The sequence below is a fragment of the Ptychodera flava genome, chromosome 21, assembly GCF_041260155.1.
Source record: "Ptychodera flava strain L36383 chromosome 21, AS_Pfla_20210202, whole genome shotgun sequence".
NCBI lineage: Eukaryota > Metazoa > Hemichordata > Enteropneusta > Ptychoderidae > Ptychodera > Ptychodera flava.
In genome coordinates this window covers 20,903,789-20,975,877 of record NC_091948.1, presented here as the reverse complement: position 1 = coordinate 20,975,877, position 72,089 = coordinate 20,903,789, and the positions used below count along the sequence as shown (strand labels likewise).

Sequence of the window (72,089 nt, the reverse complement as noted above, 5' to 3'; positions counted from 1 at the left end):
CACATTAAAATTGACCCGTCAGTGTCTCCGGTCGTGCATCCGCCTCGGAAAATTCCATTTGCCCTTCGAGACAAAGTGAAAAATGAGTTAAAGAGAATGGAAGAAATGGGAGTTATTACAAAGGTAACAGAACCGACAGACTGGGTGAATTCAATGGTTGTTGTTCAGAAAGGTGAAAAGGTCAGAATATGTATTGATCCAAGGGATTTAAATAGAGCTGTTAAAAGAGAACATTATCCAATGAAAACTGTCGAGGAAGTGGCGGCAAAACTAGCAGGTGCTAAATTATTCAGCGTTTTGGATGCAGGTAATGCCTTCTGGCAAGTAAAAGTCGACGACGAAAGTTCAAAATTGCTAACATTTAACACGCCATTTGGTCGGTATCGATTTTTGAGACTTCCCTTTGGAATTTCATCTGCTCCAGAAGTTTTTCAGCGAATTGTTTCACAAACGTACGAAGGCCTTGATGGTGTAGATTCTATAATGGATGACGTCATGATATGGAGTTCAGATGATAAAAAGCAACACGCATCGAAATACGTAGTGTGATGGAAAGAACGCGTGAAAGAAATTTAAAGCTAAATAGAAAAAAATGCAAAATCGCTTTACCACAGGTGAAGTATGTAGGCCACACATTTGGACCTGATGGACTTAGACCAGATGAAGAGAAAGTAAAAGCTATCAATGATATAGAGATTCCCAAAAATACTCAACAATTACAAAGATTTATGGGTATGGTGAACTATTTGTCCAAATTTATTCCAAACCTATCTACCATTAATCAGCCACTGAGAGAATTGATTCAAAATGATGTAGCTTGGCATTGGGAAGAAAAACATGACCGCTGTTTTAACGAATTAAAATCGGTCATTACCAAAGCACCAGTATTGAATTACTATGACCTTAATAAACCGGTAACCGTGTCTGTTGATGCATCATCGGTGGGTTTAGGAGCTTGTTTAATGCAAGAAAATCAGCCAGTTGCTTATGCTTCTCGTACTCTGAATAAATCTGAACGGAATTACGCACAGATAGAAAAAGAAATGTTGGCTATTGTCTTTGGATGTACAAAATTTCATCAGTACATATACGGTAGAAATAACGTTTGCATAGAAACGGACCATAAACCACTAGAAAGCTTGTACAAAAAGCCTATAGCGGCTGCACCACCACGTATTCAACGAATGATGCTAAAAATTCAAAGATATGACTTAAATGTTGAATATAAACCAGGTAAACAGCTGCATATTGCAGACACTCTGAGTCGATCACCAATTAAGATTGCATTTGAGGAGAGCACAGATGAATTCGAAGTTCACACTTTATCAAATATGCCAATCACTGACAAGAAAATATTGATCTTCAAAGAAGGAACAAAAAATGATCCAATATTACAGAAATTAATATCTATAGTAATGAACGGCTGGCCAAATAAAAGAGATGATGTTGATCCTGATATCAGAGAATATTGGCAATTCAGAGATGAAATAAGTGTTGAGGATGATTTGTTGTTAAAACGGGAACAAATTATTGTACCAGCATCATTGCGACGGGAAATGGTAGAAAAGATTCATAGTAGCCATTTAGGAGTGGAAAAGTGTAAGAAACGAGCTAGAGATGTGTTGTTTTGGCCCGGAATGGGTGCACAAATAACAGATGAAATCGCCAAGTGTGCAACATGTAATCGGTTCAGACGCCGACAGCAGAAGGAACCGCTTATCAACCACGATATACCAGATCGACCATGGCAAAAAGTGGGCTCTGACATTTTTGAATGTAACAAAGAAAAGTACTTACTGCTTGTAGACTATTTCTCAAAATACGTTGAAGTGTCAGAAATCACGGATACAACTAGTAAAGGTATCATAAAACAACATAAGGAACAATTCGCAAGGCATGGTATCCCCGAAGTAGTGATATCGGATAATGGCCCACAGTACGCCAGTGTAGAATTTAAAACATTTGCTCAGCAGTATAATTTTGAACACATTACATCATCCCCGATATATCCACAAAGCAATGGTATGGTGGAAAGAGCAATACAGACTGTAAAAAATTTGCTACTGAAAGCGAAATATGATAATAAAGATCCGTATCTTGCTCTACTTGCACTTAGAAACACTCCTTTAGAAGGATTAGGATCACCAGTTCAGTTGTTAATGAGTAGACGGACAAGGACATTGATTCCCACCAAGGCATCACTCCTGAACCAAAAGTAGAAAATAAGATTGTGAATGTGAAACGTAAAATAAGAGAAACCCAAGAAATTCAGAAATTTTACTATGACCGCGGATCGAAACCACTGATAGATTTAAAATCAGGTGATCAAGTGCGCGTGCGCACACCAGAAAAGATTTGGAAACCTGGAACCGTGATACATACTACTACAAAACCTCGGTCATATATTGTACAAGCCGAAAGCAGGCAATATAGGTAGGGATTTTACATGAAATTGATAGACAGCTACAATAATAATAAATTATATATCAAAAGAAAGCTCTCTTCAAGACCAATTGATTGCATTTTGTTTGATGAAATCGGTTCAGTACATGTAGAGATATGTCCTGTTGAATTTGAAAAAACTTTCTCCTATTTAGAAATTATGCCATGGTAGACACCTGTAGTTATCATAACCAACAGGTGACCCCATTTTGAACATTGTTTGAGGAAACTAGAATTGCAATTTCTTGTGCTTTTTGCAATAACTCAAGCATTTCTTATTGAAAATTGATGAAATTTTTTGTGGATATTGCTGACGAAATGCTCAATGGTTTTTAATTTTTATAAATGAAAAAGGTTATTTAGAATGCTGTTTACAAGGTAAACAAAAAAACAATACCTGTAAAAAATCAAATGATACCTGTGACATTGATCGCTGTATGCATTATGTATTGTGAACATCTACAGAAATATGATAATCATATTCCATCATATTTACTTTGCATATATGAAAAAAGTTATTTAGATTTATATTTACAAGGTAAACAAATAAACAACAATACATGTAAACAATCAAATGATACCTGTGACATTTTAGAACTTGATTTAAATTTAACAAAATATTTTTTTAGATTTTTTTAAATTTGAACTTCGAATTTTTTTTTAAATTTTTTTGTGTGATTACAACTTTTATTAAATGATTATGAAATATGTCTGATTAATGTCGATTTAAAGTTAAAACAAAGAACTTTTCCAAAAAGTCAAAAAACTTCGTTCTCAACCCTTTGTCAATGCCGTAAAACAGCAACACGCATTTATAGAATGAACAACTGCATTAAACTGGATGCAAAGTTAAGCTGCCCCGGAAATAACATAGACCCTCGAACATGTCGAAGTCAGCGGTCCGAAATACAAACCAGTATAAATACAACTTTTTCAAAGTCCGGGACACCATCAATGAGGAAAGAACAAATTAATAATCTATGGCCTTGTTCTTCAGAGAGAACCAAAATAGTCCCCTTCTCGTGAACTAAAGATAGAAACTAAAATTTCAGTATAGTATCGGCAAAGTGTGGTGCTCGTGCGTATGCCTACACTGCAGTGCAGTGCTGGCTTGACAACTTCCCAGTGTCTATCGAAAAATATCACCCGGAAGTCAAACTACTTCGAACAAGATAAAATTTGAAAGGGTAAAGTATGTTTCTCTAGATCCTTGCGTTAGATAAGAAATCAGACAAATCTAGCTGCAAAATCATGAACGTCGGAACTCAGCTTAGACCTCCTGACACAGAACATGCGGCGAAGCGCCGATTACTTGTATGTGATTCCTGGGAGTGCCCGGATGTAAAGTTGGGGTGAAACCATACTCGCTAAAAAGGGCCTTAAGCATCATTTTTCGCATCGTCAGACTCGTAATTATTGCAGAATTACAATTAATATTTATCATAAAATTAATTTTGGGGCCGAACGTTTAAGGAAATCAAGATTTTCTTTCAAAAAAACACAAACGAAACACAAAGTTTGATCACAGATTGAGTTTTTCTCGGCCGATTTTAACGTTTGCCCCTCAAAATGAAGCCCATGATCTCTACTTTCGTACCAACCCCCAAAATAGTGATGCGATCAGAATAAGTCATGCGGAGAGCCTATCAAAGAGGTATATGTTCGATCTCCTTCGCGGGACATTCGAGGTCACGGCACAACGCTCATAATGGACGCCAAAATCGCCGGTACGCGTGAGTTTGTAGTCGTGCTGCTTTGCCATTTATCGTAGTACAAAAGTGAAAATTTCCCAAAATGAAGTTAAAATAATAATCTTCAACACTACAGTTTCATTTTCTCTGATTATTTGGTCTATTTAAGAATTAACACGAAAGTTCGGACTAGACCTGCATCGAACGCGTACGTTCAACACAAATGTCACGTGACCTAAAATCCCTAATATAGGAGAAACCGTAGTGACCTGCTATTTACTCCAAAGGAAACTCTAGCTGTACCAAAATGTGAGTTAACCAGATGATACTACTCCAACTTTGTTGCCAGTTCAACCACATACAAGTCCCGTCAAGCTGCCGCAAAGAGAAATACTATCTGGTTCAGAAAACAGCACATCGACCATGGGGCCAATCACCAGTCGCGTCAGTGGACGGATCATCCGAAAGCCTGTTCGGTTTGGATTTGATGAATATTCTTCATAAGACAGGGAAAGGGATGAGTTAGAACGAGGCAGAATAATCCTCAACTCTCCCTGAAGCTGGGTAGTCCACCCCACGCTTCAATAGTCAGGCAGTTAAATAATTTGATATTTTGTTTGTTCTTGATGTTGTATCGTTGCTGTAACAATTGTTATTTATGACGTCACCAATATATTGCAATATTAACATATTTCTATCAACACAACAAACAGTTCAGTCGAGCATTTCAGACTCGTTTACAAAAGAAGGAAGATGTCATGATTAGTATCTATGAACAACTGTCAGTCTATTGATTTGAATCACGTCATTGTCAATGTATGCTAATGTGTTGGTCTTGAATGTTGGTCTTGAATAAATCAGTTCAGTTGAATAGCATCTCTGAGTCAGTGTGGTCGATTCTTACAGATAGATAGATAGATAGATAGATAGAATGATAGATAGATAGATAGATATTAGGGTTAGCTATCGCTAGACAGAAGTATACTGATAGTGATGATAACAGTGTTTAAGAAGATAGGTTTTCAGGTTTGAAACTACCCGATGACGTGGCAGGACTTGTAAATATGATTGCCTTACTTTTAGATGTATTCTTTTGGTCAAAAAATAGGTTAATGAATTTTCCCCAAAATGCTAAAGAAGAGAGCTTCACATTAAGGTGTTTTATAATAAACAGTTTAAATTGAAGTCATATAATAGTACCTGATAGATTCTTAAGCTTCAACAATCCCTGATGTGCAACTTTGCTTAATATTGTAAAAGCAGTTCCTGTCCCTTTGTTCAATTTTTTGATGGTATAATACATTAAAATGTTACAACATCTATTTTTTTGAAGATATGGTATATATAATATAATAATAATATTTATTTCGTACTATGGTACAGTAATAAACAAAGAATACGTATACATCGTCACAATAACACAGAGGATGTATAAATCTACAGTAGAAATATTGATAAACGAACAAGACAACACAGTTAATTTATTCAATAATTACAAATCTTTCTCTTCGTTCGTTTGCGAAATAAAAATATTGTGCAAAATGAATAACCCGTCTATTTTCCAGTTGAATAAGTTGAAGGAATTTCTTATAGGTATGGTTTGTATAAAAATAAAGAGGAAGGTATATCTGGCGCAGATCGTTATAAAAAGGGCAGACTGAAAAAAATGATATTCGTCTTCAATGATATTAAACTTACAATGTACATATTCGCTCGTTTCTTGCAACACCATACTTGCGATCAGTCTCAATTCTCAACTGACGCGAAGAAGTTCTATGTCTACAAAGTGCAATTCTTAACTTATTATCCTCTAAAGTTGACAAATACGATTCACAATTAAAACTAATCGTAAATTCACAATACTTATCTAGTTTGGAATAACTGACCATGTCTGACCTCCATAACTGAACGTAAACATCGGTAAGTCTTTGTTTTAAAATGTTAGGCCAAATAAAAGCTGATTAATCTTCGACACCTTGATTAAGCCAAACAGACCAACACCATGAGAAAATAACAGATATTTCACATGTAAAGCCGAACAGTTGCGTCCCTGTTCTGCTTGTGCATATTAGACAAGTTCGGTCTCTTCCTCAGTCGCCTATGTATATCTCTTTCTTATTTTTATATATTGTGTCTATGATGTTGATCTCTTGTTTTTCTAGCAGGGAAACTAGAATATTATGTTTGGATCGTTTTGTGTATAAGCGTATTTGTTTCTTGCCTTGTTCCAAATGCCGTGGACTTTGGCCTGTACCAGTATATCGCTAATCATTTCTTTTGTATGCGATGATCGGTTGTTGTGGAAATATTTCATTCAGGCTATAGTGTTTCGTCCTTGTCTATGTGTTCCCAGTTTTCGCACATTGCTGTTTTTATAGCTTGTGTTCTTATATATAGGCCTATTGTTGCTATAGTGAACACTAGTGTTTTCTTTGTTTCTTCGTTTGTTCGCTTGTGTTCTAGTTGCGTAATTCGTGAGGCGAACTGTGCTTGCGATGTGACTGGACATTTCCTGTTGTTTTAGCCACGTTCGATTAATCTTGCATTAAGGTTGGGTGGGGTGCATGGTCACCGAATCGAAGTACAACAACCACAGAATACTTATTTAGGCCTAAACTAGGTCATTTCGATCTGTGAAATAGCCACCACTTTAGGAAACAACATATATAACAACATGCTTGTTGAAGTAAGCCTATCAAAACAAATTTTATTCATGAAAATCGGTGATCAGTTGAGCATTGTCCCTTTTAAACCGGACTTTGAAAGCAACCGAAAAACACGTAGGCCAACACAGCTGTGTCATCGAAGCTCATCTCTTTCCTAAATGACACCATTTATCATTGATATTACTTGTGACTGATTTTCATACTCTCAATAACACCAAATACCTAAAATCATGGATCAGGTCGTGATCTCGCAGGTCAAACTCGCAGGTGGCAGCTAGGCCAGAGCACCGGGAAGTCGCAGGTTGCAGTTTGACAACACGCAATACGCAGGTCGCAGTTTTGAAGTCGCAGGTCGCATGTCGTGACCGGATTTCCATAGGTATGTCTGTTGATTCTGTATGCTAATATTTACCTGATAGCGAGTCTGTGGGCGACACAGTGAACGTTGATCGAAAATGGATACACATCTTTAAATTTTGCTCTTATACCATGTTTTGCCTACCATGACCGAAGTACCGTCGCTGCCTAACCAAACAGTTTTTGTTGTTTCTAGACCATTTTCGGCAACAGACTCCAGTAGTTTTCCAGTTTGAACGACGCATCTATTTTTCACAAGGTTTATATTTCTCAAGAAATGCGATTCTACATCGAAGTCACGTTTCTGATGTAGAGAATAAAACGGATTATGTCGGTACTATCATCAACGTCATGTTTGTCAGCTTGTGATGTGTTCGGCTACTCTTCATCTTCTGTCAGTTTGCTACCCACGTGCCCAGGTTCCATATCTACTCGGAATTCGACGAATTTGTTCCCTTGCACACAATTTGGTACGACTTTGGGGGTTTACCAGTAAATCCATGAACGTATGCGGTGATTAAACGGTTGCGTTTCATTGTGATCGAGATCGTCACTGTAGCGTGCCTACACAGTGCCAAATCTGGAATTTCACAGAATTCTGTCACTGATACAGTATTTTAAGTTCTGCTCTCAAACTTTAGCGCTAACAAAACATGAACATAAACCTGCACTAGTATCCATGGAGACTGAACCACAACTATGTCATTGGCTCTTCTTTCGATGCGTACACTCCACGCTATGCATGTCACAAAAGTTGAATGACAGGGGATATTTTGTCTTTTCCGAGGGAGTATTCTGACTTGAAACAACAGCAAATTCTCAGGTCACTACACTATGCGCTTAGGTCACCATCATATGGGCGTATTTGCTTGTTCTGCTTTGTGCGCGATTTTCGCCCAGTCATTAGCTTTTAAAGGGCAGGAAATGGCTCGAAATGCGCAATTTGCGCAGCGGAGTGAAAACCCTGTATGATATGTACGATAGCCGGGGCGCTTCAATATTGTAAGACGGACGAGAGCTTTAATTTCGCTGATACAAAGTTTGTGTGTCCGAACTATCTCACCAATATCGGACTTTGACTCGTCGACATACCGTATTACTTGCCACTGAGTAAACACTTATCGTTCAGTGCAATTACATGGCGTTAGGATGTGTCAGATAAAGTACAACTAATGGCAGTAGTAATGGTAACTAATAAGAGCACCAGCTGCTTATGACAATTGTTTTCACTGCACCGAGCTCTTTGTTTACCTTTGATAAGAAACTCTCTGACGCACTAAACAAAGGTTTAGGCAGCGTTCACAAAAAACAGTTAGGGGGATTGAGGAATTCAGAGGGGATTCGAAAATTTTGCTCTGCCTATGGGGGACTCGAAAATATTTAGGTTCTATTCCTTTACGATTCCAAGGTTTGACGGGCAAAAAAATCTAAAAAATTATGAATTTTTGTAAAAAACAAAAAAGTAGGCCTAGTATCGGGACAGAAGCTGCAACTGTTGTTAATTTTTCCAATATATCTATGTAGTATATCAAATACAGTTTCTTGCTGTCTCCCTGCAGCATGCTGTAACACACAATATTCAGTTTGTCCACAAAAACCCGCATATGTTAAATTTCGGTTGATAATTGTATTAGAGTCCACACTCAAAGTCATTTGTCAATGATACAAATGCGAGGTATATATTTACAGGCTGTGTTTTCAAGCTAAATACTGGACAGTTCAACACGCTCTGGGATGTAGAATAAGAATGCAGCTGTATAAACTGAACAAAATTATTGTCCAAATTATCAAAGTTAATACAGCTTCTGCCTACAGGTGGTGTCACTGTCACTGCATACCAGCAGTGTCAGATGTAGCTCTGATTATGAAGTAGCCGAAGAAAAGTTCGGGTCATGTGACGCTTATGACAGTGAAGCATACTTGCACGCAAGATTAGGCCTAAAAGCAACACATGGAAGACCAGGAGTCTTGAAAGTTATCAGGGCTTTTTTGAATTCTGGCATATGAGAATAATCAAACATTATAGAAAAAAGATGGGGTCATCAGGTTTGATTTTCAAAATTTTCACATTCTCATCGTAAGACAACACAAAAGTAAAACTACAGGGCCTCATAAGTGCCTATTTAAGTCAATATTACAGCGTTTTTCTTTCTTTTTCAATGTTACAAATAAGCCAGCTGTAGAGCACAACACTAGTGTAGCTGTCTTTTGTGTAGCGGGTATTGGCATGTATAGTGCGTCCTCGTAAATGTGACCTTTAGTTCCGTGACCTCTAGGCCCGTCTCTAGCCATGCCTACTTCCTGCCCTGCCCTCGCTATGCTTACTGTACTAATTTATAGTACAGTAAACACAGCGACGTCTGTACACGTGGCCAGAAGGCATGGCCAGAGGAATTGGCTAGAGGTCACGGAACTAAAGGTCGTATTTACATATGATCACATTCCCCATTGAGGGCGCACTATACATGCCAATACAAGCTACACAAAAGACAGCTACACAAATGTTGTGCTCTTCAGCTTTATTTGTAACATTGAAAAAGAAAGAAAAAAGCTGTAATATTGACTTAAATAGGCACTTATGAGCCCTGTGGTAAAACTTTGTTACAGTAAAGACTCTAATTTAGAAGAAAAAAAATATATGACTATACGGAATTATTTTAATTTTACCAATTTGCCATCATTACACCACAAATTTCAGAGACTAAAGCCTTTATTTGGTAGAATATTTTAACCTTCAAGTATTGTCAACTTTGTAAAACTTATAAGTAGCATCTAATGTAGCCAGGAATTCACAATTTGCATACTATCCCATGATCGTCATATTGCGTGCCCGTCAACAGGTGCCGCTGACCTACCCAGAGTTGGATCAACTCAAGTTGGCTTTGACTGATAAATCAAAAACGTCCCCGATGTTTTTTAAAAATGAATGAATTTAGGAACTTGCCTTAAGTAGGAATATGGCCCTACAAAATGCTAATAACAGGTGGTGTTGAACATCTGCAAGCAAAACTGCCCAATACATGTTTATTATTTTTCTTTGCGAGAATCCCTAATAAATATTCGGCTGTATGATAACAAGGGGACTTGAAAATTTTTGATGGTATCGAGGGGGGTCTGAAAAAAAGAGATTTCAAGCGCGATTCCTCCACCCCAACCCCCCACCTTATTTGTGAACGCAGCCTTCACAGGATTTTCAGAGCTTTAAGCTGCATTTTATCCATACAATTTCATGGACCTGCACTAGATTTTAGCTTAAATAGTACGAGATAAGATAGACTTGCCGTCGTGTCATCTTAATGTTTTCCTCAGAAAATGTTGATAAGCAGAAAATATATGAATTGTTAACGTGTGAAAGATTAACAACCCTTAAATCAAACACCTAACGTTGGCTTTTGCAACGGTTCGAAATTTATAGCCGAATCGATCATAGTCTGACAACCTGACGGCAGGCCCTTTCACAGGTCGTAGGTTGTGATAAGAATCTTGACTCTGTCCTAGCTCTTCGGATATCGCCAAACACTGTCTGCCACATCGTTTAAGGAATAGGTTTATAATATCAGAACAGCACAGGGAACCATCCATTGGTGCAGGTATCTAGTGTGCAGTGCCTGTAGAAAGGGATAAACACTTTTATATAGTGTCCTGATAAGGGTAAGTCAATATTGTTTCCATTGTTTCCTTAATAACAAAGGCTGTCTTCCGCCCATTTTAAGCAATGTAGGCCTATTCATTGCTTCGATAACGTGACTGTGTTTAGTGATAGTGAGTATACGAGTGTGTGTGTTTCATGACCTCTACAGCGTGAGGAGGGATCACAGTTAGAAAAATTGCAACAATTTCGCTCGGTTATTGAATGATTGCAGGATGCATGAAATTTAAGTAACAGTTTTCATTACTTTTTACTGGAAATAATACACGTCACCACCATCTCGCGTGCGCTATGTCGCAAGAATTCATGCATTTGCTATATAGACATTTTTCAGTAAAACTGTCTGCCAGTGTGTATTATACGATATCAAAACATAGGGTAGCTCAACAAAGAGTTTTGTAAGTGCCCTCCATACTTTCGGCTCAACAAATAGTTATAAACGCCCTCCATACTATGCAATTACTGTGCTCTACCGTGTGAGTTGCCTTTAGTTACAGCAAGGGCAATTGTTGATATTGTCATTCAAAAGGCAGTAAGAACAGCGGCGATAATTATACCATTTCATTTAATATTACAATACTGTACTGGAGTATTACAATACTGTATTCCCGATGAGTGCTTAATAATCCTGATAAATATTTAATAATCAAACCATATCCAGTAATCCTAGCTTATTTAAAAATAATGACATTAAAATTCAACATACCACACTGTCAAAATGCGTTATGAAGGTCAACATCATCTGTTCAGTGTCAAAGGTCAAGGTCATGCCTCTGGTAGATTAGTAACCTTTATTGGTGAATCATATGCTGTAACATTAGAGTCCAACTATTGTGACTTGTTCTTCATGTTACTAGCAGTTATTTGTTTTGGCATATAAAAGATCAAAAGGTCAAAATTATGTTTAGCATACAGCAGATCTGGATTGAGCATACTTGAATCGTAGACCTAAAAAGAAGCTTTTGAAAGAAAAGAAAAATCTAATGCAATCGTACCCTAAACGCTTTTAAGGCCATCTTCTGGGCTAATGTCGTTCAAAATGCTCAAAAAATCTAATTTTATTTTTTCCCTTCATTGTCACCCTCGACATGTATACTTTCAAATAAGCTATATCATTCTTCAAAAAATATTAACTAAAATCGAGAAAAATCGCGTTTTTTTCCTACTGACCCCTGGTCAAATTTTATTTAGTCTAATTATATATTCAAAACAGGTAAATCGCTATTTTTGGTTGCCTAAAAACTTTGTTGAGTTATGGCATCATGTATGAAGTAGTGACCATTTGCTTGCTTATTGAAGCAGCTTTTTCAGAGGTAAAAATATGGCGTTGTGGAAATTGCGAGTTTTAGACTAATTGCAGTCTTAAAAAGCCAGATCAATGAGTAATCGGGAAGAAATTTGCAACAAATGCTTCTGTTTTATATTTTGTGTGGATATTACAGTAAGGCATATGAAGATTTTCATTCAGGTATAGCAATTAAACCAGAAAACAAACCATATTAGACGTTATGATGTCCATATACATAACAAGTAAAGAATCTCACATGAATTTCATTATCATGCTGATTATAAAATCAATATTTTTTTGATAATTAACAGTTCATTTTTCACTTAGAAAGCAATTACAACCAGGCTTTTATAAATAGAATTCTAACTGACAATTTAAACTTGTCCAATACCCTATTTTGAGGTCGTAAACTTTGCATGAAGTATGAGTATCACCTTTATGTTGTAAACATTTCAATCCAATACTCCTAACAATTGTGTTTTGTACTGCATTCGTTTCTTGTGGCAGTAATAACTCTTGAAAGAATGGTTGGAATGCAATGAAAATCAGCCAACATATGTGAAATTAAATACTTTACAAAACAAACTTCAAAAAACAAGGTCATCCAACCATGTCATAGTAGAAACTTGACGGAAAGTTGTGAAATTTATTAATTTTTCAATCTTACCGAGATGACTATTATTTAATTTATATTGACATCTTATACAGTCATAGATTTAGGTTCATATTGTAATACATATACATCTGAATGCTACAGAAAAAAATCGGTTGTTGTATGACTTTTCGTTCAATAGATATCTTTGCCACAAATTTCCTCATATTTTTAACCCTGAAATTGTCGCCACGGCAACCGAATATCCGGTTTTCCCCCTGCACTGCATTTTACCATCTTATGCAACAAAAAGATGACAAACTCTGAAAACAAGGTACTACACGGTTAGTGTTTTAAAATAGCCCCTACAATAGCCTTAACACTTGAGTCCGTCAATTCTAGGTCAGCATGTCCTGCAGTGATTCTCAGAAAAAGTAAAAATAATTTTTTAATTATATACCCTAATATCCAATCACCTTGTAATGTGACAGATCGTAGTCACTTTGAAATGATATGAAATCAAACACGTACATGGATTGGACATTGAATTCAATAATTTTAGATCAAGATGTCTGGTTCAACGGAAGTGATCCCCTTCGGCGTCGCCGACTATGTCGTCTTTTCCGCCATGCTTGCAGTCTCAGCTTCCACTGGAATATACCACTGTTTTGCAGGTGGAGGACAGAAAACAACGTCCAAGTAAGCGCCATTACAATATCTGATCCTGTTTTCTTGTTTTATGTAGGAATTTCCAAACTTTTCTACATAGGTATATTTCACTATGAAAATCATAATATTATACACAAATCATAAAATGGTATTCACATACATGTAACGCCACGTTTCTTCATTCTCGAATCTAGGTTTTTAGCAGCCGATCGAAAAATGGCGTGTGCTCCCATTGCCATGTCGTTGTTTGTCACAGTCACTTCAACCGTCCCTATTTTGGGATATCCAGCCGAGTTGTACATTTACGGAGTACAATACACTATGCGTACCTTAAACATATTGTTTTCGTTCCCGTTCATTGCATACTTCATAATCCCAGTAATTCGGGGTCTTCGCATAACAAGCTCATTCGAGGTAAGGCATTCTTTTGCATATAAAGCACCATTGTAGCCTTTTAGCGATAATGGCATTGTTCTCACGGTCGGTGGATAAACTTGTCTAAGGTTTACTTGGTTGAACAGTTTGATTTTATACACAATTATTTGTGTGTGCTATTCTCTCCGTGTTGTTTTACATCTTACCAGAAACAATACTACATGTTTCAGTTTTCTGCTCGTAAATAATGTTCGTTTCTAATACTAAACTTTAAATAGGATACTTTACGAGCGGACATTCATATGACTATCAATGAACGATATGAAAGATTGCATATATCAAACACATGTTAGAAAATGAACTCTAAATATTAGGAATACATATGATGAGTTATTGGTCACAGTGATAAATAGTTTGGGGTCGACCATTAGATTGGGGGTGAGCAAAATGAAGCAATCAGCATAGCAAGACTCGTTGAACGAATTTCTGCAGGCTTCGTAGTTATAGTGTATTGTAAGACGTGCAAAATTTATAATATATTTTGCCCACTTTGAGCTTTGAAACGCCGTCAAAATTGCGTTTTCCCCTTCCTGACAACCCCTGCCTAAGATCTAATTGTGTATCCTGTCAGTAAATGCAGTATTTCCCTTGATGAACTACATTATTGTAACTGTCGATGGTTGAATCTTAGGAGCACTTTGTGTTAATCATTAAATCGCCAGTAATGTTTTTGCATGCAATATGATGGGCCAAAAAATAGATTCCATAGCATTTCGAAACCAACGGCTAATACACGAACTGATTCACGATGTCGCATCTCTGAAGTAATTAGAGCCGATGTATTAAGCTGCCATGCCCTAATATCCTCCAAAACGTGAAAAGGTTTACATGTAAACCAAAAAAAAAGTTTGAAGCTATTTCGGACTTAAAATTCTATATAAATGTTGTGAGAGGTTATTACAGACTGTTTGAAAATTATTAGTTCTCTTGCATTTGGTTGAAAAGAAAAACAATTAGTCAAACAATAAGAAGCTTATTCCAAACCATAACTATATCAGATTTAAAGTACAGTAAGTCACAAATACATAAAGTTGTATTACCACTGTTCCAAATTCGCTGTCTCAAACCATAAATCTGCTTACGCATTAGAACGTCAAATTTATTGATACCATTGGTTACAAACACAGAACTCTGCACCCAATAAGAGTCGTGCAGCATTGTTGTATGCAACTTTCGATTTACGCATAACAGCCACAGAGTAGTTACTCCAGTGATGCGAATTACATCACTAGTTTAGAATATCATTGTGCATGACAAGAAGTGGACTGGCCAGATTTATTTCTGTTAATAAACGTACTTACTCAACGTAGCTTCACAGTCGTCTTTATGAAGTCACACAATTTATTTATGTTGCAGTACATTGGTCTGCGGTACAATCTGAGCTTGCGCATCACGTGTGCAATCATCGCTATGTTGCATCTGTTGTTGATGACGGCGATCACGATATATGCACCAGCTCTGGCTATATCAGCAGGTAAAGTATAGCATAGAGAAATATCGAGGATACCGAGTGCACATGGCTAACACTAGCAGCAAACAACAGTGGATGTCATAGTGTTTACCCGACTGAAAGTATACAAACTATCACGATGAGTTTCAGTTTTAACTTTCAGTACATGTTTCAGTGTTACCTAATTTCTCAAAAAATTCATAAGAACCGATTGCATCTTCATCCCCGTGCAATTTCCGTCGACCTTTTTACGACTAGAAAGCGGTGCCGACGTAATTATTTTCCTTCTGACATCAGAAAAAGGGAATTCTGCGAACTAATTGTGAGATGCTACAGTTCGTGAATAACGTGGTTTATATATGTGATAATATATAACGTATATCTATCTACCTATCTCATAGATCTACCTATCTATCTTGTTATTATATTTTAATTCACAATTTAACAGGGATAGTCATGGGGATATTACCAATATGCCACAAAAGATATGCACGAGGACAGTAGCGCAGCACATTACCCGATGCAAAGCCGAGGGTTATTCGGAGAGTTAATGGTTATCTTAAGTTGTCATAACTATGATAATGTTTCAAAAAACGAAATAGCGTGGATTTGACCTGCTCGTGACTATTTCGTTTTTTGAAACATTATCATAGTTATGACAACTTAAGATAACCATAAGTAAATTCAGGAGATTATCAACTAAATACTGCCCCCACAATAATCGGGATTCAATCATCGTAATTTTAAATGCGAATATTGAAAATAAAGAAATTGTCAATCATTGAATCGCCTGTTCAGTTGACATACTCTTGGTTTTCGCTTGCCTTCATTTAAAGCATTCTTGTATTGTAACGTGACCTCCTCTAAGAGCAACATTTACAATATCTCTTCCTTGATATGAATTGTTAAGCAAATATCCTATGACCCATACAAAATATCTGCTCAACTTTACTTTTTCAGTGCAAGATTTTGAGGTATGGAAAGTGATTGCAATTATTGGCAGTGTAACGACGTTTTACACAACCTTGGTAAGAAGTTGTTGCCTGTGCTGTTTATTTTAAAGTTCGTTTCGTTTTCGTTGATACGTAAAGGGAAGTGAGTGTGGAGATCGAATGAAAACATTTTCAGTACAACAAATTTAAGTTTTGATGTCGAAAACTATATAGTTCAATCTAAATATCTTCACACATTGTGACGAAATGAATGGTTGTTTATTAACCGTAAGGATTCTTGCATATCCTGTAGATGCATGAAGTAGCAATTGAAATTATTCGACATGGTTGTGTACTTTTTAGTGAAAAGTGTAAAATTAAAAATTGTACTAGATTCTATTTTATGACGTTTGACACGAGTCATATTACCATAACAACCATGCACCCTAACAACAATATTTTACCATAACAACTGCCAGAAATGAACAACCGAGACTTAGTAGTAAAACTATCTTCTATTTGTTATCTACAGGGTGGAATGAAAGCTGCCATATGGGCAGACGTTTTCCAATTTTTCATCATTTTCGGCTCGGTGGTGGCCTTGGCGGTCCTCGGTACTAGTGACGTTGGCGGCATTGAACGTGTCTGGAACTCGAATAATGTTGGTGACAGGATGAATTTTTTTAAGTGAGGTTCAAAACATTGTAATTTGTTATGTAACAAATTACATGCAAAACTTCCGACTATTGTGTACCAAATAACGTTAACCTTATACTTGCCATGCCGCTGTTATTGAGTTTTTACACCTTTGTCCATAGGTCCACCTTGGTGTCGTTCTTTGCAGAGACATTCTGTTAGAAGGGGTTAAGAATAGAATAGAGTTCACATATTAATAGCAATCATATTTGCAGAAATGGCAACACGATTTTGAGTGTAAATTCACAAGAATTATCATGTTTTTGTGAATGTTACTCTTGATCACAAAATTTGACACCTACTTCGTTTTTTCAGTTTCTCGTTCGACCCTACCGTCCGTCTTACCTTCTTGGGAATCTTCGTTAATGGCATTATCGGAAACTTGTATTTCGGCGTTGGCCCGGCTGTTGTGCAGCGTCATCTCTCCTCCAAGTCCACGGCTCATGCGCAAGGGTAAGGATAGTGACCGTATGTTTTACTGATAAAAAGTGTTTTGTCTTGTTTTACATGTTTGATATCGGCGTAGTTTAAAAATTGCATCACAATTCTTTTACAGTTTCTTTGATTCGATTAGCGACCAAGCTTGGGGCTCGTACAAGGATTAGAAAATTGTGGACACGCATTAACATACCATATTATCTGCTTCGGTTATGAAATGATACAGATGCAATGTCTAACACTTTCATTATGGCCTGCGTTGCAAGAGTGTGCTGTTGAACTTCCGGTACCTGCAAAAACGCCTTTTTGGAGAGACACAGATATATAAGGTGTCTGAATATCTTGTAGGTGAAATTTATTCATTCAAAGGAGTGTTAAAAAGTTTTCGTCACTTTGCTGCAGATTTGCAGCAGTAGGGACAAATGCCACATTCGTTTAATGAGTGCATTATTTGACCTGACTTTATATGTCGAGTCTCTAGCTAGTATCCGAGACGATCTAGTTCGAGAATCCGCCTCCGCACAAGATTACAGAACATATATTAGGTAAAGACCGGGTTCAGATTCAGTGCAGTCGCCCATGTTTATCCTGTCAATATAAGGCAGTTCTGGTACCTCGACGTTTTCATAGAACACATTAATTATCACTCTATGGAAGACCGGAATACGTGTATGCTACTCGATGTTACACGAACGAATAGAAAGGCAGTCCAATTACTAGGTCACTTCGTTAGAGGTGGACAATGAGGTGTTCGAGGAATGGCCTTGAAAATGAAATGAGGAGCATTGTTTTTTCTCCTTGGTTCATTTTAACTTGCGTGATGTTAACATGACCAATTCTGACAACTTGTTTTTTACTTTTCTCCGCACAGTAGTAAACTTTTATGCCTTCCTGCGCTGCCTAACTGTAAAAATTCCCTACTTTTTGTCGAAATATTTTTGTGGATTTATTTATTTATTTGTTTGTTTCTGACAAAAATCAGAGGCCATAGGCAGATTTTCATCCAAAGAAACAACGTCCATAGTTCAACTTTACAATAACATATATACAAAAAGCAGGCCAAATAAATAAACATGGCATACATAGTAAGCACACAATAAAACAAAACAAGGCAGTAAGTCTGCCAGTTCATAAAACTATAAAAGATGTATATTGCACAGTCTGCGTGCGAGACCGTCGACAAACTATTGTAATGGTTGAGCAAATCATATTTAAGAGATAGCAGCGATGGTGCGCTGACCAGGAATCTAAGGAGCGAGTTCTACTCAGAAACTATGCAGTTGAAGAATGAATTCTTAAGTAAATCTGTTCTCGCTCTTTGTATTTGTAGACAGAAATCATGATTGTGTGCAGTTGCTGTAACAAGTGAAAATGTAAAGTGCTGATGAAAGGGAACATCGATATGATAACATTCCTATAATACGTACGGTTACATCTGCTGTGGAGTGGAATCAATTGTAATAAATTGGTTTAATAGAGTGGTATATTTCATGATCCAGTATTACGCATTTAAACGTGTTGTACAGTATTGTACTTTTTCAAATTGTGTATTACGGACCTTTTCTATATGGGTCCCAGACCGTGTAAACAAATTAATTGACAAGTTCGCGGGGTACGAGAGACTGGTAAGCTTTATCAATGGATGCTGGTGTACAGTCTCGAAGCATACGTTTAATGCCGCCGAGAACTTTACTGGCCTTGCTTGATATCTCGTTAAATTATTAAAACCCACTGACACATTCCGATATTTATTAAGGAACTCTTCTCACCCGGTCATTAAGCTTTTTACTTCAGCTAATTACTAAATTGTATATTTAATGAACTCTTCTAATTAGGGATATATATCTGAATTGACTTGACCAAAGTTGATGAAACTTGCTATGTACATAAACGATACCACAAAACAACATTATTGAAAGTCATTAAACATACATCTTTCAGCCAATTCCTAATTTGCATATTTAATGAACTTTGCTTAATTAAGGATATATATTTTGATTGACTTGACCAAAGTGGGATTTACTTGATCAAAGTTTGCGAAACATGCAATATAAATTGATGATACCAGGTTAAAATAATATTGAAAGTCATTTCGCGTTTTCATGTCAGTTAATTTATAATTTGCATATCTAATGAGCTTTCACAGTTTGGCATACATAGCTTGATGAACGCGACCAAAGGCAATTTCACTTGCTATATAAAGTGATGATACAATGACAGCAGTCAAATAAATTTAGTATTTTTACTTCAGCTAATTACATATTTGCATACTTAATGACCTTTAGCATTAATCTGTTGTGAATATTGTTCATGATGTTGATCATAACACTTTCACTGAAGTTATGAACATGGGGCAAGTGAATAAATTTAAACCAATGTATATATATATATATATATATATATATATATATATATATATATATATATATATATATATATATATATATATATAATGCCATATGGGCATTTTCAGTTCATTTCAGGTTTTCCAGAAAAACCTATTATAGCATATAAAAGAAATAAAAAGATTAAGTACATCCTCGTTCAAGCAAAAATGAATCACGACAAGCGAACACGAACACTCTGAGCAACAAACCACGCAAAATTCAGACCAAAGTACAACGATGCTAGCATCTCTCTTGGATGAACAATGGCTACCATCAAACTTAACATGGGAAAACATGAAACCACGTCGATTTATTCACTATACTGCATCACTAACAAAAAGAGGACCGATGTGTGAAGCTGTCTTCATTTTCCTTTATAACATAGAATTCGTCCGATGAAATCTTATTATGATTTGTGCCATGAATGTTATAGTTTGATAGAACTTGGTTCTTAGAAGTATCGAAATTTACGTGAAATAACATAGGAAAATTTGGAAAGAAATGGATTGCAGTGAAAGATTGACACCCAACTATAGGTATCTGCTTCAGAATGTTGGAAACAGAATAGAAGCAACCATTACTGCAACAAGATTACTGATGGAGGACAATGTGATTGCAATAGAAGTCATTGTTGACTCAGTCTGTAAAAAACGTAAGACTATCTGGCGGTTGATGTTGTCTTAGGTAATAGGATAAAAGAATTCCGAATAAATGCACTAAGGCTTAAAAGACTTAAGTCTGCATAGAGGGAGATAATCCACTTGCAAGGGGTTGGTTGCGAGGGAGTGTGAACTTCCCTCCTGACACAACTGTATACAAATGATAATGGAGTCATTTCGTAGCCATTCGCAGCTACAAACTTGCAGTTATGATGAAGCCTAAAATTATATAAGGCACAAAATGATTATCTGGCATTATCTTTTCAACAGAGACAAGTGAATATTGCAATTTGAGAACTTCTATAGAAGTTGTAGATTAGATTAGGAATTAACATGCTTTCAGAGCTCATTTTTATTGTCCAGATTTAATTTACAGTGCTCCCGCTAAGGCCTTTTTGCACGTTCAAGTTGTGCAGAGTCGTTCACTGCTCTCGCAGTGACCGGATACACGCAAAGCCTAAGTCGCTCGCCCACTTAAAACCTTTCAGGGAATACAAGTCCGGAAATCCAAATGCATGAAGCAATATAAGCCATATAGCTTATTTGGTAATTAACGGCTGTATCCTGTGAAAAGCTTTGAATGACAATAACAGTAATGAAATAAGCATATTGAGACATTTAAGTTGGCTTTTTTTTGAGAGGCATATGCTGAGGAACTTGTCTAACCCTTGACTAGTTGCTTTGTAAAGTTTGTAAAGAAGAGTTCTATAAACATTTAATGTGGGGTGGGAGTAGAAACTCCTTCATGTACCACTAAAACTTTTGTTGAGATGTCATGATGAAAAGCCAGCCCCATGATTGTGAAAAGGAACAATTGACATTAGCCATCTAGTATACAGGCTATGTAGACAAAAAAGCTGGCCTGAGCATTCCTGTATGTTGCATTTTATGGACTAAGAAAAAGAGAATGTAGCAGAGAAGCATAACAAATAAATAGACTTCTAAAGATGTCAAATTGAAAAAGTGGGTACATGTAAAACAGTCGACAAATAACGGGTTAAAAAACTAATCGTAATAGCGTGCTTAGATCGGGTCCAAAATGCTGTACTAAAATAGACAGAGAAAGGGGCGTCCAACGGCCTTACAGAAAAGGGAGAGTAATGACGGTAACTGTCGGTGCATTATTTTTTTCAACCAACGTTTGCTTGTAATCTTTTTTTAATTTTCCTGCCATGTTTTGATGATTTTTTTCATCTTGAAATGGTCTCCCAAGAACCTTCCAGACCCTCTCAACTGCCCACCCTTTCCGTGAGTGTGAAATAAAAAATTGTTTCTGCACTGAATGCGCAAGAAGTACTCGGCTGCATCTTTTATCGCTGCACAAATCCAAGATTAATGCTGCGGTTTTGTGTAAGGGACGACAAATATTCCACTCCAAAGTGCAATAAATGCTGAAAATAAATGTTCTCCTCCCTTGCGGTCATACAGTAATTGTTGTTCTATCCATATTATAGGTCAGTGTTACTCAACATACCTATTCAGATAATTGTTAATGTATTCATATATTTTAACGGACTGGTGCTCTATGCCTACTACAATAGTGAGTATCTAATAATACTTTATTAATACTGAATGACGACGACGACTTTGATGTATGAAAATATATTGTCTTTGGGAGTTAAAGTAGAATACGCACTGGTGACAGTTCAAATTTTCACAACACCTTTCTGGTTTGCAACTCAAAAGGACTCATTTTAAAGCCTGCCAGTCTCCTTTTTTTTAAAACTCGAAATTGTATTGTTTTGCCATAAAAGGGTCGGGAAGCATGCTCTCTCCCGGTATTTGTCTGTCTGTGATTCTCGCAGTGACTCGTCTATTTATTCTAGTACTGACTGTCTCTCCCCTCCCTCTCTCCCTACCCATCTCTTCCCCTTCTCCCTCCCCTCCCCCCCCTCTCTCTCTCTCTCTCTCTCCTCTCTCTCTCTCTCTCTCTCTCTCTCTCTCTCTCTCTCTCTCTCTCTCGCTCTCTCTCTCTCCAGATGAACAAACACTGTTAATTCCGGCCGTAAATGCCACGGTCTCGCCCGTAGCATCTGGTAAGCATTATTTAGTATTAATAAAATGCAGAGAAAATGTAAGTTGTAAATTTTCCGATCATAAGTGCACGACAGACGTTTTAAATTTGTACATTCTGTCTACATCTATAAAGCATTGACAAGTATAGAGTTTCATCCAACATGGCAAAATGATCCTTCTCTGCGGTCCCTCCGTCTCTCTGTGTTATTGTAAAGTACATTTTTTCTCGATTATAGTCTGTGTCCACCGTGATCCTGAAAGTCAACTCTGTCTTCCTTATGTTTGTTAGTTTTAGATGTAAGTTCGCACGAAATAGCGAGAAAAAGTGATGTTGTATGATAGGTTTGTCCTGTTATCATATATAGGTTGTGCAATTATGTATCGATGGCTGGATTGATGATGAATTCCTGCCATCTGACATCGTCTTGTTCTAACGCCACTGTAAAAGGCAAGTTGTACACATTAGCCTATAATTGTAACAACTGACACCGAATTTGACTGATATAACTATTACAATGGCTTCTTTTCTGTTTCCGTTTTCAGAAATATTTCTCAGTGAAAGCGATAACCCTGCGAGGTATGAGCCGAATTATTCTAGATCAGACCAGGTATGATTATTGTTTGCCTGACTTTTGGGACTTATGTACGTTAAATAAGTGACTGCCTTAAAATGGAGCTGCATGTTGGAACACAATTTTTTTCAAAGCAATATTGCTCATCTAAGATGACAAGGAAACCCCCTCAAACTATATATTTTCAAAACGCAGAGACTCTAAAGTTTAGTGCAGTAGCAGTACTTTACTCGAAAGATGAAGTGGGTGTATATTTGGGGTAAAAACCTCAAATTAATGATAAAATCTTTTTAAGAAAAAAACTTGACACTATTTTCTGAAATGTAATATTTAACTTGAAAGAAGAGAATATGTAGAAAAAACGACTATTTTATTTTGCATTATCTATCCTCATTCAAAAATAGCAAGGGTTGAAAAACTGACATTCAAAACAGTGATTAAAATCATGATTCAAATGCCTCTAATTTAAAATGTAAGAACTTTATTCCCAAACAAAATAGTCTTTTTTAAAGAGCATTTAAAAAACATAATGTGAAAATTTCAGAAAATTTGACCCAGCCAGAGTGGAGTTAAATTCTTTGGAAATTTTGAAATTTGGAGGAAAAAGAAGCCAGGAAATCGGGTGATTTGCATTCATTGCACTTCTTTATCACGAAACTTACGACTGCTTGACAAGCTAAAAGGTGAACCCCATCGACATTTTAACATATTAATTATTAAAATTAAATGAATATTTGCAAAAACGTGAGTTTTGAGCAAAATATGCTGTGTTGGGTGGAGCGCCCCCTTAAATGTCATCGATTTGGAAAATGCTTTATATTCTCGTTATATTATTGATGGCCATGTGGCAGAAACATGTCAACAAATGATTTTGTGCTATTATGCGAGCTCAGGGAACTTAGACTTCCAAAAGTAATAATTGCAACTACATCTCGCCACGTAGCATAAAACAATAGACACTTCTTTATCTCGAAACTTACGACTGCTTGACAGGCTAAAAGGTGAACCCCGCCAAAATCTTATTTTTGGGTTAACGTATTTATTAAAATTAAATGTATATTTGCAAAAACGTGATTTTTGAGCAAAATATGCTGTGTTGGGTGGAGCGCCCCCTTAAATGTCATCGATTTGGAAAATGCTTTATATTCTCGTTATATTATTGATGGCCATGTGGCAGAAACATGTCAATAAATGATTTTGTGCTTTTATGCGAGCTCAGGGAACTTAGACTTCCAAAAGTAATAATTGTAACTACATCTCGCCACGTAGTATAAAACAATAGACGTCTTGTATTAATCTGTCTTCACTGCCATACGAAACATTGTAAGACAATGGGTAAACAAAAGAATACTTTATTTTTCTCATTTTACAGATTTTGATGTATTTCGTGAGTTCTCAGTTTGGTCGCATACCGGGCATTCAAGGCCTGTTTGTTGCCTGTCTAATGGCTGGGTCACTGAGGTAAGATAGTTTACCAAGGGAGCGTTCAATGATTGTGGCAAGAGATGAGCCTAAAAATTTTTATTATTAGACCTGACAAAGTCAAGCAATTCGGGCCCCTTATCGATAATAAAACTTTTTGTAACCGTCCACCTACTTAAGAAATGAGAGATGAATAAACGTATGAATGCATCGTGACGCTTCGTACGATGTAAGCTTCTCTAAATTTGCGAAGATATATCAGATCCTATTTTTGACAAAAAGATACAACGCAATCCTGTATGGTTTCTTCGATTGTCAGAAATCTTCGCAATGATATTGTCAGTAGGCTGTTACAGTTTTTGAAGTGTACATACATTTAAGTGAAATTAACTGTTACCCGTTCTTTTACGAGTGAAATTTAGCAAATATAGTGTAGTAACGATAGAGAAACTATGAATGACGACTTGGTTGGGACTTTGTCTCTTCTACGAGCGCAGATGCCTTCATTACCACTGTGCTATTATACTTGTCATCACGTATTCTCGTTATATGCGATATAATTTAATAATTAGGGAACACGGTCAAAATGTCGCCTTAGAACGATCTTTAGTGTAATCTATTTTGACTTACAGATGTCATAAAGACATCTTTTGTCTTCGGCTAATGCTTCTTTTAGTATCAAATGATGTCGTAGGATGGTTAGTCCAACTACAACTTTTGAAGAGTTGAACGCGCCAGAGCATAACAATAAATAAAGTGGAGCAAAACACAAGGCGGTTGGCCCAACACTTCAACCTAACCAGGGCGGTTTTTTTCTGTTCCTCCCTAGAGCGCACTCTGAAGAAGCCGGCTTGTACTTTGCCGAAACGTTTGTTAGATAAACATCATTTGAAGATTGGAAACTTCTTTAACCCCCTCGGTTTTTTTACTCCACACTTTTCAAGTGGTTGAACATTCAAACATAGCTGCAGATTATGCCAGGTCAATATCCCTTGGTTAAATTGAGATTAGAATTCCTGGAATTTTACAGCACAAATCTCTACCTTGAGTGGTGACGTTTCTTTCTTTCCGTTTGTTTGATTCTTTAAGTACTATTTCATCTACCATGAATGCTGTAGCTGCGTCGACCTTGCAAGATATTGTCAAACCCTATAGAAAATGGAAATCCTTGAAGTGGAAAAATAGAACCATGATCGAGAAAGATGCTTGGGATACAACTCTTTCAAGAATAATAAGTGAGTTTAAAAGAGAAGATATTGTGTTAAAACGGATGATATTCCATGTTTTAATATGAAAAGATATAGTGTCATTATCGATCACTTGCTGCAGGTAGCACAGGGAACTTAGTAATCTTGTTGTTGTTGTTGTTGTTGTTGTTGTTGTTGTTGTTGATGGTGGTGATGATGATGATGACGATAATAAAAAATATTAAAAAACAATGTCTCATTCCTTGCTGTTGTTTGTCGATGTTGTAGATAATTGTAAAAGAAAACTGTAATCGTGATCAAAAACGACGTAGGTCGCCAACGTCACTCCCGTCCATTATACAACCAAGGGTGGAATCGAGATGCCCCTGATCAAGGCTCATCAGCCACCTTCAAGGCCCAGAAAACACCCCGTTCACGAGCGATCGATTGAAATGTGCTATCATAGGCACTGAAATTTATCTCACTGACCTAATTTGGGCTTCACTTGAACTACCGGCCTGCAAACGAGTGGAAAAACGGCGATTTCCAAGTCGTACCCAGTCAAAATCGATCACATTTGAACTTCCTGGTCGATGGTGATGGGCTGTCATCACTGGGCATTTAAATTGACCAATTGGGGGCACTGTAAAGGCTGCTTCGGCCAGCCGATTGTTTATGTTTCAATGCTCCCTGCTCGTACGCGTACGTGTAACGTTCAAAAGTACGCGAAAAAGTAGAAAAACCTTCATAGTCATGCAGATAAACGGAGACTTTCCAACTCTTTGTCAGGAAATCCGCCATTTTACTTCAGGATATACTGTCGATAGTTAGAGCGTACACTTCCGGGTATTTGACTTTCCCCCGTTACAAGGATACAAACGTAATCAACATCCGGCTCGTACTTGAGCGAGTGTACATTGTCGTTGTGAATGAGTATTCCAGGTGATAGTTTACAGTAAATGACGGGTTGATTTGTCATTGGTATCCATATAAGTATTATTCTACAAGAATGGAAATTGAATGAAGTTGAGACGGCGAAGTTTAAACTGTAGTGAAATTTTGCGTTGAGACAAGCCCCCTCATGTATCAGTAATGAGAGCTGGCCGAAGCAGCCTTTACAGGGCCCCCAATTGGTCAATTTAAATGCCCAGTGATGACAGCCCATCACCATCGACCGGGAAGTTCAAATGTGATCGATTTTGACCGGGTACGACTTGGAAATCGCCGTTTTTCCACTCGTTTGCAGGTCGGTAGTTCAAGTGAAGCCCAAATTAGGTCAGTGAGATAAATTTCAGTGCCTATGATAGCACATTTCAATCGATCGCTCGTGAATGGGGTGTTTTTTCTGGGCCTTGAAGGTGGCTGATGAGCCTTGATCAGGGCATCTCGATTCCACCCTTGGTTGTATAATAGGACGGGAGTGACGTTGGGCGACCTACGTCGTTTTTGATCACGATTACAGTTTTCTTTTACAATTATCTACAACATCGACAAACAACAGCAAGGAATGAGACATTGTTTTTTAATATTTTTTATTATCGTCATCATCATCATCATCATCACCACCATCAACAACAACAACAACAACAACAAGATTACTAAGTTCCCTGTGCAGGTAGTAAACCAGATTGACAGAAATGTAGACCCGTAATAAGGTGCATTTCGCTACCTCTAATACCTTAGCGTCGGGTTAAAATATTGTTGTCCGTACATTAAGAACTTGAAAAAACACTAATGTATCCACACGTTATCTCTCACGTTTTTGGTTTGCCTTATTTTGATCTTTTGGTGTACATGACATACAAACTCGTCTTAGTCAGCATATTTATAAAAGCCTGGTGCCGAAGTAATTATTTGCGTTTACATTATGTATCATGTCACCTTTCTTAAACACAACACTGGTTCAGATTCTTTCTTCTGTCGTGTTATTCTATGTATGGTTACCGTAACACCCTTTGCACCTGTTGCACATATTGCACTGATCTAATTTTGGTATTGCAGAAGTACAGCGCAATAAATGCCGCATAGGTGCAATATCTATCTACGTATCGTGTTGTTAAAGAAGAAAAATAGAAACAAAATTTTGATAAATTAAAATTCAAAATTTGTGTGCATTGCAATTTCAGTGGCAATTTTGTCACAAATAGATTCTGATGATATTTTGTAAATTTGAACAGGACCTAAGGACTCGTGCTCTTATCCCCCTCGCAAAGCAAATGCCAAATAACACGATTGACCTTTGCTCACCAATGTATTACGGTGTGACCGGAATAATCCTGCCCTGCTCTCTCTTTAATAAAAGGCGACAATGTAAAAACTATAATTCATCTTTCTTCATCTAACGTCAATTTGTTTATCTCGTTTTTCAAAAACCTGAATGTGTCTAAATGTACCATGATCCGAATGCTTTACTGAGGGTATTTGTAATAATCCTCTTTAAAAATCTTTAAAATGTTTTCTATCTTCCTGTTACTCTTACTGTTCAAACAGGAGGGCCAACGAACGTCTAGCTAGAATAGACATCTTGTCCTTAGCACGAATTGGTGGAATAGGCCCTGGCATATCCGAAGAAGTGGCAACTTCGTACTTTTTCAGCACTGTTCTATACTACATTAATCTATACCTTCTTTCAAGAAATTGCAAAAAAGTTTTGAAAGAGACAGCTTTTATAAAGCACCATGTTCGTCGCTTTCGCTTAGTTCTTGAAAGTATTTTGTGTGACCAAACGGTCGTCACCGCTTAGACTCAGGATGACGTTTACTCTTTCCAATGTCGTTTAACTGACGGATTTTCAATGTCGTTTATCTGACGGAAACGCGGCAGCAATTACGTGAAAACTAGTATACGTGTATATATGTTGTTTCATATGTTCAACTCGAGCCAATAAAAAGGCGTTATTTACAGCGTTAATGTCTCATTCAGAATTGCGATCACCTAGCAATGACTAAAATCAAATTGGTCAATTCTGACCCCCAAGTGCTGTTGATGTGTTGCAAGCGATATGAGATGTACTCGTGTCGTGCAATCGTTAAGATATTGCACGCAATTCAATCCTAAATTATCCTATACATATTGCCCTCATATATTGGCACTGACCATCCAAACATGACGGAGTCCTAATACCAAAAAAAGCAAGAAATTCAAAATGTTATGACAAATCTATATTTATTTATTTATTTATTATTAAGACTTTATTTCGGACTTTGCCGTCCATATCATCATTACCAAAAAACGCTTACAGAGAAGTTACTATGTGAGAAAATGATGGTTGAAATGAATACATCTCTCATAATTAAACAAAAATAAGGTTGTTCCATAATTTCATGACCTCAGACGTGAAACACAGAGACTCATACACTTGTCGCACAATTGTGTTGCTACATTTCATCGGTCGCTGTCTTAAACCATAAATTTGCTTTCTTAGCAAAGCATCGAAGTTATAAACTCTGTTTGATACCAACATTGAACAGGCACTACATCGTTTCTCGTACCCCAATAAGAGGCGAGCAGCATTATTGTAAGCGACCTTCAATTTTCTCATAACATTTACAGATTATTTGACCCAAAGTGGACCTCCATACAGTTGATAGCAATACGTTTTGAACAGAACGCACTTGACATTAAAAGTACATCGAGAACATTTTCTCAAGAGCATATTAGCTGCAACATAAAATGTTCTCATTTGGTGCTCAATATCCTCATCATCTCTGAAAACATTATTTAAAACGTAACCCAGATGCTTTTTCTTTGTAACAAAATTCAATTTTAACTCCTCCGAGAAAGACAGGAGGAATGCGACGAACTTTAGAGGAGTCGGAAATAACACTCATGCAATTTATTTTCTAGTCATTGAAAATGTTATCATGACTGTCACCATACCAACTACAAATATTGACCAACGTCTGAGTCCGTTTCACAGAATGACTAATTAGACAAATATCATCGGCATACATTAGGTGGTTTATGTAAATTTCTCCGATGTTACAACCAGTTTTCGTCTTTGACAAAATACAACTCAAATCATCAACATATACATTAAATAGCTTACGTGACAAGATCCCACCTTGCTTTACACAATTTGTAACAGAAAATGTATTAGACGTACACGAACCCCAGCGTATGAATGTCTGCTGAGTTCTGTACCAATGAAAGAGAAATCTGACGATATAAACTGGAACCTTTCGATTAATTAGTTTTTTGAATAAAACCTAATGGTTTACCCTGGCAAATGCTTTCAAGGCGTCTATAAGAGTGATAATAATATTACTGCCATGATTTCTATAGAAGTTGATGACTTCTTTCAAAATAAAAACACAAATATCAGTAGAACGTATGTTACCTGAGTTTGTGTGTACCAATTCTCGTTACCTTAAATATGATTTTGCTACGCAGAAAGTGAATCATAAACGTCTTATGCGATTTACCATATTTACAATATGACGGATTTTTACAGGTATAACACTTACGATTACGGAAGCAAAGTCAAGATTTAGGCCAAACAGGAATTGAATGCGAGAAATGACTAAAAGATGAAAAGATGAATGCATTCAGCTTGTTTCACGAACAAATAGAATTTTCTGCCATGGCAGCGATCACATTAGTGTTACAAGTATTTATGAAATCATCATGTCAAACTCTTGCTTTGGTGAGAAGTCGACTTTTTACCCATAATGCATTTGAATTTCATGTGGTTTTCCCCAGCATAAGACAAAATCTATATAAGGTAGCGAGCATTATGATTAACAACGACAATCGCATTTAATATTCATAGTTTGGGAGGTTTTTCTCTTCTGCGTCATTGCTGTACAGTGAATGACTGTTACATCACGTTGTAACACTGTAAAATGTTTTAATGATACATTCCTGTACCACGATGAACACACAATGGTAGTACCTTTTCATGTTGCATCTGTGAAAGAGAAGATGAAATCACGTTTTTATGCAAAAGCTCAAAGATGAATTTGTTAAGTTTTATTTTTTTCAATAGATCACAGTGTCGGTATGCGAAACATAATTGTAACAGAAGGCGCGTCCTTCACAAAATATCTCTCTTCACAAAGAGGATTGAATTTCATCTTGTAAAACGTTCACGTTAATGGTCGCTGAGATCAATATAGTATACAGTAAAGTCATATATATTGTGTATATCTTTACTTTGCAAATACTACTCCTTCAATGACTTCATCATGAGCAAAACAGCCACAATACTGATAGTCATTTTACCGTTGTATATACAGGTTGTGTCTTTGGTGTGTTGGCGACATTAAGTGCCTTTATAGTGCCTTACTTCGGGTCATTCGTAGTGATTACAAGCATTGTCAGTTCCGTATTTTCTGGACCTCTGACTGCTGTCTATATATTGGGTATGATGCTACGAAGAACTAACGCATGGTAAGTCCTAAAGTACAGACAAAGTAAAGGTTTGTGTTTTGAGGAAAATTTCTCAGCTGTCTGTCACCCCTAATCCTTGTGAGGATTAGGGTTGACAGACAGATGAGTAGGATGGGATCTCTCTCTCTCTCTCTCTCTCTCTCTCTCTCTCTCTCTCTCTCTCTCTCTCTCTCTCTCTCTCTCTCTCTCTCTCTCTCTCTCTCTCTCTCTCTCTCTCTCTCTCTCTCTCTCTCTCAACTCATCTTGCATTCTCCACGGAAAAGCAGACCTGAAATCAGATCAACATCTTATTTCTCAATCCATATATCAGCAGTGTCCCATAACCTTCGGCCAAAATATTGCCTTCATTCACGGGACATTTTATAGAATTGACAAATAAAGCACAATTTGCTTTGTAAATATGATGTTGATGATAATATCAGTGTGTCAAAGGGACTCACGGACAAAATAACCTTATACGATCACAAGAAATATCCTCACGAGAGGTGAAGCAAGACCATAGCAGAACAAAAAAAGAAGCAAAGATGATAAATTTGAAATGGTAATTGTAGTCTACGGCAGATAAAGAAGGGCTGATATCCTCAAGATTCTCATGATCTTGAATAACACTGATCACAGGGGTGCGTTTTGCGGTTTGGTGGCTGGATGCGGGATTGGTGTCTTCATCGTCGCTGGTCCAATTATTGCAGAACAGCTGGACTTGGAACCTCTCCCAGTACACAAGGTATGGACACTATTCGACCTTGCTTTGAGTTAAGGTAGTATGTGCCACGAAACTGAAATATGAAAACTTTTGCTCACCTTTCAGGCATTCTCATTCGAAATCAAAAAATTATGAAATTCGAAGGTCATTTCGGCACTATAGGAAAAAGTAACCAAGGTTGAACATTTACTGACCTTTGAAGTTCACAATGGCCTTAATGTTTTTGCAGAAAAATGAGTTTTTCAATTTTAAAACAACCAAGATGGTGACACATTGTTACTCAAAGAGCTTCAAAATCAGTCCCCATGTGGTAGATCAGATATGTTTTGGATAAATTTGAGTCCGAATATCTGTCCCCGGGCACATTCTTCGTTAAACTGACAGCGTTGCTCGCGTTAATGGCCTCAATTTACAAATTCAATGAATAGTTCCCTAAAAGATACAAGAAAGAAAAATTGAACAAGTAATATCACGATGAAAGTTTTTGCTAGATACTTTAAATTTGCATTTATCTTGCCAGAAAATAGATATTTGAAACAAATTCTGTCAAATGTTTCTTAACCGCTGGAAATATTCCCATTTCAACAGATATCATTCATATGGTACCCGTCTGTGAATTTTTTCACAACATTGATTGTTGGGGTCGTCGCTAGTGAATTGTTCAGGTTTCTAAAACCTTCTCTGATAAAGAAGGTTGATCCGTCGCTGTTGGTAGTAGCTCTCAGGTGAGTAACAACACGTAGTTGTGTTGAGAGGTATTAAGGTAAGCATGGTCTTGGCACACTGGTACAAGATGGCTTTGTGAATGGTAACATATTGTTTTAGTGAACAAGGTAGGATGTTAAAAGTGAAAAGGTAGGTGCTAAAAGCCACTAGCCAATTTGTTCAATGCGTGGACATTAAAGAGGCGTGTGGACGATGTCTTTTAAGAAGGTGCTACTTAATTTGGCTTTGTTGGTGGCGCACATTTTTGAGTGCGCATCCAATTGACAATCAGGGAGTGAAAATTATACAAATGACCTGTCATGAATTATGGCATTGGTCCATCTGTTTAAGTAAATCCAGTATTTCTTTACTCATCCTAAAAGCGTTAAAATCACAGCTTTTGGTGAAAGAATCAACAGCCGGATAAACGTATCAGAGTCCAAAGCAGTTAACAATTGCTATTCTTCCGATTGCATAGTTACTTTCGACACAACGAAATAAGCCTCTTCTGTATAATAAGAAATTCACATTCTTTATCAGAGCATATTAGTGTGGCAAAGTAGACACTGCTCTTTCTCCGGAAAAATGTACAGACTCTCTGCATCCATTGATTTTATTAGCTTATCCAGATATAAGTCTAGGATTGGATTTTAGATAAAGCTATGGTAGCGTTACGATAACCTGAAACTGTGAAGTGATTGTTTCTCCTTTCCTCTTTTTCACAGGCCAAAACATCGAATGATTAAACCGGCGGTTTGATTGCAAACTTTGGAAAGTCAATGAAGGCTTCGGAACACTGCATAAAAACCCTATAATACTCACTGTATTAACAAGGATTATTGCCTGTATTTTAGCTGAAGAGTGCATATACAGATGAATACAGCCAAGAATCCATTTTTTGTATTCAGCAAGCCTGTATTCATGTGGATTCGTGTGAATTCACGTGTATTATACTTTAATACAGGCAACTCATTCATGTGAATTTATCTGAATTTTTTGGCTTTCATGCAGTGGAAGTGTCGGTGAATGATGACCTTAATGGCGACGCAGATTAATCAGATTGTTATATTTTCCACTTTGAAAAAACTACAACTTGTTAGATTAAATTAAATTAAATTAAATTATGATCGGCAGTTCAAATATATACTAAAAATCAATGCCTATAATATAGGGTTATTCACAAAATACGGCCCTGTATGGACGAGGGCTCAGTGAGTGACGTATTGGACGAGCCGAAGGCGAGTTCAATACGTCACTCACTGAGCCCGAGTCCATACAGGGCTGTATTTTGTATATAACCCTATTATTATACACCTCGGTCCATTAATCGTTCGTATAAACTAATTTTATGGTAAAATTTGAGGGATGCGGCACGCGCGATATGAGTGAAACGCGCGCGATTGTTGCGTTGGCACGAAGCCAATTAATTTTCAGTGCAGTACAAGCAAACTTCGCTGAATGTTTTCAATTTAATTAGTTTTTTAAACTAAAAATCGATTGCATTTAGACTCAGTTTTGTGTTTAGCGTGTTTTAAACCTTATACTACGAATACATTTTGGTGGAAGTTGTTATTATATCTATAACTCACCGTAAATAGTTTGTTTACATCCGACAATCGCTAGGTCAAAGGTCAAACAGGCGCGTCGCGCGTCTCCCGTATTCGGGACTCCGCGTACTATACAAATACGGAAAGTTATTGGACGGTCAAACTCCCATAGGTTACGGCAGTAGGTGTATAATAATTAATTGTAGAGCAAGAGTCTGTGAATGTATGTCAGAGTGTGAGTAATGCCAACATTAACTTATCGACGTGTGGCCTTCAAAATTTGTCCAAAAGGCATAGAAGATCAGCCTAGAGCTTGTGGTATTTTACTATCTTTGCTTGCTGTAACAAAGAAAACATAAATAAATGCTGTATTTGCGCTCTATTTTTAAAATGCGAAGCAATTATTTTATTTTTGTCACTGGAAATACGTACATTTGTCTTAGCCTCATTGCTAACTAAAAGCACCTATAAGGTATTCTACCTCGGTTCACATAATGGCATGTCCGTTGACTCTGTATGCTAATATTTACTTCTAGTGTGCACACTTGTACTTGGAAGAGTTTTCCTTATTAAAAGCAACAAGTGATACGAATAATTCATTTTTGTCATGTTTGTTCGAAATTGTTGGCGTGCTTGATTCAGTTAATTTATGCATATTTGATACGTCTTGACATAAATGAAATATAATAACCACGCTTACAGGTGATTTTATTATATAGCTATGTAGCTCTGAATATAATTTTGAATTTTAGCTAAGACTTACATAATACATCAACTAAGCGTATTGTTTAAAATAATGAAAGCGATTTGACAATTTCAGGTAATTTTAGATATTATTTTACAGTCCGTTCTAAACTCTTATGTTAAGACGAATAATATTGACTCGATGGAGAAAAATAGAGTTAAACAATAACATATAGACGGACAGATCAGATCTGTGAAGATTTCTTGCGATAGCTTTATGGCTTTTCGGGCAGAAAAAGGTGTTGTAATAGAGTCTAGCTGTTGCGGATAATCTGTTTGCGGCAACGTACGTGTTTTTCACTATTTTCGTTTTTAATGTTATTGTTATGGTAGGATCTCTGCGGTGGCGCTGTTACTGTTATTACCCAGGGATTTCCCCGAAGGACGAACAATAGGGTATAAATAGCAACCAATCAGGCGGCGCCGTTTGCAGAATTCCCAGTGTAGACGTTTTAGCTTATTTTGCGCTGACTTTACGGAAAGTACATCGCTTAAGAAAACAATATAGTGTATTGCGTATACAAAAGGTAAAGTGAAAGTACGTATGAGTTGAAGAGACAGCAGCTGCAACTTTTGATGATTTTTTCACTATTTTCGTTTTATGTCAATAGTGCGTTTTTATTCAACTTGTAAACGCAGCGTCTACTGTGCATGTGTTAAATGTACAGTTATTGTTTACGTTTGTCATTTGAATTCTAGTCAGAACCAAGATTTTCTTGTCAACAAAAATAAATTGTCTACATATGTACATGCTAAGTTGACATGTTGAATACTGTGTATCAGGAAACAAGTTTTACAGGTTTACTGCACACATGCATATTTTTCTCTGAATATAAGAGTTAAAGAAATATCCCCCAAGTACGTTACCAGAAGCAGATTATCTAACAATTGGCTCTATTACAACACTTTTTCTATCCAAAAGCTATTCAGCCATCGCCAGAAATCCTAACAGATCTGTTCTGTAAAGTGTGTATGTACGGCGGGCTCACTGCTAGTGAACTCAATATCTGACATCTGTTCTATGTTATTGGTGAATTTATGGCGGTTAAACAACATTAAAGTAATGTTAAACAATAAAATGAGGGTGGGCTCCAGGCCTTGAATTGCTAGTTGAAGCCGTATTAAGCTCATCACAATGATGTTGGAAAGATTTCCTTTTAATGGACGCTGACCGCACTGAACATGCTTCCATTGACACAAAACATTATTTTTCAGTGGAATTTTTACAGTGTTTAGCCAATAACGACGAATATGTTGCTAGCACTCTATTTTCACTTTATCAAGAGTATTTAAAATACACTACATTACTTTCTTAAGCAATGTATTTTCCGAAAATTCAGCGCAAAATAAGCTGAAACGTCTATACTGGGAATTCAGTAAACGGCGCCGCCTGATTGGTTGCTATTTTTACCCTATTGTTAATGCTTCGGGGAAATCCCTGGGTAATAACAGTTACAGCGCCATTGCCGTGTTCGTTCCCATAACAATGATTTACCAGCTGCTGCCACCCACAATAAGCGCTCACAGTGACGCAGAGTGCCTTTTCAAAGATAAGCGCTACTGATTATTCGGGAGAACAGTTCAGCGAATATTGACTATTCGAATATTTGAGACGTTCCGAATACCATTTTTCTTCAGGTGAGAATTCCACATATCTTTACTTTTTAAAGGCACGGGCTGTTAATTCTCATCCAGTTTTATAACATCTTTCGTTTCCAGTTGAGTTGATTATCTAGAGTATGAGGTATTCATTTTTTGACATTAATCAATTGAATATGCCTTGCAGACAGCACTGCTGGCTGTCAAAATTTAAAAATTCTTTGCAAGTTTACTGCTAGAGTACTTGACAACCTGTGGAGAAATCAACTGTTAACGATATTTCCATTGAGAAAATCGCCGTGTCGAAGAATCTGTCAAGTAAAAAGGTTTGCCAGATTTGGCGAGTAAGAAAGGCTAAATATTCCTAAGTGTTAGCAATTGTACTTCAAATTTTCATTTCGAGGTGCGTATTGCCCTTTAATGAAGAGTGCAGTCTTAACTTATTGATGACATTCAGTGGTTGTACGGATGGTGTTTCGCGCTCTCCTTACGGATACTGTTCGCAGCTGAGGGCTATTTACACGGCAGTCGACAACCGTACAAATGTCTGTCTGTGTGGCTGGCTAGCTGGCTGGCTGACTGGCTGTATGTATGTATGTATGTATGTATGTATGTATGTATGTATGTATGTATGTATGTATGTATGTATGTATGTATGTGTGTATGTGTATGTATGTATGTATGTATGTATGTATGTATGTATGTATGTGTGTATGTGTGTGTGTGTGTGTGTGTGTGTGTGTGTATGTATGTATGTATGTATGTATGTATGTATGTATGTATGTATGTATGTATGTATGTATGTATGTCCAAATGTGATGTTATGAGAAATATGTAATAAGCTGCTAACCTGTTTCTTTTCCGAATTCCGAGCCTACCCTGTTCACTCTTCCGCCGGAGCTTGGACTCTATTATCATTAAAGTGGCAGAACTTTGCACCGTGTGTCTATTTTGCAGCTATGATGCAATTCAAGTATTTGATAATGCACCCACTGTATTGCATAAAAACGTAAACATATTATTGTATCCACCCACTTTGATAGACAGTATGTTATATGCAAGTCCGGCAAAACGGAATTGAAACACGCCCAGAAACATTATTTTGGTTGTCAGGGAAGATTAGATGGGTTGCCAATAATTCCACGAATCCATGGCCTTACTACTAATTTAATCTGTCAGTGAGTCATCCATATGAGAAGACTATTTTTACGTATAAAATCAGAGTCTGAATTAGCATAAATATAAGCAGCAAGAAGTAATTTTCTACACCCTTGGTTTTCATTTGAATATTTAGGCTAAGAAGAACAAATCACTTCTAAGAAAAATTAAAGATCAATTATGCTACTTGTATTTGCTTAAATAATTGAGCGGCAAATCAAAAGATCACTCTCAGATTTTCGTCAAGAGGTCATTTACTTCATGTAATGTATGTTACGCGCCGCAAAGGGTGAAACAATGATAGTTTACCAAGTTTTAATTTTTTAGACAAAGGGTACAACGGACAAGAACATACAAAATACAAAACGAGGGTATATTTTATACTTTACTCTGACTAGATGTGGGATCGTAAACACAGAATTTCAACAGACTAATTTACAGCTTCACTCAAAAAAGTATAGACAAGCAAATATCATTCGATCTATTTGCAAAACAACAATGTCAAGCACAGTTCGCTCAAAAGTGAAATAATGCTGAAAGTCATTTGCATTTTTACTGTCATGGTATGATCACTGTAGGCATGTTTCCAGTGGGAAGCATTTTTGGAGCGGTAACTGTCAAACATGGACAAATCTTTAAAATTCAGGAACTTTTTACGAGCTCTTACTTTGTAAACATTGTAAACATTACCGGTGAATACAAGTCGTGACAGTAAATTGTGACCTTTCTTGATTTAAACCCCTATTGTATTTTGACACTAGCCGTTTCACGTGATTGAACTTAGTGAAAGATTCTGTCCTATCACAAAGGCTACATTTACTTGATAAAGCTCTGACCTCGAAATAGAACGACTTCCCGGTATTAAGCTATTGTGTTCTAATGTGACCTCCAATGAACTTTGCTTGAACGATACGCTTGTCCATTGAAACTCCCTCTTGTGCTAACTGTATGATTTCTTTTGTTTACCATGGCAACCATAGCTGCAAAGTCCTATTAACGTTTATAATGTCACGAACTTCAGTTGCCTTGATGACGTTTATGAAGGAACGGTGATGTAAAATTGTATGTAAACCTAGCCTTTAATTACCAATATTCTTTCAAGGTATACGTATTTATTCATTGGCCTCCTATGCACACTTTCCTTCCCAATCTTAGGTCTATAGTTTTGAGATAAATACGGTTTGAATAATCACCATCGTTCTCAAGACTTGCAGAAGTCTATAGCAAAGGAAAGATCATGGCATTTCCACACATATCCTTGAAGCAATTTAGATTGTTGAAACCGGCATATGTACAACTTATTCACCGATCGGTGACATACGATGTAAGTAACAATATATGAAATCTTTCAGCCTATTTCAAATTCGGTGCCCCTAAGCAGTTGTTCCATTTGCACATATCGTCGTGACGTCAATTTGAAAAGGCATAAAAGATCGCGAATCGATTTTCAGATTTAAACAAATTTGCTCAAACAACAGAAGAGGGACATTACTCAATATTGCTCAAATGGTCCCAAATGAAATCTGATCAGACGCATTTTAATAGTTTTGTAGTGCCAACGCCACTATTGAGCCATCGCAGCTTCCCATCCCACAAAGCATATTAGGGAAGTGTAGAAATCAATTTCTAACTAGTTTGTATGCAGAGAAGCTCGGGTTTGTCTTAAAATAAGAAAACACGAACTGCTCGGAATTGCACGTTTACTGTTGTTTTCAAAAAACCCGAATAATTCATCTCTTCATGTTATATTGAAATCCAGGAAGGACTTGACCAGGCTCTCATCTACTGTAACGCTGGTACGTATTGTAAAAAATTAGATAAAAACAAGAGTATTGTTGCAGCTTTTTATTTAAACTGGGTAGAAATAGACCACACACACACATGCACATTATTCGTCACGTTACATAAGTGTTATTTTACACAAACTGATATTTACAGTGTCTTCTCAGCGCCTGCCAGTGTGATCTAAACAAATATGCACACATACTTAATGTATAATAAGCAATACATGACCCATTAATTTATCCATCCATCCATCCATCTATCCATACAATGTCATACATACATACATACATACATACATACATACATACATACATACATACATACATACATACATACATACATACATACATACAAACATACATACAAACATACATACATACATACATACATACATACATACATACATACATACATACATACATACATACATACATACATACATACATACATACATACATACATACATACATACATACATACATACATACATACATATGCAGATAAAATATACAGGACAAATGATGCGATTTACTCCGCTTTTCTTTACCGATTTTGGACTAGCGTAAATATTAAATTGCTTAAATTAACCAAATTAACCCTACTCTATTGTATATTAACCCTAGTCTATTGTGTTCTCTTATCAGTTTTAAGTACTGACTCCCGCGACACAGAAGTATTGCTCTTGAAGGCTCGCATATTAGCGCGTTTCTGTGAATTTGACGAAGCTGCAGTCTGCCTTAGACGATGTGAAAGAATCCTCGGCAAGGTGATTAAAAATATACTTTTCATGGCTTAAATTACTCGTTGCAAAACCGAAATTTACATTGCCACTGAAACTTTGTGAATAGTACCTTAAGTTTAAAGGAAATGCAGTAAGTAGTCCAATAGACGGTATTTTCTTTCCAAGGAAATGCATATTTGGGCAATTGTCATGATTACAGTATTGTTGCGTTTAACAGTTGGCAACACTGAAACTGGACATACTGTGTAAATTGAGTAATTGCCAACACTTTAAGGTGTAACTTCGTCTATTGATAATATCTCTCGATAACAGAGAAATCAACTCTGCGAAAGTTAAAACACAGTATGGTCAGACGTAGTCAAGACACCACCACCAAATTAGCTCAAAAGACGCTTGCAAGTGATGCGTTCTGGATATTTAGCTAGATGTGTGTTGATATGGATGTGTAGTGTTGTTTTGACAACGCGTAACCTCCTTCTTGATATTGTTTCAATTTTCGCAGAGTTAATTTCTTTCTTGTTGACTTATATTACCGCGTAGACGATAATTGCACCTGACAGTGTTGGCAACTCCTCAATTTTGACAGTATATCCAATTCCCGTGTTGCAAACGCTTCAATGCAAACCAATGTCTCATATTGAATATAGGTCAAAATAGGGTAGAGTAAATACGGTTTAATTTATTGTGACAAAAATGTTTTATCTTTTTCTCAACAGGACAAGGAGATCGAAAAGATAAAACTGTTAATTGAAGAGTCGTTTTGCAGGAATATGGGTCGTCCTATCGACTGGGAAACGCTTGGCAAAGCCGAGAAAAAGGAAGTAGTTCATGATGATGGGAATGTTGCCGAACCCCAACGGAGTCTCAACGAAGCACAGAGCAACGATTCAAGTTTACAGTTGCATAGAGTTGCGGTTAGAAAGCTTTGAATCTCTTTGTTCTCTGTGTGATGGTAAAATATGCACTTCAGGACACTTGTGTAGACAGTGGTGGGACTTCACTGACTGCAAAATCTCTGACGACATTAATAGCAGTTATGGAATTACGTAGACCTGGCAGTGTGCGTTGTTCGTAGCAAAAGTACAAGTAGAAATTAAAGCTGCAAGCAGCGTTGGCGGGGCCCAAGCGGTTAGCATGGTTGAAATATCTTGCACTAATGATGTTATGTGCAAAATTTGAGCTTCAAAAAGTAGGATTTTGAACATCATCTAATAGTTACTGTACATTTCACTTGAAATCTAATATTTTACGGAAAATCCAATATGGCAGCAAAACCATGTGACCGATCAAAACGCATTTCGCAAACTTGACACACATCACACTTAAGATGGTATATGCAAAATTTTTGTCAAATCGGTGTTTGTTCGGGAGAAGAAGATTTTTAAAGATTAAATCACGATTTTCAAAAACTCCAATATGGCGGCCAAACCACGTGACCGATCCAAACGCCTTTCACAAACATGAAAGAGATTACACTTAAGATGTTACACATAAAATTTCAGCTCAATTGGTGTGTTGGTTGTGGAGAAGAAGATTTTTAAATATTAAATCATGATTTTCCTAAAATCCAATATGGCAGCCAAACCACGTGACCGATCAAAACGCCTTTTGCAAACTTGAAAGAGATCACACTTAAGGTGTTACTAGTCAAATTTCAGTCGAATCGGTGTGTTGGTTCAGGAGGAGAAGATTTTTAAAGATTGAATCACGATTTTCGCAAAATCCAATATGGCGGCCAGACCATATGACCGATCAAAACGCCTTTCGCAAACTTGAAAGAGATCACACTTAAGATGTTAAACGTCAAAATTCAGTTGAATCGGTGTGTTGGTTCTGCAGAAGAAGATTTTTAAAGATTAAATAACGATTTTTGCAAAAATCCAAATGGCGGCCAGACCACGTGACCGATCGAAACGCTTTTCGCAAACTTGAAAGAGATCACACTTAAGATGTTACATGTCAAAATTCAGTTGAATCGGGGTGTTGTTCTGGAGAAGAAGATTTTTGAAGATTAAATCACGATTTTCTCAAAATCCAATATGGCGGCCAAACCACGTGACCGATCAAAACGCCTTTCGCAAACTAAAAAGAGATCACACTTAAGATGCTACATGTGAAGTTTCAGTCGAATCGGTGTTTTGGTTCTGAAGAAGAAGATTTTTAAATATTAAATCGCGATTTTCGAAAAATCCAATATGGCGGCCAAACCACGTGACCGATCAAAAGGCCTTTCGCAAACTTGAAAGAGATCACACTTAAGATGTTACATGTCAAATTTCAATCGAATCTGTGTATTGGTTCTGGAATAGAAGATTTTTAAAGATTAAATCACGATTTTCGCAAAATCCAATATGGCGGCCAAACCATGTGACCGATCAAAACGCCTTTCGCAAACTTGAAAGAGATCACACTTAAGATGTTTTATGTCAAATTTCAGTCGAATCGGTGTGTTGGTTCAGGAGAAGAAGATTTTTAAAGATTAAATGAGGATTTTTGCAAAATCCAATATGGCGGCCAGACCACGTGACCGATTAAAACGCCTTTCGCAAACTTGAAAGAGATCACACTTAAGATGCTACATGTCAAATTTCAGTTGAATCGGTGTGTTCGTTCTGGAGAAGAAGATTTTTGAAGATTAAATCACGATTTTTGCAAAATCCAATATGGCGGCCAAACCACGTGACCGATCAAAACGCCTTTCGCAAACTTGAAAGAGATCACACTTAAGATGTTACATGTGAAATTTCAGTCAAATCGGTGTTTTGGTTCTGGAGAAGAAGATTTTTAAAGATTAAATCACGATTTTCGCAAAATCCAATATGGCGGCCAAGGTCACGTGACCGCATGCGATTTTATTAGCAAATTCTAAAGACCTTAGGCCATGCTTGCTATACAAAAAAATTTCAAATCGACTAGACCCCTGGGTCTTCTGGAGAAGCCATTTTAGGTTTTTGGAAAATCCAATATGGCCGCCAGGTCACGTGACCAATCGAAATTTGTATACCCAGGTGCACGAGATCTCATAGGTACCTATTAGCCCTGCAAGTTTCAGAAGTTTGCGGTAAGCGGTGGTTGAGTTCTAGGTCGACAAAAAAAGAGCGGAAGGAGAAGAAGAAGAAGAAGTAGAAGAAAGTTGAATTCCTACGAAACCAATAGGGGCCCAGCCGGTAGGCTTGGGCCCCTAATTAAAGCTGCAAGCAGCGTTGGCGGGGCCCAAGCGGATAACATGGTTGAAAGATCTTGCACTAATGATATTATGTGCAAAATTCGATCTTGGAAAAGTATGATTTTGAACATCATCTCATAGTTACTGTACGTGTCAGTGGGAATTGCATGTTTTACGTAAAATCCAATATGGCGGCCAAATATGAAGGATGTAGCACTTGTGGTTACTGAGTTATGGACATATACTCATATTTAAGGGCAAAGGTCATCGAGGTCACGTGACATTTTGTCAAAAAAATTGTAATGCTAAGTTATCCCTATATACCAAAAATCAGACCTCTAGCTCTATTGGCTGGCTCAGAATTAGATATGCGCATAATTAATGAGGTACAGGATGTGGTGTCATAAGGTTTCCCATCATACCAAATATGGAGGCTGTAGCACTTGTGGTTACTGAGTTATGGACATATACGTATATTCAAGGTCAAAGGTGATCGAGGTCACGTGACATTATGTCAAAAAATTGTATTGCTAAGTTATCCCTATATACCAAAAATCAGACCTGTAGCTCTATTGGCTGGCTCAGAATTAGATATGCGCATAATTAATGAGGTACAGGATGTGGTGTCATAAGGTCTCCCATCATACCAAATGTGAAGGCTGTAGCAATTGTGGTTACTGAGTTAAGGACATATACGTATATTCAAGGTCAAAGGTCATCGAGGTTACTGATATTTTGTCAAAAAAATTGTATTGCTAAGTTATCCCTATATACCAAAAATAAGACCTCTAGCTCTATTGGCTGGCTCACAATTAGATATGCGCATATTTAATGAAGTACAGGATGTGGTGTCATAAGGTCTCCCATCATACCAAATATGAAGGGTGGAGCACTTGTGGTTACTGAGTTATGGACATATACGTATATTCAAGGTCAAAGGTCATCAAGGTCACGTGATATTTTGTCAAAAAAATTGTATTGCTAAGTTATCCCTATATACCAAAAATCAGACCTCTAGCTCTATTGGCTGGCTCAGAATTAGATATGCGCATAATTAATGAGGTACAGGATGTGGTGTCATAAGGTCTCCCATCATACCAAATATGAAGGGTGTAGCACTTGTGGTTACTGAGTTATTGACATATACGTATATTCAAGGTCAAAGGTCATCGAGGTCATGTGACATTATGTCAAAAAAAAATTGTATTGCTAAGTTATCCATATATACCAAAAATCAGACCTTTAGCTCTATTGGCTGGCTCAGAATTAGATATGCGCATAATTAATGAGGTACAGGATGTGGTGTCATAAGGTCTCCCATCATACCAAATATGAAGCGTGTAGCACTTGTGGTTACTGAGTTATGAACATATACGTATATTCAAGGTCAAAGGTCATCGAGGTCACGTGATATTTTGTCAAAAAAATTGTATTGCTAAGTTATCCCTATATACCAAAAATCAGACCTCTAACTCTATTGGCTGGCTCAGAATTAGATATGCGCATAATTAATGAGGTACAGGATGTGGTGTCATAAGGTCTCCCATCATACCAAATATGAAGGGTGTAGCACTTGTGGTTACTGAGTTATGAACATATACGTATATTTAAGGTCAAAGGTCATTGAGGTCACATTACAATTTGTCAAAAAAATTGTATGCTAAGTTATGCCTATATACCAAAATTTAGACCTCTAGCTCCATTGGCTTGCCCAGAATTAGATATGTGCATATTTAATGAGGTACCGGATATGGCACCATAAGGTCTCCCATCCTACCAAATATGAAGGATGTAGCACTTGTGGTTCGTAAGTTATGGACGTATATGTATATTTGAGGTCAAAGGTCATCGAAGTCATGTGACATTTTGTTAAAAAAATTGTTTTTTGTAGTTATCCCTATATACCAAAAATCTGACCTCTTGCTCTATTGGATTGCCCAGAATTAGATATGACTCTTACATAGGCCAGCATAAGCCATTTGTATAGCTTAGCTGCAGAGGTATAGGGGAGGTCAAAGGTCATTGAAAAATCAGAAAAATAATACTTTAAAAATTTTCTTCTCAAAAACTGCCTGGTTAATTTCCTTGAAATTTATTATATAGCATCTAGTAGTGTGGCCTATAAAATTTGCGAAAAGATTTTGGTGTTAGTTCTGGAGAAGAAGTTTTTGAATGAGTAAATTGCGATTTTTCTAAAATCCAATGTGGCTGCCAAATCTGTGACCAATCCAAATGTCTTTCGCAAACTTAAAAGAGATCACTCTAAGGATGACATGAGTAAAATTTCAATTAAATCGGTGTGTTTGTTCTGGAGGAGAAGATTTTTAATGATTAAATTGCGATTTTCGTAAAATCCAACATGGCGGCCAAATCATGTGACCAATCCAAATGTCTTTCGCAAACTTGAAACAGATCACTCTAAGAGTGACATGAGTAAAACTTCAGTTAAGTCTGTGTGTTTGTTCTGGAGAAGAAGATTTTTAATGATTAAATTGCGATATTCGTAAAATCCAAGATGGCGGCCAAATCATGTGACCGATCCAAAAGTCTTTCGCAAACTTGAAAGAGATCACTCTAAGGACGACATGACCAAAATTTCAGTTAAATCGGTGTGTTTGTTCTGGAGGAGAGCATTTTTAATAATTAAATTGCGATTTTCGTAAAATCCAAGATGGCGGCCAAATCATGTGACCAATCCAAACGTCTTTCGCAAACTTGAAACAGATCACTCTAAGGATGACATGAGTAAAATTTCAGTTAAATCGGTGTGTTTGTTCTGGAGAAGAAGATTTTTAATGATTAAATTGCGATTTTCGTAAAATCCAAGATGGTGGCCAAATCATGTGACCGATCCAAACGTCTTTCGCAAACTTGAAAGAGATCACTCTAAGGACGACATGAGCAAAATTTCAGTTAAATCGGTGTTTTGGTTCTGGAGAAGAAGATTTTTAATGATTAAATTGCGATTTTCGTAAAATCCAAGATGGCGGCCAAATCACGTGACCGATCCAAACGTCTTTCGCAAACTTGAAAGAGATCATTCTAAGGACGACATGAGTAAAATTTCAGTTTAATCGGTGTGTTGGTTCTGGAGAAGAAGATTTTTAATGATTAAATTGCGATTTTCGTAAAATCCAAGATGGCGGCCAAATCACGTGACCGATCCAAACGTCTTTCGCAAACTTGAAAGAGATCACTCTAAGGACGACATGAGTAAAATTTCAGTTTAATCGGTGTGTTGGTTCTGGAGAAGAAGATTTTTAATGATTAAATTGCGATTTTCGTAAAATCCAAGATGGCGGCCAAATCATGTGACCGATCCAAACGTCTTTCACAAACTTGAAAGAGATCACTCTAAGGATGACATGAGTAAAATTTTAGTTAAATCGGTGTGTTGGTTCTGGAGTAGAAGATTTTAATGATTAAATTGCGATTTTCGTAAAATCCAAGATGGCGGCCAAATCATGTGACCGATCCAAACGTCTTTCACAAACTTGAAAGAGATCACTCTAAGGATGACATGAGTAAAATTTCAGTTAAATCGGTGTGTTGGTTCTGGAGAAGAAGATTTTTAATGATTAAATTGCGATTTTCGTAAAATCCAAGATGGCGGCCAAATAACGTGACCGATCCAAACGTCTTTCGCAAACTTGAAAGAGATCACTCTAAGGATGACATGAGTAAAATTTCAGCTAAATCTGTACGTTGGTTCTGGAGAAGAAGATTTTTAAAATTAAATCGGTATTTTTCGAAAATCCAATATGGCCGCCAGGTCACGTGACCAATCGAAATTTCTATACCCAGGTGCACGAGATCTCATAGGTATCTATTAGCCCTGCAAGTTTCAGAAGTTTGCGGTAAGCGGTGTTTGAGTTCTAGGTCGACAAAAAAAGAGCGGAAGAAGAAGAAGAAGAAGAAGAAGAAGAAGAAGAAGAAAGTTGAACTCCTATAAAACCAATAGGGCCCAGCCGGTTGGCTTGGGCCCCTAACAATAAGGAGACGCTGCAGCCCACGACTCAATGCATTTAAAGGCAGCTTTAGGGCAAGACACTATTCTGTAACCTCGGACTGCCAATCATTTCGTGTTATGTATGTATGTATGTATGTATGTATGTATGTATGTATGTATGTATGTATGTATGTATGTATGTATGTATGTATGTATGTATGTGTGTTTGTGTGTGTGTGTGTGGGTGTGGGGGTGGGTGTGTGTGTGCGTGTGTATGTATGTATGTATGTATGTATGTATGTATGTATGTATGTATGTATGTATGTATGTATGTATGTATGTATGTATCTATGTATCTGTGTATCTATGTATCTATGTATCTATGTATGTATCTATCTATCTATCTATCTATCTATCTATCTATCTATCTATCTATCTATCTATCTATCTATGTCTGTATCTATGTATGTATCTATGTATCTATGTATGTATCTATGGATGGATGGATTGATGGATGGACGGATGGATGTATCTATCTATCTATGTGTGTATATATCTATGTATGTATTTATGTATGTAAGTAGCTATGTATGTATCTATGTATGTATGTAGCTATATATGTATCTATGGATGCATGGAGGCATGTATGGATGCATGGATGCATAGATCTTTGTAAGCGTGTGTCTATGTATGTGTTATGGATCTTTGTATGTATGTATCTAAGTACATGTATGTACCATAGACACGCTCAACTAAGTGACCAAGTACAATACCATTTTCCTATTGTACAGGACATGTTGAATTCTGGCAAGAAACGTAGTACAAAGAAAAGGAGGGGCAAGGCGAAGAAACGATCAAAACATCAAAGTATAGAGCGGGAAGAAGGGCCCATATCCATGGGTAAGACGTTATTTTTACGGAGTTCTTTGATCAAAGAAAACTTAGTAGCATTTCCTTTACATTCGTAGGAATATAAATATGACTTACTGCTTTGTATTCAGTCCATATTTAAAGATAAATTTTCCATTTACGACAATGGGGATTTCGTCAGAACGTTTAATATTCTATTTTTCCAATAACGTAAGTAATATCCCTTTAAACAGAGTAGAGAGAGGCATTGGCCATAATTGAAGCTGTTAAACTGAATCCGATTCCATTCCTTTCTTACTTTATGGTAACAAAGACAGCACAAACAAACTTTTGGGACTACATTCTCAGCAACTTATCGAAATTAAAAAGAAAATCAATAAAAAAAATATGGAAACATTAAGTTTTCCCTAGTCACACTAACAGAACTTGTCCATACTAGCTCACCAAGCTGGCTTGATGCCATACTCGAACACCATCCTGATATGAATCCATACTCCCACACAATGCTGATATAATGCCATACTCTCACACTATGCTTGTATATTGCCATTACTTTCCAGATATACCTCCCGATCATAAGATCTGTGACAACGTTGCAGTACAACCGGCAGATAAATTCTCAGATGGCGGTAAACACCAACTTAAACCACACCATGAACTTGACCCCGTTCGAGGTAAAAAGATAAACTACATTTTGCCCGTTACAAGTTGAAAGTAATGAAAGTAAATTTACCACTTCATAAATAAACAATTGCAGGGCATTTTAGTGCATTCCTTTTGACTTGAAATATATAATTTTTCCAACAACACAACATTCCTTCTTGGTTGAGTAAATGTTCTGTAATTTAAACCGTCAAAGTCTCTCATCGTTACTTAGGTACAAAACCGGAACAACATTGTTTGTATCTCTCAACGAGCTATCCTAGACTAAAAATCAATCAACATTTGTCTCGACGAGAATCGCAAAATGGTGCCATATCATGTTTGGGAGACAGTCACGTTCAACTGTCATGAATATATTATTACATTCATAAATCTCGAAGAGATATCATCGGCTGTCATGGCAATACTTCTCAATCGACAATTTTTTTTCTTATCAGATCAAATGCCGTCACAGAAGAGACGGACACGGAAAAACGAAATCTTGAAAACAATGGTAAACCAAATATCACATGCGCAGAAACTAGTTCTTTGGTGACACAAATGACTGATGAGTTGCCCCTGGAATGTCAACGTCTCAAATCGGAAGGTGGCAATAGCAGTGATTGCTTATCGGAAAGTCAATTGCAGGTCAAAGGCAAAAGAGAGACGAGTAAGATGCTAACAGAGAGCGGGAGCGGGAGCTTTGATGAAGGTATCGATTGCTCTGTGTCTTCGCGAAATGGCGATATGCACATGCGTGCTGAAGACCATCATAATGACGCCTCCTCTCTCGCCGGGGAAAGAGCTCAGTGCCCTTACGAAATGACCGTTGTCTGCTTGACGTGCTGGATGCGTGACAGCCAACTATTCAGAAGAAGTACACGGCAGCCTGATTACTGTTCAAATCCACGTGAACCACGCCCTCACCCATGGAATAGACAAAACAAGGCCTTCCTGGTGAAAACCCAAAAACACGGTAGCTATAAATGGGTTCAAGTTAGGCCACTGATTCCGAATGCTACAAAATTACACCTAGCGCAGATATGCAAGTTCACCAAGGACTGCAAACAGGATAAACAGTGCCCCTATCCTCACTCAAACGAAGAAGCAAGGCTTTGGTCTTTTCAACTTCGTTGCAATGGTATTTATCACGCATTCTGTGCTCTTCTTGTTTTCAACAATGGGTTGGTTGGTTGGTTGGTTGGTTGGCTAGTTGGTTGGATTGATTGATGAGTGGATGCACGCACGTACGTACGTACGTACACGTATGTTTGTATGTATGTATGTATGTATGTATGTATGTATGTATGTATGTATGTATGTGTATGTATGTATGTATGTGTACGTACGTATGTATGTATGGCCGTACGTACGTAGTTCGCGAATGCATTGCGAACGTAGTTCGCGCCTTGAAATTAAAAGAATTAAACTGTCGCTCATATTTTCCTATTCGGAAACTTCAAATCATTCCCTTTTGAAATAAAGAATAGTAATCATGGATCATCATGCACAGTTTGTTACTACCAAATAACCCGTCATTTACTGACACCTTAAATTCAAAATTGCCACAATCGTTGTGTATACTCTATTGTAAAAACAAGATTTTCAAAAAAATGAACCGTTGAAAATTGTATTTACTCAATCAGTTTCAAAATAAGCTAGCCCCAAAGCAGTAGATTATTCATCATTCAATATACAAGTAGACGGTTAATGCATTGAACATTTGTCATTGATTTTGTTTTTCTAGTTACAAGCGAGGAGGATCTTGAAGCCCTTACAACTCCATTACAACGTGATAGTGTCACCGATATTCTTCGGCAGAGACACGACAGTGGTACATCTATGGAATGTGGGAAAGAAAGGCTGGGATCTCAGAGTCCGCATACCCCTGAAATGATGACAATAAACATTGTGGAGAATCATGAACCAGTGGGCATCTTCTGTGACCTTTGCCGGGGTAAAGAATTCCACGCTCAGCGAGATCTGTATGCTCACTACAAGTCACAACAGCACCTTTCGAGACAGCAAGAAGACAATGACAGAGTCTGGAAATTTAGAGCACCTCCATGGAGCGTCAAAGATCCAGGACAATTGACATTATGCCCAAGGTACAAAACAGTATTACCTGGCAATCTACTTTAAATGATTATAATTAATAGAAAAGTATTTGGCAAACGATCAAAAACATATTAGTACGAATTATGCGATATACGTAAAGATCAGGGAATACATTATTTAGAATAATTAAAAGCTAGCAATGAAACCTGCAATAAAAAATATTCTCTTCACTTAACTTGCAATGAACTGCAGATTGATCTGTCAAATACAATATTATCAGCTGAGAGAAAATAAATCGTAGGAACTTGCGAAAATGGTTTTCAACGCTTACTGGCTTCACAGCTAATTGTACTACTTGTGACATGCTACAGGTTGTTCTCTTTCAGTTTTCATACTGGAACTGTTCCCGCCCATCAAACACTCTGTGGCATGGCACACTCCGAGGAAGAATTGCATGAATGGAAAGAAAGAGTGGCTTATCGTCGAATGAAATTAAGTCAGAAGGAGAGCAAGGATATGCTCTTCCTAAGACAAATCATTGAAACATTCGATGATTCGGAATCTGAACCCCTGTCGGTGGTAAGAACAAATTTGTTTTTAAACAAGAACTATTTAATCTATTTCGCTAAGTTTCTTTACACCGACGTTAAGACCTATTCGACATACATTTAAATCATCGGACACACCATTGATGAAATACCGTACAAGTAGATGATACTTAGCGAGGTCATGACTACATCGCAAATTTCATCGACCATTATACGAATTACGAGCTTTTAGTTACCAAGAATAAACACTTGAGTTTTGATCTGTCAGATCGCAGCTAAAAGCCTATATAATTTTCATAACTTGTCAACATCATAATTGCATACTGTTATTTTATATCAAGATGGTCGAAGACACTAGTGACTGCCGAGTAGTCTTACTTGGAAAGCACCATGTACACTTGCAGGCAACTGATGGTCATCCCTTCCAACATAGCTTCAACTTTGAAACAGATAAGGGCCAGGTAAGGGTGTTGTGTACGCCACAAAACTGTCTTCAGTCATACATTTTTATCATTCCCTCATTAGTTAAGGAGTTTCCGTTGTGTTTGTAAGATTATTCTTGTAATCGTTCAAGTAAGTGTAAATAACCTGTCGGAGTGACTCTAACAATAATTCCTCCTCTAATTTTTCAGCGAAATCTTCAATCAGTTGGGCTTTTGCTGGACCCATGTAGGAGCTTCTTTAGCATTAAAGAAGCCAGTACACCTGGTGGTACTGGAGGAAGGCAAGTGGCTTCTGCCAGTGATATCCACGCGGAGAATGGAAAATATCATATAACCGTATCATTTACCACAGATCGTCAGGGTATCTACAATCAATGGGTCATCTTTGACTTTGGGGAAAAACCTGTCGTTGTTAAAAGATTACTAGTAACTGCTGGCAGTATTGCAGATCTAACAACAGAAGGTCATCTTCAGCATGATGGTATTTTGGTGAAGGCTTTCAACAAACCGTTGGTAGACGTTTTCCGTCATAGAGCAGGAGTTACTCCAAAGGGACCGCTCACACCAAGAAGGTACAGACACCCGCTTCTCCAATGCCAGATGATTTCCTGGTGGGACTACGAAGACAAGACAAACTCTCCCTGGTCTTTGCAAAGTAACATTCGACGTAGTTTGTGTCTACAGGCTATAGAGGAAGAAGATATGCTTTCGAGGTAAATTTGATATCAAGGTAGAATGCGCCTCGAAAGTGGAAGACTTAAAATTTTGCGCAAACTTTCCTCAAGTAATCTTTCAACCATTCACTTTCAAAATCAAGAATAAAAATCGGGGGTCACCGTGCAAATTATGGTACTGGAGAGACAAATTACCTTAGATTACCGATATTTGAAATTCAAAATGGCCACCATCCCTGTGTTAACTCTGTGGGGGAAAATAAATTTTTCGAAAAATGAAGACAGTAAAAACTTTTCTTTCATCAAGAGCCTTAAAATGAATCCCCACAAGTGGTAGATTAGAAGAGCATTGGTAAAATTTAAAAGCCCGAATTTCTGTCCCCGAGGCACGTTCTACCTTAAGAGGTTACTCTGTAGATTCAAATGATTACGGGACTGGCCCATACATACAATTATGGTGACAATGGAACAAGCCTTTACAGGACTAACGGTCATGTTTTCAGGGGAGTGTTCGACCTACTGTTGACGCCCAGAAGCGCATTCTATAGTAAGTTCTTTTTCCCCTTTTTATTTGTCCAGGTTTGAATTCAAAGGAGAAATATCACGAACAACTGACGAGAATAACAAAGAAGGTATTGATGGAGAAACCGGCCTTTTGATAAGCATAACCGGCGGAACAATCTCGGGTAGCTACATTTACAGGTTATATGCTGAAGGAATTTTCGAAAACATTGCTATCTACATGGAAGATGTACAAGACTGTGACCCTTATTATGGAAAAATTAGACACCGGAAAAACAGCTACAGTGACAGCGTTCTGTACATTGAAATGATGGAGCGATTTGTACAAGAGATGGGACTAACCAGAAATTCAAAGTTAGAGATAGTATGCAAACCACTCCTTAATGTAAATTTGTTCAATAAGTTAAATTACTGGTCAGATACCCTTCACGGTAATACTGTTTTCCAAAACCTGGAGTTTATATCCAATTCAGCAGATATTTCTCAAGGTAGTATTTATGGTCTTAATCTCGACCGAGATCAAACTAAGGCACTACTGCGCATGTGCGACGACAGCAAGAAGAAGTTCCCTCCTGTAATTCTCTGCGGGCCAACGGGCTCTGGAAAAAGCCTTCTATTCGATGTAGCTGCTGCCGTGCTCATGAGAAAATGCGATACTAATAATGATAACAACAAGCTACTAATATGTACCAATTCCTTCAGGTGAGAAATGTCTTAACTTATTATCGTTAACGTTAATATTTCGTTATTGATGGATCTGAATGTGAGAGTGAATGGTCAACCGACAGTTTTGAAATCGTTGATTTGGTTTTGAAAACACAGAAGGCTTCATCATTAGGTATTCGTTCAGGGTTAGTGCTGTTTGAATTTGATGCATCGGTGGCTATTTAATCCAACCGTAAATTTTGTCCTAACGGTGGTTGACTGCTTTTTATGCGCGTACTTATTCTTTGATAAGTTTTGACTTGGTAGTACATATGTAAAGGAACTGTGCTGTGCATACTTGCATCCTCACATTACAACATATGTTTGCTTTCTTGCAGTTGTGCTATGGTGCACTTGAGTAATGTCCTTTACTATCTTAGGAAGAGCGACATGCACCACATCAGGCCTGTTGTCATAGTTCCAAACGATAGAGTTCTGCAACAATCTGTCGATTGCGAACTGAATTCGTTCTTAACAACGATTGAAGATTATGTGAAGGCAAACAGCGGGAGGACTGTGCATAAGATTGTGATAACAACAATGCGAGGAAGTGTTGATTTACTGTGCACAGAGGGACACCTAGTGAACTTTTCTCATGTGTTCATCGATGAAGCTGGGCTATCAAATGCGTGTTGGGCCATACCACCACTCAGTGTCGCAGGGAATGGCGCAAGAATGGTCATTGCAGGGAATTTGAACAACTGTGAAGTAAGCATCATAAAGACAGCTTGACTCTCTAATGCCGATAGAAAAATGTTTTCTATTTCCTGAAACAAAACCGCGTGTCTTAACACCCTTGATCCCAAGGAGCACGCGACATTCGATGTAGAGGCATATGATAAAGATTTACTAATCACAAATGCATAGATTGAAGATGAGTCAAAATATACATATCACTATAAACTAAGAGTACAACTAAGGTGTCATTGATGAAAAGCAGCAGTACCACCTTTGTCCAATCTTAAATGTTCTATCATAACTACAGGTATGCGAAAGTCTGTCCGGAACTATTTTGGATGAACTTATCAGGGCATATTGTTTGGACCCCATGGAAAATGATTCGGTTATTTATTTACATAATAGCTACAGATCAAGTGATGCCATTGTCAATTACGTGAACAGTTATTTGCACAAGGAGGCAGACGTACATTATGTCGACAACAGTGTACTCAGTATGGTTATTCCCATGACAAGAGGAGATGAAGCCAGCATGAAAGACTTGAAAAGGTGGCAGGTAAGATTTTATGAGGAATTTGCACGCAGCAGGCATATTGTTTTCATGAAAGTCTAATATTTTCTGTTCTTGTAACATGTATTATTTGAAAGTAATTTTAAGCAATAGAGGGTCTGAGTCTTGACTTGAAAGACCATAACATACCCAATTCAACATTTAAATTTTTGTTTCTTTGTTACATCAAATTTATTTTAGATTTTAGGAGCATTGTACCATATTGAACATCTCTGTCACACTTGGCCGGATGATTTTGGAGAATATCGAACGAATGGCATGTGTATCATTGTGGAAGACGAAAATCAGGTAATCTGAGTTCAATTTTCCTTATCTGTACTTATCGTAAGTGAAAATCAGCGTGTATTTTCTCGGTTTGATCATGACATGGGGTGTCGAATTTCGCTTAAGACATGGAATAGCTGATTTAGGAACATATGTAACTAAAGTGTGTTTTATGGAGAGTCTTACATGCATGTTTCGCATGTAAACATTTGGTCGTGGATTTATTTCAATAAATATTGTCATTTCAGATGGAAAACGTGAAACTTGAACTTTTGAATCGGGATCTATCTTCCGTCTCTGTCGAAGACTCTAATAGCGTTGCAGGTATGTGCTTTTTTTAAAGCCATAAGCCTCATAATCTGTTTCAATGATTACCCGCTTTTGCAGGTGCCTGTCTCAGCTGCATGTTCACATTTCCAAGTTTTGTAGCAGATCACCAGAGAACAATTCATTTCTTTCATGTACTATTTTTTTACTTTCTCGAAATGAATCACTTCAGATAATGTCAGAACAGTCTTATTTATATGCACAAATTCCTTGTTGGTCTGTAACAATATAATGGTATGAGGGTTTGCTAATATTTTTCTATTATAACAGGATGGTTTTGTCACTATGCCATATGAACCCCTACTTCAATTATGAATTTGAAATACATTGCAGTGAAACCTGTACTTACGGACACCTCTCTAATCAGGACATCTCTTTATTAAGGACACATGCCAAAAGTTACACTTTGAATATTATTTCACCTGTCTAAGGACACCTTTATTTAAGGACACTTTTTCCATTTTTGAAGGTGTCCTTCACAGACAGGTTTCACTGTACAGTGTATGAAACGATCTGTAAGAGTTCAAAAACGATGCTTACAAATCAATAACTGCAAATTTACCAAACAAAATACATTAAACTGGGAAAAACTGTCTATTTGTGCTTTCTTTGTAGGAAGGGAGTTCACTGTTGTACTGTTTATGCTTGCAATAGAAGGCTATCGATTTATGCACAAGACGTGTTACAAAATGGTGTTTGCTGGGGCAATGTCAAGGGCCAAGAGAATGTTCACCTTGATCACAAGCCCGGATTGGAAGTCACACTGTGTTTCTGGTGATGAGCGTTCACTGGTTTTGGGCAACTACTTCAAGTACTGCTTCATGCAGTACAGTATACTTTCAGTCCAACAAGTCAGAGCTGTTGACTTCGGACTAGAAGAAAAATTTGACCAACAGTGGTCAGGTGATAATACGGATCTCGAAGAGGATGGATGTGACTCTCATCAACAAAGAGAGTGTGTTCAAGAATCAAGTTTTGGCAATGACATGGTTATGGCAACTGAGGATTCGAGTTCTCCAGACAGTAATTTAGAGAAACTCTTTTTCCCACATCCGCGTGTTCTTACGAACATAAATGCAGAATTTGAAAATGATCGTAGAGGTATGAACACTGACTGGCAGGATGGTGATTTGTACACAGAAGAGGATGACGATGTTGATGATTATGATGATAATTATTATGAGGATGATGATTTTGAAGGTGAGGAATACAATCCTGAAATACACGATCCCCCGCCTGATAGATATGGCTTTGAGAAAATCGAGACTGAAAAGGCGTTATTTGAAGAGTACACGGAAGAAAAGTGTCTAGAGTTGCTCCAGTCACAGCCGGAGAAATACAAACGATGTCGAATAGAGACCAGAATCCAAGACAAAGACAAAGCAGTGCCTATTGGGGAGGAATTAGACTTTGAAATCGTGATACCCAACAAACAGAAGCGTGGGAGAGCCTTGGGCCAGGACATTGTGGTTATTGAGCTAATTGACGAGGATGAACAAGATGAAGAAGAAATAGATGACATACAGACAAGGTACGGCTGTGTAGTTGGTATCCTAAAGAGACATGAAGACCCAAGGTATAAAGAAGTACTCTGCACTCTGGATGAGTTCAGTGATTCTATAATGGTACCTATCAATGGAAACTTCCCCAAAATGATTTGGTGGAAGAATCAGAAAGGCTCATGCACAGTTGATGACATGGTACACATACCTCTGTACAAAATATCGACGAAAGGGCGACACGTGTTCAGCAGCTTTGAAGATGTTGACAATGCTAGCCGACCATATAAAATATTCATCACAAGGTTTTTGCGATGGGACATAAACAAAAGATACCCCACGTGCATCGTAACAGGAGTATTGCCTGAAGTTAAAGACTTAGAAAGTGGTTTAAAATACCTAAAGGCAAAATATGACATCAGGGAAAATTTTGGAAAACCTCAGAAAACTGGTCATACGACAAGAAGTAGTCCGAGACGAAAGGACCTACGGCATCTCCAGGTATTCACCATCGACCCTAAAGATGCAAAGGACTTGGATGATGCGTTAAGTGTTCGGCAACTTGATAATGGTAATTTTGAACTTGGTGTGCACATCTCTGACGTAGCATCACAAGTGCCGAGAGGTTCGCAATTAGATGATGCAGCCTATAAGCAGGGGACTTCGTTTTACCCTCCAGGGGAACACATACCAATGTTTCCAAAATTACTGAGCACAAACCACTTCAGCATATTGCCCAGCGGAGATAAAGATACCATATCTTTCTTATTTGAAGTCGATCAAGATGGGAATGTGACAGAGATGAGAGAAGTTACTCGTTCTTTAATCAATTCAAAGTGTCAATTGTCGTATGAAGATGCAGAAAGTATTATTTTACAGAAGAACGAAGATGAGGGAACAGTAATCGAAGTTCAAGTCTTGCAGTTACACAAATTGGCTCAGGAAAGAAGAAAAAAGAGGCTTGGTAAATCGTACTTCTTGACAGAATCAAACAGTTATGACGAGGAGGAAGAAAACGCACCCTTGTCTCATCAACTCGTGGAAGAATTAATGATCATTGTCAATACAGAAGTAGCTGAATGGCTCCTCAAGGTGTACCCCGATCGAGTACCAATCAGGCGACAACTTCATCCAGCGAAGGAAAAACTGGACAAATGGAGTGAAGCATTTGCCGACTTCCTGCAATGCAGTGTAAAGCTGTCATCAAAGATTGATCCTCCTCAAAAGAGTTCTACTAAGCGACACATCAAGGTTTTGAAGGCGTTTGGTGAAATTCTGGAGGAGCAGATTGAAAAAGGAAACTTCGAGAAAGTAAAACAACTTCTGTGCGATGATAGTAACTATCCTGAATTGTTCCTAATGGCTTTAAAATTCAATGGTATTCAAAACAGAGCAGAATATCATTGCTCTGATCCTCATAAGAAGTCAGAACATTTCGAGTTAAAGACAAATGCGTACATTCGATGTACCTCTCCTATCCGGCGATATATGGATCTTATCGTCCAGAGAATCATATTGGCCCGTTTAGATGCATTGGAGGCGCCGTACAACAAGGAAGAGTTGAATGCTATATGTGCATCGTGCAATCAGGCAGAAGACAAACAGGCAAGTTTTCACAAAGACTGCAGAGAACTTAAGCTTGCACTGAAACTCCAAGAAAATCCCGTCAAAGCCTATGCTATTGTAGATGAAGCTGGCGAAGCTTCAGTTGACCTCCAGGTGATGGGAAATATGGATATTCCACGCAAGGACAGAAAAATGCCAATGGGGCTGCTGAAAGTGTCTGATAAGCCTGTCGTGAATAATGGCGAACTTAAACTAAGATGGAATGAACGGGTCTACGACTGCGGAGCACGGGAGGAAGGGTTTACCACCGTGTCTTCTTCATCGGGAAGAGTAATCCACCTCCAACGAAATCATCACTTCATTTCAGAGGATACAGATCGCTTTAAAGGGTTTCTCCGCTATTTCTTACGAAACGACAAAGACATGACGAAGCAGTTTGTGGAGAGAATACAAAACGAATGTGAGCAATACAGGTCGATTTCAAAACATAATGAAGTTGTGACCTCAGAAAGATTGGATTGCAAAGGAAATAGACTTGACCCATGTATGTTTACCCGTCCCTTCAAATCAGGCGATGTCCTCAGGGTTCAAATTGGGACTCAACGTTCAAAAGGAAGTACCCGTCCCTGTGTTGACTTGGTTCGGTTAGCACCTGGCGTCGACATCTGCAAAGAACATCGGACAGACCCAGTTCGCTGTTTCTCAGAAATAGCTTCGAAGAAAATACCTAGTTTAGAGAAACGGAAGCAAATGTCGATCAGTGAGTACAAGAAGGCATGGTTGCCTGTCCTCGCTATGTCAGCAGTCGATAATTCAATAAGAAAATACGAAAACTACACCATTGACAATGTTGAAATCGAATGGAAATCAACAAATTGTGCAGCTGGATTAATGGGCCAATTTTCACTGCTTAGTAGCTTTTGCGAGAGTAGGAATATAAAATTTATTTCCTACATGCATCAAGAAAGTCACGATTACGCCTGTGTACGATATCAACCATGCAACCGAGGTGACAGTGTGGAGTGGGAAAGTGGTAAAATGGTCGATAAAAATTTCTGCTGGATTGGTCACTGCATCATCACAGGCGTCCGAACGTTTTCAGAAAAGGATGAAGATGGATACGTAGAAGTGACCATTCAACTACAGCAAACCAATAATAATTTCCTCCACAGCATCCTCGAAGCAAAGATGAATTCAAGACTGTCCTGCACCATTGAGATTGTTCAAAAAGCTACACCTGATAGGTATTTATAAAATTTCAAAGGTTTATATTCTATTCAAAACATTGATGTTAAAATAATTTTAACTGTTTCCTAAATATATCTATAAGAGCATGGTGAACCAAGAAGATAGAGGATTGCTTGAAAATGAAAAAAGTATTGCATGTATGTATGTATGTATGTATGTATGTATGTATGTATGTATGTATGTATGTATGTATGTATGTATGTATGTATGTATGTATGTATGTATGTATGTGTATCTATCTATCTATCTATCTATCTATCTATCTATCTATCTATCTATCTATATGTGTGTCTGGATGTGTAAATGTGTGTTTGATGGCTATGATATTATGTAAATAGAAAATGTTACTCTTAGATTAAATAATGTTCTGTCTATTCTTTAGACGTGCAGAAGAAGCAATTCACAAAATGGCTCAGCCAAGTACTTCTGATCTTGCGAAGAACATTTGTCTCGGTCAACCGACTTCAAAACAAAGTAAGAGACCCAAAAAGTAAAAGTCAGGAAATTGCCAACAATGAGTCGTGTCACAGTTTTTAGCATCAACACAGTAACCACATTGATATACTTGATCTAGTGGCAGAATTTCAGGCTGAGCTTATTATATTTTGGTAGCATTACTCTAAGATCACTTTTACAGGATTTGGTCAATACCTCACAATTATAAGGTCAGATTTCAACTCCGTGAAAAGTATCACGTTATGTTAATCATATCTACAAAGAGTAATCCATCGACATCGGCGGCAAAATACTGTCACAGTGGTAATTGCAGTAAATATAATTTACATAAACCATATTTGTCCACAGCGATTTCTTTTTTCATTTCTGTCGCCAACAAACAGAGCATTATGTGGGAGTCTTTACTTCTTAAATGTTACAAAGAAAACTACCTTTCTACGTCAACGAGGAGATATTGTGAGCAATTGCAATGCATTATGGGCTGACTGTTAAATCCCATGGCTAATTTGTCAATACATTTCCCTAGTAGTATTTTCCTGCCATTTTGAGATCTTTGCAGAATAAGTTATCACAAAAAACATCACAAGCACCTATGAACGTTTTTAAGCTTATTGAAAGCGTATCTCACGAGCATGGATTTCCACTACTCTGTCGTTCTGCCACGAGCAAACTCTTCTGAAGTGTCAACATATCTAAGGATGTTCAACATTTATCATTTTTATCATTGAATGTGTTTCTGAGAGTGATTTGTTATTTTTTGAACTGCTATCGTGAACTGGTATGAAGATTAAATAATTGCAATATCTCAATATCTCCATTCAACACACAGTACCGAGAGGTTGCAGTATTAGACAGGTGTTACTAAAAGTAGCCAAAGGCGGGGATGGTAACTTCAGGCACATCAACGAAGACCAGACCAACGCCATCAGAAAAGCCCTTGAACAAGAGTTTACAGTTATTCAAGGACCGCCAGGTAATATATGCCCCAAAAACACATGAATGACATCCTATAAACTGTCAATAGTTTTATTTGAATATGAAACACGCAATTGAAATTGGCCAAAGAGATCAAGAAATTTTATACCAAGCCATTCAAAGCCATTGAAGATAAAATACAGTGAAATGGTAACCTTCGCTTGCGTCGTTTCTGTATCCAATGATTCCAAATTTACTGATTAAATTACATCGTAAGTTGCTATAGATGAAGGACCAAAAGCGGAATTTGAATTCATTTGTTCATACCATGTCTGCAATGAATAGTGGTATACCTCAATTTAAGGTAGATGGACACCCACATGCCGCAAGAAGATGAAACTCTTCTTTCAGAACAAGGTGCATCGTCCTCTGTCACTGTGGTGCTTTATTGAAGGGTAATATTTAAATAATAACACATGAGAGCGAGGGCAATATCACGATTTATTGCCTGCCCAAGGGATAGTGGTCATGATCGAAATATTTCGATCATGACCACCAGCCCGAGGGCAGGCAAAAAATCGTGATATTGCCAAAGCTCTCATGTGTTATTATTTTTATTATACCGAACAAGCAAACATGCAAAGAAACAAAAACACAAAGACTTCTTGGAGTACAGTTCGCCTTCTGAGTCCGGACCTCAGCGTAAAATGTTGTCAGTGCCGAGTCTAGGGTTGCCGCTAAATTTTGCCGATCTCCTCGGTGGCGTATCCAAATTTGTTGCTAGCATAGTCGCTGAACACAGAAATTGCATTCCTTGTTGCCATTTTAGTTCGTTTGCTGTTTACTTGCATCAAAATATCGTCTAACTGTGCCGGTGACAGCTCTGCATGACGTTTCGCAGCCATAAGTTGCCAACTGCAAAGTACAACAAGCGAACGACAATTTGTTTTGCGCAGAAAGAATGCGCAGTAAGTAAAATGACGTCATCCATGTAATATCAAATGCAGAGGGCATCATCAAGTTCGCAGAGGGCATCATCACATTCGCAGAGGGCATCATCACGTTTTGTAACACACCTCATCCGCAGTCTGTATTCTAATTCGCCAGTTGATAGTCACGTGGGATGCATTCTTTTTGTGCTGATCCACGTAAACGACGTCATCAGGCATCATTTGTTGGAACTGTTGCCTGCCAGGCATCAGTTCCGAAAAATGATGCCCGCTGACGTCAAAAACGACATTGACGCGTGTGCGGACCGGAATGTAAACAAAGATGTCGTCTGCGGCCGATCGAAACGATAGTCGAGAAATTTTCTGGTTCATCCTACTTTCTGAAGAAGAATTGGATGCTTTGGTTTCCAACAAGGACTCGAAACGGACGAAAACTATAATCAAAGGTGCATTGAACGTTTTTGCAGAAGTATTGCGATCCTATTAGGAAAAACGTTTTCTTACTGAACCATTCCAACATATTAGGCCTACATCATAGGCCTACATGAGACACGTTTTGTGTATAGTACGTTCTTATGGCTACGGATGAGATGTGTTACAAAACACATATTGACTGGCCATGAGGGCAACAGCATACGTCTTTAACCCCTCGGGCCTGTGAGTCACCCCCAAAAACAGACTGTTTCGGCCTCGGGAAACAGTCTGTTTTTGGGGGTGACTCACAGTCCCTCGGGTTACAGACGTATGCTGTTGCCCTCATGGCCAGTCAATATGTGTATACTTTTACATATCACGTGAGTCGTGTTTAACCAATGGCAGTGCACGCTGAATGAGTGAGGTGTAATAACACTGCCATAATGGTACACAATCTAGCTCTGTAGATGTGATATTTAACGCAACACACATCCGTTTTTCTCAATAAAACGTGATATTATTTCGTGATATTACACCTCACTCATTCAGCGTTCACTGCCATTGGTTAAACACGACTCACGTGACATGTAAAAGAACGTGATAATGCCCTCTACGAACTTGATGATGCCCTCTGCATTTGATATTACATGGATGACGTCATTTTACTTACTGCGCATTCTTTCTGCGCAAAACAAATTGTCGTTCGTTGGCAACTTATGGCTGCGAAACGTCATGCAGAGCTGTCACCGGCACAGTTAGACGATATTTTGATGCAGGTAAACAGCAAACGAACTAAAATGGCAACAAGGAATGCAATTTCTGTGTTCAGCGACTATGCTAGCAACAAATTTGGATACGCCACCAAGGAGATCGGCAAACTTTAGCAGCAACCCAAGACTCGGCACTGACATTTTACGCTGAGGTCCGGACTCAGAAGGCGAACTGTACTCGAAGAAGTCTTTGTGTTTTTGTTTCTTTGCATGTTTGCTTGTTCGGTGTAATAAAATAATAACACATGAGAACTTTGGCAATATCACGATTTTTTGCCTGCCCTCGGGCTGGTGGTCATGATCGAAATACTGATGATGCCCTCGCCTACGGCTCGGGCATCATCAATATTTCGATCGTGACCACCATCCCTTGGGCAGGCAATAAATCGTGATATTGCCCTCGCTCTCATGTGTTATTATTTAAATCACAATTTAATGTTAATGCAAACAATCATGGGGATTCATTATGTCGAACTGCCATAATTGACGCACACGGAAACATTTCTGATCTCCTCACAGGAACTGGAAAGTCGTTCACAGCGGCATTCCTGGCGAATGCCTTCACAATTGTAAACAGAGAAGAGGAGAATCATTCTAGTGACAAGGTCTTGTACTGTGCTCCGTCGAACAAGGCCGTGGACGTTGCTGCAGGTAAAGTTAGGACTCGTAATACAACATCGATTTCATTACAAAGCACTGACAAATACCTAAAATTTGCTTGTAGTATGTGTCGTTATGGCTTGGCATAAATTCAACCGTCAACAGAAACGATCCATGCCACACACAGGTGCTCGCACGGGGACTTTTTTGACAAGTTGAAATTTGGCATTGTATTTTAACATGTTATTGAAGCTAATCTGAGAAAATGTACGGTGTTTACACGAAAGAAGATATAAATAATATTCAAGGCACAAGTATTTGATCTTTAATGCTGTCGCAAAAGTAATTGCAGAACAGATTCTAAGACTTACAGCTCCGAACAAAACTGGATGATCCAGCTATATAAGGTATATTTCGGAAGCCTAACATACAACACAGAGAATAACCACCCAAAGACTTTTCCCGCCATATACAAAATGTTGTCATGAAAATTAAACTTCCTGAACTTTATATGATTTTCGTATCTACATCTAAAGTTATCTACATTCTTATCTACATCTATATCTACCTTACACAATTTTTGGCTGTCTGGCTCCCGATGTTGATGTTACAATCACAAGGTACCATTGATAATACTTTTAAACTTTGACAATGTCATATAATACATATGCAAGCATGTCACGCAGAGCGAAGGATACATTGTTTTTCTTTTGAAGTTTTAGAAAACAATCGATTTAAATGACTAAAGTGTATTGAAAGCTTTACTAGTAAAACTGAAGAAACGCCAAACTTTTCCAGTCCCTTTACCGTTTACTTTGTGTCCGACATTTTCAGAGTACCTGAAAATTTTCGACCTGAATGTCATTCGTATGTATAGCAGAAGTATTGAAGACATGGAATACCCAGTAAAAGGACGAACTGACCGATTTCAATTGCGCCAAGGCCGCCAAGTTGAAAGTAACCCGGCGCATGCCTCTATTGCTTTGCATCGTGTCATCAGACAAGGGTCGTCGAAATATGGGGCACAGATAAGCGAGTTCGAAGCGACATTCAGGAGGGGCGATGCCAAGGTTTCCGAGGAAAAATACCAGCAATATAAGAGCTTGATTCATAAAGCGCAAATGGAAGCACTTCGTGAATGCGACATTATCCTGTGTACCTGTTCAGAAGCGGCCAGCAGGAGATTGAAAGACATTAGCATCAGACAGTGCATCATCGACGAGGCTGGAATGTGCACAGAACCGGAGACCTTGGTACCACTTGCGAGAACGAATCCGGAACAAGTTGTTTTGATCGGCGACCACCGTCAGCTGCAGCCAATCGTATCGCACCATTTATCAAAGCAACTTGGGTTGGCAGTATCTCTGCTCGAACGATACTGTCTTGTGAACTACTACGTGAAACTGAGGAAACAATACCGAATGGTAAGTCAAAGCTCGAAAGGGACCGCACACTTTCGATGTTGAAACTCACCTTGTGAGGGCGCCACGACTGCTTGGCCAGAGGTGGCGCTCTCGACAAGGTTCACACTACTGCCACTACTTATCACATCATGATAAGTAAAATAGGTGATGGTCACATTTTGTGAAACAAATCAGACATCATAATGGGCAATATAATTAACATTATACAAGATAACTGTGTTTCTAGCTTGATATACGTGAGAAATGTGATATTTAGGAAATCGTGTGGACTTACTTTTTTACTTACCATTAGGCGGAAACGTGTGCATTTTCTATGCAAAGTCAGCGGTGACATCTGTGTGAGACACAACTGCTTCGAGTCGAGTGTTAACGGTATATATAGTCACTGTTGTCAAATGTCAGCCATTCTTTTAAAAGTTTCTGTGCTTCAAACATCTACACCGTCGAATTGTGGGTTCCGGCAGATTCTACAGTGTTTTCGGAAAAAATGTCCGAAACACAAGCTTGAACGTCATGGAACAATGTAATTCTCTCTGGACTAATGATAATATCCATCTTTCTCTTTTTAGCATCCGGGAATTTGTGAATTTCCGAACAATACGTTCTACGATGGGGAATTGGAGACTGCGCAAGAGGTCCTGCTAGAAACGGCCAAGCGACGCCGGCTTGACAACATTTGGCCCGGTGGTTCGGACAATCCGATAGTATTTTGCCACGTGTTCGGCAAAGAAGTTACTTTAACTGTCACCAATGAAGAAGGCAGTGAACAGTCGAAGAAGAACATCGAAGAAGCAAAACAAGTAGTAAGTGAGGGATTGGTTGTCTTTTCTAAACGGAGAGCCATAATGTGCCCCCTCCCGGGACCATGATATACGATAGCTAACTTTGCATGATGTAATGTACGAGGATAGCAGCAGAGTACATTAGTAAGCGCAAAATTTGCTTGAATACGTTATGGGTAGGGAGGGTGTACTTTATCTCTATTATTTTAGTTTTGGCGATGCCAGTGAATTTGTGTTGAAAACGTCTAGTTTTGGCGATGCCAGCGAATTTGTGTAGAAAACGTATGGGGCCACGATGCTGGATAATCGAATAAATTTCAGTAATAATCTGAAAGTGTGATGTCATGAAATTCATTGGTATTGACAAAGCTACAAATTTGAACATCGTAAAAATGCTGGAAAATTATGCCACTACATCAATTTTGTGTATGTGTATATATATATATATATATATATATATATATATATATATATATATATAAAATGAGTTTATTATCAATGAAGAGGATATGTACCTCCTTTCACCGTACACGTTACAAATTTGATTGCATCTTTGGTCATGTACATCACAGGTGAGGATAACGAAAGTATTGACAGGAGAAAGATTTCGCGTTCCCAAGTCCAGATTGCAAATCTTGTCGCAGTACAACTCTCAATGTTTCGAAATCAAGAACGAACTCAAGGCTTCTTGCGAAAGCTGCAAAAAACCTAAGCACAAACGAAAAAGTTCAGGGCCCGGATGTCACTGTGCTGACGTAAACACAGTCAATGGATTCCAAGGTGAGTAGCGTCTTGCACTTTTTGCCTTTTTGTGCTTTGACACGATTCGAATTTTGTTCCTGCTTTCCTACATTGATAATCGAGTACGTTACTGTAAACCACAACGGGATGTATCTAAATTGTTTGCGCGCTTAAGCTTGATACAACTGATCATGTGGCTAGCGGCTACTCGCAAGCGTTCTGCTTAGCATGACGTTAGACTGACATTCGGTTGTTTTGACTTAATTAAGGTAAAATGAGCGAAGTGCCGTGGTAGCATATAGGGCAGCAATAGACGATCTCGAAAAATTCTAGCGAAGTTGTAAAAAATGTAATTTTCGCTTCCAATTTCACTCGCAGGTAGCGAAAAAGACATCGTCATCATTTCAACGGTAAGATCTTTACCACGGAGGGAAATCGAAGAAAACCCAACCAAGGGTTGGCTGAAGAAGAACCTTGGATTTGTAACCGATGATCACCAGACAAATGTTGCGCTAACTCGAGCAAAACGAGGTGTTATCATTATAGGTTAGTGTCTTTGTTTCTCCGACGTTGCCTTGCATTCACTGTCTGTTTTGAATTCATTCAGCTTCCAAGTAACAATATTTTCGTGTCATGCACAGTTACAACAGGGATAATGAACAATCACAGCATTTCAACGCTTTTTATTGGATTTCTACAGCCAGTTACCCTTACTTTATTCTCATAACCCGCCCGATAACATGATAATCAGAACAGCTCTCGCAACCTCTTGTTCTTCTAATAACGAGAAGTCTGGTCCGTTGTTGCATTTAGACCTCAGATTCTGTGCCATCATATCATCCGGATGCAGCGGTAGAAAAAAATAAACTCGACGTTTTTGCTTCATATTGTTCTTCAGGTAACAAAGACTTGCTCAAGACAGATCCCACTTGGAATGCTCTCATCAAATACTATGAAGCAAGACACTGTCTCGTGAGTGCGTCATCATTCCTTTCTGGCGGTCACAGTTGATTTATCACGCTTTCCGAAAATTCAACAGCCTTCGAGTTCAAGACGACAGCCTTTTGGCTTTGCCAAACGAAAAATCCTTCACTGTGAAAATGTGAACGCAGAAGACGGGAATTTGCCGCTTAGAACTTTTAACCCTTGGGGAGAATGTGATTTTTTACTTCATATCATCATTTACGCACTATAAGTACAATTTCACAACTACGGTTTACATATTTTGAAAAAAACATTGATAGATTTTTCTAAATCTTAAGAGACGAAACAATCGACAATATTGTGTATAAAGCTTTTTATGGCGTCTGTACTTTTATATCTGGTATTTTTCTCAAGTCAGCAACTTTTACAAATGTGCCTTAGGTTTACTAGCAACTTTACCTTCGTCTTGTTACCACAGAGGTGCATGACCCTTGAACTCTTAAGTGCAGATTTTCTTCATGCATATTAAGGTTGCTAGGTACCTAATATACACTTTCAGATTTTTATTTTTTCCTCAGTTATAGAGGTCACAAATCCAAATAAAGTATATATTTTCTGAAAGCCCTGATATTAAGGAAATCTGACCGTGCACAGTACATAGCCATTATTTGCATAATAGTCACGTGACAAGCGTTTTGCTGAACCTTCCAAAATCGGGTTTTCCTCCCTTTAGCAAACACATTTTGGAAAACGCTTGTCACGTGACTATTATGCAAATAATGATTGTGTACCGTGCTCGGTTGGATTTCTCTATATCAGGGCTTTCAGAAAATATATACTTTATTGGGGTTTGGACTTCTATAATTGAGAAAAAAATAAAAATCTGATGGATGGTCGGTGGTTAATAAGCTCAGATCCCTCGTAAATTATACATTTTCTGAAAGCCTAGATATAGAGAAACATTTTGGTAACCACAGTGTCACCATTGTTTACATAACTATCACGTGACAGGTAAGTTGCATAGCCTTTCAAAAATCGATTTTCCCTATGTTTTGTCTAAATACTTCAAAATATCTGACTCAAACTTGCTTGAATGCAAGCTATCAGAACGCTCTTTCAAAGCATGTCTCAGATTTTTTATATCTTGCTTAGTTTTTTTGCACAATTTTAAAGAAATTAACTGGGGTTGAATACACCACTCTGGAAGTTTTTCCGTCATAAAAATGTTTAAGAAGGTTTAAAAAAAATCCTGAGACAATTTTTGGAAGATCGTTAGGACAGCTTGCACTCACACAAATTTCAGCCATATATCTCAAAGCATTGAAACAAAACATAGGGAAAAGCGATTTTTGAAAGGTTATGCAAATTACCTATGACGTGATAGTTATGTAAACAATGATGACAGTATGGTAGCAAAAATGTTTTTCTATGTCTAGGCTTTCCGAAAATATATAATTCACGGGCGTTCTGAGCTTAATGACCACTAGAGAATCGTTAGCTTAAAAAGGTCAATTTCTTGTCTTGGAACCTTAAACGAACAAGACCAACTAAGATTTGATAAGTTAACATTTAAACAATTCTGCAAATTTAAGATAAAGTACAATAAAAGTCCATCGTTTTACTCCTAAGATCTTTTTATTCTTCATTTACTTGCTATAATAGCGTGTATAACAAATGTTTGTATATCAAAAGTAAAAGTTTAGTTTTATCTTGGTAGCGACACATCTAAATTCTGCCAAATATGAATGAGGAGGGACATTGCAAAGCCCTGGGATAAATTAGGTGATAGATACCCTGCAATCGATAAGCAAAGATGATCGAGTATGCTACACAAACAGGCAATCACGATGACATAGACTAATTCAATGTACGAATATTCTGATGTCGACAGTACCAAAAACTTACTTCGCAGTTACATAGACAAAAAACAGAAGAAATGTGAATAGGTCTATTGCAAATACTGGCATTCTAAATACCAACAAATATTTACCTGCAGTTCAATAAGAGTGGTCAGAATAAGAAGAGGCGTTCCTGATTTCTTCCTTTTCGGGAAAAATTCGAGGTGTAAACAGCTACGTTCAAACTTAGGGCATACAATCATCATAATTCGTCAAAATAAGTCATGAAACAATTGAAAGTATTGTACTTCAGTCGGTAGTCTTCCTAAGCCTAACAACGACTAATATCTCAAGAAAGGTTTAACTACACATTTATTGTTCAGGATTTGATGTTGTGATAAATAGGGCAGATCAATGTCTACCTTCTTGCATGAAAAAATATCGTAGGACCGACACCCAAGACTGCAGCTTGATCTGATGGGTCTTGTCTGTGGTGTGACTCAACTAAACGTTGACAAAACAGCTGATATTATTGAAAGAAGGAACTGGATTTGTTCGGAAATGATAGCTGATAGTTCCAAATAATATGAAAGAAGTGAATACCGTCTTCTGAATCCAGTCATGAAATTGAAAAAAGTCCGCCACACGAGAAGATGTCGTTCACCTCTTTCATTGAGATTAACAAATAAAAGAAATTTTCAGCATTACATATCATTTCCGCATTTAGAATATGAGTCACTCACTACTCTGACATAATGAAAGTTGGCACAGAGCGTTGCATTGGCACAACAAAGCAGTACATATAATGTTTACAATTCTGTTTCAATAACTCTGGTATATTGTATTACAACGTGATACGCATTATAGCGTCACGGGCATTTTCAATGCATATGAAACCAGTACGTTTATTTGAGTTTTAATTTTTGTAAAAAAACATGTCTAATATTTATCTGGTTCAAAGAATAATAATGATAATTGGACATAATTGTTCTATTCTTCAATGTTTTCAGTCCTTCATTGAAAGTTGAACAGGCTCAGTCAGATGCTCAGCAGGACTGCTTCGGCCCGTCATGGCAAGCACCAATGGCAACGACCGACATCGCTTCATATTACCAGACGCTGGCTGTTTATGTACAACACACAGTCATGTCGGGGTCCATGTCACGAAGTTCACCACTTCGAGCGCTTTCAATCAGCCAGTGCATTCTCACGATGTCTACAATCCACCCAACAAAAAATACTCCGAAGGTGAACATGTACAGGAGACCCCAAGTGCGTCTCTTCAGGTAAAATTGATGAAAACCTGAAAAGAGAAAGATTTAATTTTGTAGGCGGGGAAAATGCTAACCACAACTTTCGTGATCCGGCAAATGCAACACAAACCAAAACAAAATTTGTGTATGCACTCTCTCAGTTGTATTACCTCCTACACAAGAGTTCATAGCAATATCAAGGTCATTGAAAAACAAACTAAAAACTCAGGTGACGGTAGGAATTACGAAAACTCGTTCTTCAAATAAAAAGTTCCTCCCTTATCCCCTGGCCTTCAGGTCATCAACCAATCGGTAAACATATAGGTGGTGTTGACAAGGAGTTTATAATTTTTTCAATTGCAAAAGCACGAAGCAATATGACTTCTTTTCCATGTGCGTTTGCTTTTTGTATTTTAAAAAAAGGTTATGTTTTACATCAATGCATTATACAAAAGTCAATCGGTAGCTTAATGCAAGACTTTAGCAGAGTAAGAAAAAGCCATTGAACGCGGTATATGTATCTGAAGTAATCCAGCTTCGGCCCCTTTAAAGCTCATAAGAAGAGTTGCTTTACTTATTGCGCAATCATTTGAAACGCAACTTCAAAATTGATGATTCATCACCATACAAGATGATTGTCGAAAGTGAAAGAGGTTTTATATTAGTAGCAGTGCGTTACATCCTTTCAAACTAAAATGACTTTTTAAAATAAATTTCGATGAGATCGTTAGAGGGGTACGGGTATCGACGTATCTTACCTAGCCATCCGAATATAATTACCAGAAGATAAGCATCGTCCTTCCGAAACTGCAGGTTTTCCGGGTCTTCAATACTCCCGTTGATAGACTTAACAAGCCAGCGCAGTCGAATAATATCGTATATCCAGCCAAAGCCAAAACATCCGAGGGTCAGCAAGTACAGCGTTCCCCATCCCTTCCGACCGAGGTAGAAGTGATGTGCACCCGCCCATCCTAACGGTATTGTCAGTATGTAGACATCTAGCAGTTTGAATGGATGGACTCGCCTCTCAGGCGGGTCGATCGACTCTTGATCATACCTAGGTACTGCAGGTATATGCGCCATGATGCTGTGTGAAGGATGGTTCACCAAGTCTGCTTCAAAAAGTGCGGTGACACCGAGAGCAGTAATATGAGAGAGGGCGCTTAGGCCGGCCAACCAGCAGCACTCAGGGGCCTATCATCGTGTCACTCAATAGTCAGTAATATTGTACAGCAATGGGAATTTTGGGAATGTTACAGAAAATCGACAATATAGCAGCAATTAGTAAAATTGCGCATGTGATGAAGGCTACTTCTATAGGTTTGCGAGTCAATTTGAATTTGTCAATATAATCTCAACCGAGTTGCAAT

General features: G+C 37.8%; 4 protein-coding genes and 1 long non-coding RNA gene across 7 annotated transcripts; 4 read left to right on the top strand and 1 right to left on the bottom strand.

The window, feature by feature from the left end:
* The first annotated feature begins 13,182 nt into the window (after nucleotides 1–13,182).
* On the top strand, nucleotides 13,183–19,654 carry LOC139121703 (sodium-coupled monocarboxylate transporter 1-like). Its single transcript, XM_070686789.1, has 6 exons — nucleotides 13,183–13,384; nucleotides 13,549–13,768; nucleotides 15,146–15,263; nucleotides 16,200–16,267; nucleotides 16,704–16,858; nucleotides 17,183–19,654. Exons 1-6 carry the CDS (start codon nucleotides 13,254–13,256, stop codon nucleotides 17,322–17,324), a joined length of 834 nt encoding a protein of 277 aa, XP_070542890.1. The 5' UTR covers nucleotides 13,183–13,253; the 3' UTR covers nucleotides 17,325–19,654.
* A 118-nt stretch (nucleotides 19,655–19,772) lies between these two features.
* LOC139121704 (sodium-dependent multivitamin transporter-like) lies at nucleotides 19,773–33,186 on the top strand. Of its 3 annotated transcripts, XM_070686791.1 has the most exons (9): nucleotides 19,773–21,891; nucleotides 22,331–22,387; nucleotides 22,911–22,975; nucleotides 24,312–24,400; nucleotides 25,451–25,596; nucleotides 30,786–30,939; nucleotides 31,558–31,663; nucleotides 32,231–32,367; nucleotides 33,073–33,186. In XM_070686791.1, exons 4-9 carry the CDS (start codon nucleotides 24,318–24,320, stop codon nucleotides 33,104–33,106), a joined length of 660 nt encoding a protein of 219 aa, XP_070542892.1. In that variant the 5' UTR covers nucleotides 19,773–21,891; nucleotides 22,331–22,387; nucleotides 22,911–22,975; nucleotides 24,312–24,317; the 3' UTR covers nucleotides 33,107–33,186. The 3 variants fall into 3 exon arrangements, with proteins under 3 accessions (XP_070542892.1, XP_070542893.1, XP_070542891.1); XM_070686792.1 differs by lacking the exon at nucleotides 19,773–21,891 and having other exon boundaries at nucleotides 22,271–22,387; XM_070686790.1 differs by lacking the exons at nucleotides 19,773–21,891; nucleotides 22,331–22,387 and having other exon boundaries at nucleotides 22,412–22,975.
* Nucleotides 33,187–36,114: 2,928 nt separating this feature from the next.
* LOC139121697 (uncharacterized) lies at nucleotides 36,115–40,807 on the top strand. Its single transcript, XM_070686781.1, has 5 exons — nucleotides 36,115–36,276; nucleotides 38,551–38,719; nucleotides 39,155–39,191; nucleotides 39,825–39,946; nucleotides 40,689–40,807. The coding sequence occupies exons 2-5, from the start codon at nucleotides 38,633–38,635 to the stop codon at nucleotides 40,752–40,754; spliced, it is 312 nt and encodes a 103-aa protein (XP_070542882.1). The 5' UTR covers nucleotides 36,115–36,276; nucleotides 38,551–38,632; the 3' UTR covers nucleotides 40,755–40,807.
* A 7,680-nt stretch (nucleotides 40,808–48,487) lies between these two features.
* On the top strand, nucleotides 48,488–69,669 carry LOC139121696 (3'-5' exoribonuclease HELZ2-like). Its single transcript, XM_070686780.1, has 20 exons — nucleotides 48,488–48,581; nucleotides 49,008–49,690; nucleotides 50,297–50,657; nucleotides 50,994–51,186; nucleotides 51,497–51,616; nucleotides 51,788–52,311; nucleotides 52,852–53,496; nucleotides 53,838–54,207; nucleotides 54,485–54,733; nucleotides 54,929–55,036; nucleotides 55,261–55,336; nucleotides 55,955–59,648; nucleotides 60,035–60,126; nucleotides 60,938–61,081; nucleotides 63,677–63,808; nucleotides 64,592–65,181; nucleotides 65,751–65,984; nucleotides 66,536–66,743; nucleotides 67,083–67,250; nucleotides 67,603–69,669. Exons 2-20 carry the CDS (start codon nucleotides 49,111–49,113, stop codon nucleotides 67,713–67,715), a joined length of 8,601 nt encoding a protein of 2,866 aa, XP_070542881.1. The 5' UTR covers nucleotides 48,488–48,581; nucleotides 49,008–49,110; the 3' UTR covers nucleotides 67,716–69,669.
* LOC139121698 (uncharacterized) lies at nucleotides 69,242–71,886 on the bottom strand. Its single transcript, XR_011549335.1, has 2 exons — nucleotides 71,478–71,886; nucleotides 69,242–70,769 (listed from the first exon to the last, which is right to left on the bottom strand). It is a non-coding gene; the product is annotated as an uncharacterized lncRNA (long non-coding RNA).
* Nucleotides 71,887–72,089: the final 203 nt, after the last annotated feature.

Coding starts and splice junctions, on each gene's coding strand:
- LOC139121703 (XM_070686789.1), top strand. CDS start 13,254: ATGTCTGGTTCAACGGAAGTGATCCCCTTCGGCGTCGCCGACTATGTC. Junction 13,769..15,145: donor GCATAACAAGCTCATTCGAG/GTAAGGCATTCT, acceptor TTTATGTTGCAG/TACATTGGTCTGCGGTACAA. Junction 15,264..16,199: donor AGCTCTGGCTATATCAGCAG/GTAAAGTATAGC, acceptor TTACTTTTTCAG/TGCAAGATTTTGAGGTATGG.
- LOC139121704 (XM_070686790.1), top strand. CDS start 22,883: ATGGCTTCTTTTCTGTTTCCGTTTTCAGAAATATTTCTCAGTGAAAGC. Junction 22,976..24,311: donor ATTATTCTAGATCAGACCAG/GTATGATTATTG, acceptor CTCATTTTACAG/ATTTTGATGTATTTCGTGAG. Junction 24,401..25,450: donor CTAATGGCTGGGTCACTGAG/GTAAGATAGTTT, acceptor TGATTCTTTAAG/TACTATTTCATCTACCATGA.
- LOC139121697 (XM_070686781.1), top strand. CDS start 38,633: ATGGCATTTCCACACATATCCTTGAAGCAATTTAGATTGTTGAAACCG. Junction 38,720..39,154: donor ACCGATCGGTGACATACGAT/GTAAGTAACAAT, acceptor ATTGAAATCCAG/GAAGGACTTGACCAGGCTCT. Junction 39,192..39,824: donor TCTCATCTACTGTAACGCTG/GTACGTATTGTA, acceptor TTCTCTTATCAG/TTTTAAGTACTGACTCCCGC.
- LOC139121696 (XM_070686780.1), top strand. CDS start 49,111: ATGACTGATGAGTTGCCCCTGGAATGTCAACGTCTCAAATCGGAAGGT. Junction 51,187..51,496: donor AATCTGAACCCCTGTCGGTG/GTAAGAACAAAT, acceptor TTTTATATCAAG/ATGGTCGAAGACACTAGTGA. Junction 51,617..51,787: donor TTGAAACAGATAAGGGCCAG/GTAAGGGTGTTG, acceptor CTAATTTTTCAG/CGAAATCTTCAATCAGTTGG.